Consider the following 61632-nt stretch of genomic DNA (forward strand, 5'->3'; position numbering starts at 1 on the left):
TGTATGTGGAACCCAAACATCAAAGAGATTAACATTCAGTTTCAGTTCAGTTCAGTCGCTCAGTCGTGTCCGACTCTTTGCGACCCCATGAATCGCAGCACGCCAGGCTTCCCTGTCCATTACCAACTCCTGGAATTCACCCAGACTCACGTCCATCGAGTCAGTCATGCCATCCAGCCATCTCATCCTCTATCGTCCCCTTCTCCTCCTGCCCCCAATCCCTCCCAGCATCAGAGTCTTTTCCAATGAGTCAACTCTTCGCATGAGGTGGCCAAAGTACTGGAGTTTCAGCTTTAGCATCATTCCTTCCAAAGAAATCCCAGGGCTGATCTCCTTCAGAATGGACTGGTTGGATCTCCTTGCAGTCCAAGGGACTCTCAAGAGTCTTCTCCAACACCACAGTTCAAAAGCATCAATTCTTCAGCACTCAGCCTTCTTCACAGTCCAATTCTCACATCCATACATGACCACAGGAAAAACCATAGCCTTTAGCTGGTGCAAATGATTTTCAACACTTGATTTGGATATTTTGAGTATATCAGCTATCTCCCAAGTGATATAATGTTGATTGTTCTCAGTTAATGTCTTGATTTGATTGCTGTCAATTTCAGCTGGTCTACTCGACAGTGGAGCATCATCCTGTGAGAAATCTCCAGCATGAAACTTCCCAAAATACTTTTGAAATGCCCAGTCACAGCACCTTCTTCATACACTGTACAAATGTGGGTTTTTTTGTGTTTCGGTTACATTTTTACCTTTCTTGAAATAATAAGGCATAATACACCAAAAATGTTGCTTTTGTCTTCCATCTTCAAAATTAAAACGGCTATACAAAAAAATTTACCAAGTTTGATAATCCTTTTAAGTGCACCCTGATATGACAGCTGTCACAAACCAATCTAACAAAAGTATTTTGAAAGAAGTTAAGGATAACTAAGTGTTACTTAGAGCCGTTTTATGGAAAAATTCGAACAAAATTTTTGGCTAACCCAGTATTTCCACTCTACAGATTCCACAGATGTAAATAACCTCAAGAGCTTAGAGAGTAGTAAAATAGTTAGGAAGTTATCAGTTTTAAGCCTTTTTTACTTTTCCTTTTGATTTAATTTATTTAATTCTGAGTATATATAATTTAATTTGAATTACAGCTGTGTTTGAAAACCAATCTCACGAAGCTCTTGAAAATTTATCAGTTGGCTGTTATAAGCCAGTAGAACTTGGTCCAGCATAACACTAGTCAAAGATCAGAACAAAGGGAGCTTTCAAATGGGACATGTGAGTTTTCAGCAGGGATCAAAATGAGATTTTTCTTTGTTAAACAAAACAGACATTTATTGATTATTTTTATGAATCACCCTGACTGGGTCACAAAGTCCCCAGACATTTGGTCAAACATTAGTGCTAGGTTGTTGTGAGGCTGTTTCTAGATGAGATTTACCTATGAATCTTTGGTAGGCAGAATAAAGCAGATGTTCTTCCCAATGTGGGTGGGCCTCATCCAATCAGCCGAAGACCCAAATAGAAGAAAAATGCTGACTAAGAAAAAACTTGGTTATATCAGCTGGAACACTGATCTTCTTTCTAGGACTGGAATTTATGCCATGAGTTTTGCTAGATCTTAGACCTTCAAACAGAACCTGGGACTATACCACTGGCTCTCCTCAATCTCCAGCTTGGCAACTGCAGATTTTGGGACTTGTCAGTCTCTGTATTCATGTGAGCTAATGCTATTCACATATACAGATAGCTGGTGCAGGGTGGGAATGGTGGTGAGGAACAGAATGAACACAATAGGACTCTGGCCCTCAGAAGTCTTGTGATGTAAGGGATGCGTAGAGACCTACAGAAACAATAACAAGTCAAGCTATAATGGTGGCTCCAAGGGTTGTGGACTCCAGAGGTGGAGAGTTAAAAGGACATTTGCTTCTTTCTCTAGGTTGCTGCCTCATTTTGCCCACATTGGCCTTGTCTTTAAATCAGAGGATTGGGCTGAGTGAATGGTTCCATTCCAGCTTCCAGAATGAGTCTTCTTGCATGATGAGTGGGAGTGGTGGCTCCCTGGATGAAGTGGCATTTGTGTTACCTTGAAAAATGCCTTTCTCAGTACATAGAGATGTGGAATAAGGAAATCTTAGGTATCAGGAACAGTGAAGGCAAAAGTAGAGGGGCAGGAACAGGAAGAACCCTTTGGAAGGAAGCAAGTGCCCTGGTGTGATGGCAGAATGAGGAAGGAAGACCAAAGAGGGTAAGTACCAGGGTGTTACGGGTGGAAGGGTTCTTAGGGTTTATCCAGAGAGCTACTAGATGAGGAACCTAAGGCCTAGAGTGGGTAAATAACTTGCCTAAGGTCACACAGCTAGCAGATGGGAAAATCAGATCCATGTGAAAGGATATAGATAAGGATATATGTAATTAATGCATTCATGTCCATACTCACCCATTTGTATAATTATCCCACTTAGCACTTATTTCCAGATGCTTGAGTGTAGGATAATCATTGACTAAAACAAACCTAAAATCTTTCTCTTTGTACAAAGATGCTTGGGTGCAGAATTCTCAAAAAGGCATCTTCAATAAAGGCCATAGAAAATGGAGATAATACTATAAAACGCTTATGAAGAAACAGTGAAAACACCTGACAGAATTACTAGCTTGCATTAGCCTCTGAGAGAGGGCCCAGGTGTTTGCACACATCAGTTTTGCATCTACTGTCATGGTAGGGAGATCCCAGAAACTTCTCTTCATATCCTAGCCCATAGCCCAGAGACCTGAAGGATCAAGCCAAATACAGTCAACAAGTTCCACCATCTGGAGATTTCTTGAGAGCTCCAGGCAGCCTCCCCAGGCACCCAGGTAGCACCGATCACTGAGCCAAAGACTAGGTTTCCAAAATGTCTCCAGGCTGGTGACCAAGGAGCTGGCAGAGACCACCTTGCTCCTGCAAAGATATCCAGACTTTGGTCTGCAACAAATGGCAGGCCAGGCTCAAATGGAGTATTCTTGGACTCCTCAGAGTCCCAGGTCAGAATGAGGCTGCAGACAGCACTACAGCTCCTGTCTATAGTCTGCCCCTTTCCCTTCCTACCTCTGGCTCTGTCCTTACTGTAAATCCCAGCCTACACTCCCAAGCTTCAGTTGGAGCTGCAAGCAACCTGGAGGAGTGCCCACCAGCAAAGCAGTCTGTGCTCTGAGGATGGTGCTGGGAAGAGGCCCACACAGGCTGGGGTTATGGGGCAGGGAATTCCAAGGTCTTGGTTACTTAAGCTGATCTAGAAGGGGAGTGTGACTTCAGATGAACTTGTCCCTGTGGGCATGCAGACTCCTTGCTCTGTGCGGAGAGGGTGGCTGGAAGGGGCCAGAGCAGGGCCCACCAAAGTGAGTCCAGAGCAGGAGCCCTTCATGTCCAAGTGTAAGGTGCTGGACATAGGACTCACATTTGTGACACTGACTGGAGCAGAACTAGGAACCTGGGCCAAGCTCTGGATGTCGAAGGCCAGGAGACTGGAGCAGACCAGGGGGTGATGCGGAGCCCATCAAGTAGATGGGAAATAAGTACAGAGAAAACATTGAAGGTAGGAATAATGATAAGAGCTCCTGGAGGAGGGCGTGGCAACCCACTCCAGTATTCTTGCCTGGAGAATCCCATGGACAGAAGAGCCTGGTGGGCTATGGTCCATAGGGTTGCAAACAGTTGGATATGACTGAGGCGACTTAGCACCATAGCACACAACAATAAGAGCTATTGTCTACTGAGGGCTTCTTGTGTGCCAGATGATGGGCTAGGATCTTTTAAGGGCATTTCCTTATTCAGTCCTCAATAGCAGCACCATTATCACCCCTGTTGTATATAAATAAAGAAACATAGGGCTGGAGAGATGGCTTTTGGCCACCAGCTACAAGCAACCCCCACACTCTCTCGTACCCCGATGAGGGTTACGAGTGCTCGAGTGGGGACAAGAAATTCACTGTCCCCATCTTGAGTCTGCTGCAGGGCCTGAGTCTGTTTTCAGGAGCCAGGTCTGAGACCGTGGCACTGGAGAGGCGTTTCAGAGCAGTGGAGGACCCCATATGGGACCAATGATACGGGGCTGGGAGGGCAAAGGGTGAGGTGGCAGCCAGCCCTGTGGACTGGGCAGGGCCACCAGACACAGTCAAGGCCACGCAAGGCTCGTAATGCCCATGTGATTAGGGCCGCCCTGAGGGCTGGCCAGCATGGTCATGGTTATGAGCCTGGTGCCCTGGGGAGGTGGCAGATGCCTTAAGATGAGTAGCTTTTTAGGAATTTCTTCTGAGGCCGGGCAGAGTGCTTCTCAGCATCTTCTCATGTTCTCAGCATCTCTTGATAGGCGCTACCTGTCTCAGCTGGGGATGGGCTTTGGAGCCTCAGCTACCTCCATCTTCTCTGAAAAACACCTGGGCTGACCTGCCCACAGCCTGTTGTTTTGACTGCCCGGTCAGAAGCTGCCACTTGCTACACTCACCCTCTAAGGGCTGTAATTTGGCTTTCTAAGCGCTCATTTGTGGTTTCCAGACACTCAGTGGTGTAATTACAGAAATGGACTCTCCACCTCATTGACTCTGGGTCAGGTGTACCTGTTGGCCCGTGTTCACAGCTGGATGTTCTGAGAAGGTAAAGCAGCCCAGTTATGGCTCTGGCCCTGTCTCTCCTAACTGCCCCCCAGGGAGCTCCTCACTTGGTGAGAGTTGAGCCTCAAGAGCTGAGAGCAAGGCCTGGCTATATGGCTGGAGAATGGATATAGGAAGCCAGGAAGCAGGGGGCGGGGGTCTCTTCCTGTTCCAAAGCAGAGATGGCTGGCAGCTAGCGCTGCTGGCACAGAGTCATTTCAGGCCCTTTTGTGGTTCCGGTGCTGTTTTAATGTGTATTAAAAAAGATGTCACTCATTAGTCAACAAAGTTGCCTTATAATATAAATATGTTAAACAAGCTAATTTTTAAAAAAATATTAAAGAATATAACAGTACAAGCAGTTTGGAAACGTGGGCAAAATCCTGAGGGTGGCACTTGAATGACTATAGTTTGGGAAATTTTTAAGAAATTGTATCCATACTGTGCTCAGGCACTCAGGCATATGTGACCCCATGAACTGTAGCTCACCAGACTCCTCTGTCCATGGAATTTTCCAGGCAAGAATACTGGAGTGGGTTACCATTTCCTTTATTAGAGAGGAGCAAAGAGGCACAGGCAGAAAGGCCAGAAGTCTCAACCCAGGGCTGGCTTGGCCAAGGGCGCTGAGGCCAGCTCCTGAGGCGGTGAGAAGTGCAGTCTTGCACAGGCTGCTGCAGTGCAGATAGCTTGGGAGGTAACCAGGTAATTCTTCCCGGGAGTTGGTGTCCTCTGAGTCACAGAGAGGGTGACTGAGAAATGACCTCTAATATAAAAATATTTCGCCAAAGGGAGAGAAGAATTGATCTTCTTCAGTGTAGCTCCATAGAACAGAACAGGATGTTGGAGGGAGACTGATTTCAGCTCACAGTGAGGAACAACTCTCTTCTAGTGAGACCTGTCAGAAATGGGCTGGTGGATCTGGGGAGAGGATATCGCCCTCCCTGACCTCCAGTGGGGCTGGGGAAGGGCGCCTCTCTGGTCTCTCCTGGCAAGTTCAAGATGACCCTCCAACAAGGGAGGTGAAAGATCACCAAGGTTCTCAGAAGCAGGCTGAAGACCCAGTGGGCAGGGTGGCTCCTTGGCCATCCTTCCCTGGTGCCCAAGGGGGGATGCTTGGAAGGCCGACTGAAGGTGAGTTCTGGTAGCTGGGAGTAGATGAAGGAGATCAGGAAGATAGAAACTCTGCAGCCTGATAGAAGGTGCTCTCTGCCTCAGCCCTCAGGAGATTCTTTTTTTTAAACTTTTAATTTTGTACTGGGGTATAGCTGGTTAACCACATGGTGATAGTTTCAGGTGAACAGCAAGGGGACTCAGCCATACATATACATGTATTTATTCTCCCCCAGCACCCCCGCCCAAGCCCTCAGGAGATTTTTGGATGCAGATCCTGCATCAGACTCGTCAGGATTTCTGTTCATGGAAAACAACCGCAGCCTGAATCTGAGTGTGTCAACTTGAAGCATGTGGCCAACCTGCTGCCAGCCTGAGGCCCTGCTGGAATCGGGTATCAGAGCGAGGCAGGTAATTGATGGAGCTGACTCACCAGGTAGGGCCCAATGGTACCATGAACCCAATGCATGGGAGTGAGGATATGCATACTGCGTTGGCTTCTTCAGGGAGCAAACCCAAGACAACACCTACTCTCCTGTCCACTGCTCTCAGGGCTGCCCCCATCCACAGGGAAACCGTGGCCCAGCTGCTCAGTTATCTGTGGGGATGTGGGGAGGACACCGGCTGTGGGAATACTCACCAGGGTGCAGGTCAAGGGGAGGGCATGACTCCGGAGCGCCCAGAGTTGTGTTAGCTTGCACTTCCAGCTGAGGTCATTATGAGATAGACCTATTGGTCACACCCCGGTTCTCCTGCAAGACTAGACCTCTGTCCAAATTCTAACACAAAGGTGTTCTCTGTTCTCACCAACCAGGAAGGCTATTGGGCTTTGGGCAGATGGACGGAGCCCGTGCTATTTGAGGAAAGCCCTCTGGGGACTGTCTGGGGAAAGGATGAGGCTGGTGTCCTCTTAAGGAGCTAGTGACTGCCTCCTTCTCAAGCAGCTGAACCCTAGGAAACGTCAGCATCTGTCCACCAGGTCAGCATCCTCAGGGAGGCAGTGATCAAGCCCATCTACTAGGGAAGACACATTTCTTACCAGCTGGCAGAGCCTCTTCCCTAAGAACCATCATCTTCCCTTTCTTGGCCTCACCAGCATGAAGACCTGGAGCTGGCAGGTGATAAGGGGAAATCCCAAGGTGGACAAAGGGAACAATGGGCCAAGTTAACTGAGCTGCTGAGGAGCCAATCCTCTCAAAAAGACAGGAAGACAGCCTGGCAAGAAGGGGTGATCTTGACCAAGCAGCCTGTGCCCACACCAAGAGGCCAGGCCCCAGGGTGGAGCAGGCATGACTTGATGGTTCACTCGCATCAAATAGGAAGCCAAGACTGGGCCTGTTCCAGCCCTGGTTTTCTCTGCCCTCAGCCAGTGGGTGGACTCCTGCACCTGTCAGTCCACACCAGGCATGGTCCCTGCTGAGCCCTGGGCAATGGGATAAGGAGAGGTTGAAGGGAAGATCAGTCTGGAGGAAGGTGGACTTAGGGACCTAATCCCTACTAAACTCCAAGCTGAGAGCAGTGGATGAAATGTGTACAGACCCTGGGGCAGAAAAATGCACCCGCAGAGGACTGTCTATAGGTGGGGAATGTAACCTAGTCCAGGGCCAGTTGTGTATTAACACAACTAGTGGGATGGACAAGTAACTGAGGTGACCGGTGAGCCTGGGCAGTGGGCAGATTTTGGCGGGGAGCCTTGAGGAGCAGAATTCAGGAAGAGGGAGGGGCAGGCAGGGCTGGGTGGAGGAGGCAGGGAAGATGTCTTAAAGTTGGGGGAGGGTAACCTGGATGTGGAGGATACAGGGTACAGTCCCTTGGTCAAAGCAGAATTTGGATAGCAATGGGATATCTGTTTCCTGTTGCAACTGTAACAAATTGCCAAAACCACAGATTTTTTTATTTCACGGTTCTAGAGATCAAGGTATCTGAAATGAGTATCACCAGGCCAAAATCTGAGTTAAATTCACCCATTCCAGTTCATTTTAGTTCACTGATTCCTAAAATGTCAGTGTTCACTCTTACCATCTCCTGTTTGACCACTTCCAATTTACCTTGATTCATGGACCTAACATTCCAGGTTCCTATACAATATTGTTCTTTACAGCATCAGACTTTACTTTCACCACCAGACACATCCACAACTGGGAGTTGTTTCCGCTTTGGCTCAGCCTCTTCATTCCTCCTAGAGCTATTTCTCTTCTCTTCTCCAGTAGCATATTGGGCACCTACCAACCTGGGGAGTTCATCTTTCAGTTTCATATCTTTTTGCCTTTTCATACTGTTCATGAGGTTCTCAAAGTAAGAATGCTGAAATGGTTCGCCATTCTTTTCTCCAGGGGACCACGTTTTGTCAGAACTCTCCACTATGACCTGTCTATCTTGGGCTAAAATCAGGGTATTGGCAGGGTTGCATGTCTCCTGGAGGTTTGAGGAAAGACTCTGTTTCTTTTTTTCAAAGGCAGCCACAGTCCTTGGCTCATGGCCCCCACTCCCTTCTTCAGAGTTGACAATAGTAGTCAAGTTCTCACTTGACATCACTCTGACCTCTTCCCTCTCCTGCCTCCTTCCTTCACATTTAAGGGCCTTTAGGATTACATTGGACCCACCTAGATAGTTTAGGATAGTTGTTTGTCATTGTTTAGTCACTAAGTCGTGTCCGACTCTTTGCGACGCCACGAACTCCAGAACGCCAGGCTTCCCTGTCCTTCACTGTCTTTTGCAGTTTGTTCAAACTCATGTCCGTTGAGTCAGTGATGCCATCCAACTATCTCATCCTCCGTCACCCTCTTCTCCTCCTGCCCTCAATCTTTCCAGCATCAGAGTCTTTTCCAGTGAGTCAGTTCTTCATCAAGTGGCCAAATATTGGAGCTTCAGCTTCAGCTTCAGTCCTTCCAGTGAATATTCAGGGTTGATTTCCTTTAGGATTGACTGGTTTGGTCTCCTTGCTCTCCAAGAGACTCTCAAGAGTCTTTTCCAGCACCACAACTCGAAAGCATCAATTCTTTGGCACCAATTTTAAGGTCAGCTGATCAACAACCTTAATTCCTTCTGCACCTTAATTTACCTTTTCCATGTAGATCACCATATTCACAGGTTCTGGGGATTAGGGCATGGACAGCTCTGGGTGCCATTGTTCTGCCCACCATAGATGGTAGGAGGGATGATGAGGAAAGTGGACCCAGAGGAATGTGGAGGTGAGTTTAAGGCCAACAGGAAGCTACTTCATGTTCTTAAGCAAAAGAAGGCCATTCTTCAGCAAGGGACTAGGGCTAACCTCTGGTCAAAGGGTTATGCTGAGATCATTTTTCAGACTCAGAACAATGGAGTCATGTTCCGGCTGATGGCTGCAGACCATAATGTGTTATTGTTCTCTGCTTATGGCAGCATGCCAACCTGAACGATGCCATGGCTGGCACCAGAGTGAGGGGGCCCAGTCCTCGGGGATGCCCAGGTCAGCTGGCGGCTGGAGGCTTCCCAAGAGGCTGGATAGATCATGACATTCCAGCTGCGAGGCATGGAGAGCTGCTGAGTGTCTTCTCTACTCTGAATGGTGAGGCTGCTCCTTCTGGGCAGGCCTGGAGGGTGAGGAGGCCAACAGGTAGGACAAGTCTTTAGGGCAGTCTCAGGAACTGGCTGGGACTCCTGGGCTGCTGAGGAGGGAAGCAGGGCATGGTGGAGGCAGGGAGAGGGTCATCGTGAAAGGAGCTTTTGTTTATTCCTTGGCACATACCATGCCTGGGGAGGTGATGGATCAGTGGAGAACACGGAGGCCTATAGATCCAGACAGTTGAGAAGTTCCATCTTGCTGGGGCATTGTGGTGTTGATGGCTCTAATGGTTCCTCCAGAATTTTCTCATGGGTAGGACTTGAAGTTTAGAAGCTATGATCTAGTTAGAGAGAGGCAATGGTATGGCAGACCCGTCTTGGAGCTGGTTTGCCTGGGAGCACATGGTTTTTTATTTAGGTGGTATTTTTTTTCTGGGGGGCCCTGTCTGGGAGTCTTGGCTATGGAGCTTCAGGGCTGGGAGAGATGAGAAAGATGAGAAAGGAAAGGAAAGGAAAAGCTGAAGGTTGAATCAAGACACCAGTCCACACATGAGGTTGTCAGACATGTCTGGGCCCTCTGGAAGAAACTCTGCTAGAGGCTTGTGAGACTTTGTCTAGTGTCTGGTGCTAGGGAAGTAGGCAGAGGAGCAGCAGTTGGTGAGAAATGTGGCCGCAGGCCAAGCTTCATCCCTAGGAGCATTGTGTAGAGTGAGCCCAATTCACTGGAACCTTGCCCCAGGGGCCCAGCTGCTTCACCCCAGGTTCTGACAGTTCAGAGAGGGCAAGGGTCTCCCCAAGGATTCACTCCCCTATTACCCCTATCACCACTCAAGGCTAGAGCTTCTCCCTCAGGGTTGCTGGAAGGTGCTGAGAAAACTGACTGCCAAGTCATCGAGCAACCATCTAAGGCCCTCTGGGATTGCTGTCCTCACAGGCTGGCTGGGAACCAGAGCCTCAGCGAAAGGCCTCCTCTTCAGGGTCAAGTCAGGGTCACGGGCCACCAACCTGAGTGTCCACAATGGTGGGGACATACACCTGTCTAGGCTCCTATCTAGGCTCTGTCGCTTACCATTTACTTAACTTCTGTGAGCCTCAGTTTCCTTATCTGAAAAATAGGGTTAATGAATAATAGTCCCATCTCCTGGGGTGAATGAGGATTAAGTAAATGGATATCTCCAGAACCATGCCTGGCACACTGTCAGTGCTCTATAAGTGTGGCTGTTGTTACTGTCTTTTATCATGCTACAAAGTACATCCTGGGCACTGATCCAACCTATATATTGAGCTGCTTTAGGATCATGGAGAGTTCAGACTTTCAGAGAGACAGCCCCTCTAGCAATCACCAGATATGTCTCTCCCATTTGGAAGAGACTGTCTGAGAAAGTATCTGGGTCTTTGCCTCATGTTTTGTGGGAAGTCAGGACAGAGAGAGAGACAGAGCCAGCACTCAGCATAGCTGCCCCTCTTAGCATGAAAGCAGGGGAGTGGGTAGCTCAGGAGAGAGGGTGTGGATGGATCCCCCTGGCTGGGGAACAGAGTTGAGACTGAACAGCCACGGGAGACTAGGGGTGGGTGATTGGAGTGGGGAGCCCTTGAATATGCTTCAGAGGATACAATTTGTCTAGAGGCAGCGGAGAGCACGGTGGGGCTCTGAACACTGGCACACAGGAGTGACGTGTGAATTCTCACTCGGCAGAAGTAGGGGGCAGGGAGAGGGACAGGAGAGAAAAGGCTTCCCATCAACCACTCCTCCTATTCTCATCTGTGGTCAGAACCACAGCCTGTGGGACCTGGCAGCCTGGCACAGGCAAGGGCCCTGGGGAAGGGCTCTGGTGCTGACTTCGTCTGAGGCTGGTCTCGCCCTGGAAAGACGGGTCGATGTCAGAAGCTGTCAGGGCTCTGGATGAGACTGAGGTGGAAAGCAGTAAACTGCATTACCATAAGCAGTCATTGGTCAGCACCCCCTGATACACACACACCTCCTTCCACACGGGCCGGGGGAAGTGGCTCTCTGAAGGGGGTTGAGACATGCAGCTTTGAGTGCGGCATGCGCGGGCTCTTTCTGGGGTGCTGGTGAGGCAGTGCAGGGCAGTGGAGCATGTCCTGGCTTGGCCCTGGCTCTGATGATAGCGGGATGATAGCTTCTGGATTAGGATCCCCCCTGCTCTGCACTCAGCTTTCTCGTCTAGGAATGGATCACTGGTAGACATCTGGGCATGGCTGGGCAGGGGGGGATTGGGGTAGGAATCAGAGTCACAAGATGCCTGAAGACAAGTCTGGCCAAGGGTTCCCTGCAACGGCTTGTGGGAACTGAGTTTTCCTGAAGCCAAGTCAGGCAGGATTCCCTAACCCTGCCTTGGCATGGGCACTCCTGTCGCCAGGCAACTGGTGTGGGTTAACCTTCCTGGGCCTGGCAGGACTCAGGCTTGTCCTCAGAGCCTGTGTGTCCTCCATGGGCCTGTCCTGTTCATGGCTGTACCCCGTTCTGTAGCCAAGTGCACAGCACCCCCACGATTGCTCAAAACACACATGCTGGATGAAGAAATGATCAAATGACTGGTGCACACGTTCCTGCGCTCTTTCTTTCCTCAAGTATCTTGACACGGTGTCTCTCTTGGGAAAACTAACCTGTTTTCATGAGCCCTGAAAACAGGGCTGTTGGTCCTGTGGACAGCGAGCAAGGCCAGCAGTTTGTGTGCATAGGGGATGTGAAGGAGCTGAGAATACGTGCAGAGAGTGTAGCTGGGCTGGGAAGGTGTCCATTTGCCCCCAGGACTGTCCAGTCTCCAGGCGTGTTTCTGAAACCAGTCCTGGAAGGGGTAACATCTCCAGCCTCTGCACTGCTTCCTTTTTTTTTTCCTTCCCCATGCCCCAGTGATGGGAGCTCAACACCTTGGAGACGGAAACAAAACTCGGTCCCTGCACCTTGGCCTCCGTCCTTAGGATGAGGAAGCCGTCCACCAAGCAGCTCTCATCTCCACCTCCATCTTTCCATCCCTGGGTGTCAAGTTGCTAGTATGCTGGGGGTGGAAAGAAGCAGGGGGAAAAAAAAGCCATGGGGGAGGTTAAGGGTGAGAAAAAGTTTTCCGGCATGACCCCATAAGGATAGAAGCCTGGTGTGAATGAATCATGTCCCCATCTCTTCATTGTAGAGAAAGTCTATAGATACCCAGAGGACTGAGTACACCCACACCCACATGTAAGGAACAAAGCAAAGGCCAAGAAAATGGTAAAAGCCCTTCTTTGCAATTTTAGACTCATTGATGCAGAGTTCATAGGACAGTGTCTGGTGTACAGTAATTTTTATCAGTGTTTATTAAAAGAAAAATAAAACCTCCCTCCATGAGAAAGCAAAACCGAGGTTTTTCCTGCTTATCCCTTTTTTAGTCCCTCTGACTAATTAAAGTATTTGTTGATTTCCAGCCCATAGTTTCAATCAACCAAGGGGGATTTTCAAGACTTTGGTATGCCATTGGCAAAACACCCATCCAATGAGGGAAGAACATTCCACAGACCTGCAGGGACCTGTCGGAGGGAGGCTGAGAGCTCTCTTGTGTGGCTCTCACCCCACAAAAGCCAATCTCTCAATCAGTCTGAGAGGTGGGGGCTGAGGCTGCGCCCCACAATCCCCTGCATGTGGGCCCCACCCTTCCTGCCAACCCCGGCCAGCTTCAAGTTACCATTCCTCCTCCCGTGAGCAAAGACCCTTTTCCTGCTGCTTCTCCCAACACCAGTGAGGGAAGCCGAGGTGAGATGTTGAGCTTCCTGTCCGGGGTTCCAGCAATTCAAAGGTTGGATTGAGACCACGGCACAGCACAGGGTGAGGCCATGGGCTTTTGCACCTATGCTGAGACCCACAATTTGTGTCACGTCCAAAGGTCCCCCTTGTCACCATGACCCAAATAATGGCAACAGAGTACTCCTCCACAGCTGCCAAGAGAGACCAGTTCCTTTTCTAGTAGACTTTTGCATTTCTACTTGGGCCTCTTCTCAGATGTGGGCTCTGGAGAGTCCTAGAGAGGCAGGGTGGCACCCGCAGCATCACAAGGCAGCCGCCACCAGAGGTGGTCATGTGGGGAGGGATGAAGGATCCTCCTCATCCCGCTGTCCACAGAGGGGCCGTCTCCTTTCTGCCCCTGCAGTTCTGAAAATTCTGAATCTAAGATCAAAGCTGGGACCCAGAGTTCCCGCCGACTTTGGGTGGAGGCAGGAGAATTCTTCCCTCAGTTCCTCCCCGAGGCTAGGGCTTTGTAAGGAGTTGTGCGGGCTGGCTCTGGGCTCTGTCCGCCCTTCCCCATCTTGCTGGATCTGGCTCCATGCACTCTCGGATGAGGCTGCCAACCGTCATCCAATGAATAGATGACTCATGCCTCAACCATTGTTTCCCACTCTTTGTGCTGAACACGCATGGTATAGAAGGTCCTCAAAAGTGGGGACACTGCCTCTTTCTTTCTCTCCTGGAGGGGGACATGGGAGCTGGGGCTGAGGGTGGGAGGTGGGGAATGAAGGGAAGTTCAAGGAATGGAGAGTCACGAACTCTGTCCTCAGAGGATACTCAGGCTAAAGGGGATGAGAGATCTACCCTCTGGATGGGAAGCCAGGGACAGAAGTGGGTGGAGAGGACCCTTGGACTCAGGATGGGGTAGGGGAAGGCCTTCCACAATGACATAGGGAAGGGAGATGACCTTACATCTGTCAATTCAATTCAAACTGTTTGCTGAGCAGTACTGGTGTGCCCGGCTGGGCTGAGTGTGTGGCGATGCCAAGGCAAGCCAGACGTGCTCCGTAAACCTGGGGGAGTCTATTGTCTGGGAAGACCTGCGGGTCATATGCAAAACCATTTCGCATTAAATTTATCCATCGCATGGTCTTCTATGAAAGGCACCCAAAGAGTGGTGGGGGCCCCTTGGAGGGAGCCCTGGGGTGGGATCATGGGATTTGCCTAGTCCTTGTTCCATTGTCACCTGGGCCAATCCTACTCCCTGCCTGGTGTGTCAGATGTGTCCTTGTGGATGAAATGCTGTGCATATTCTGTGTTCTCATACCTTGTGAGGATGGACAGGGCAGTCACCCCTGTCCCCCTCTGACACGGAGACCAGCAGGACCAGCCACTGCAGTTCCCTCAGTCTTGCACTCGTCTCTTGCTGGAAAATGATGCCTGGAGAAGCTAATTACCATGTCCTGCCAAGCCTTGATAACTCTCTCTGTAGGTGCCTGCAGAGAGGCTCAGGGAGCTCTGTGTAATCTCTCTCTTCCTGCCAGGCTGAAATTCCAAGCTGGGGTGGGACTCTCCCACACTGCAGTGATGCTGGGCCCTGGTTCCCCGGGGGAGCATCTCCACTGTGGCATTGTGGGGGTGGAGGGGAAGGGGTGGCGTGGGGGCGGCCCTATCTGTTTAGGGAAGAATTCCCACAGAGAGAGGTGCTTTTCCCTCAGCGAGGCACCCAAACACGCCCGACCACATTGATTTGCCACCTACACCCCTTTGGTCCCTGGCATCTGAATCTGAGCTTGGCACACTCCAGCCCTTCTCAGAGTGGCCAGAATGCATTCCTGTTCCCCTGAGTCCTTCTCCTTCCTGGACAAGGAGGAATGGAGAGAAAAGAATGTCCCAGTGTCTTGGGAGGGTGGGGCTTCCCCAAGGGCAGTGGAGATTAGACTCAGGTCAGGTGTTGGTGGGGGGGCGGGTAGGAGGGACCATGCCCTGATGGTGACTTCCAGGGGAGAGAGAAGATTCATGCTAGGAGTTCCCAGATAGCTGCTTCTGTTCTGTCGGGGAATGAGGGTCCACCCCTATGTCTCAGGGACCCCAGGATAGTCTTGTCTGTTCCGTGAGAGGCAAGTGCGAAATTGGCAAGCTCTGTAAAAGTCACCTTTGAGTGCCTCAGGAATTCTCTAGGGAGGGAGGCACCAAAACCTCATTCATTGCCCAAGACTTATAAGGCCAGCTCTGGCCATTGATCTGTCTGTCTGTCTGGACTTACTTGGCCACTGCTGCTTTCTCATCACAGCCTCAGGTGAACAATCACCTCTTGGCTGATCCCCAGCGGCTCCGAGTCATTTTCCCACAGCCGTGGCTGCCTTGTGGCTGACTGCAGGCCCTGACTAGAGGTTCCTAAGCCATGGCTGGGTCCTTATTCCTTTACTCTCGAGAACATAGCCACTCAGTCCCGCGGCTTCAAACCCATCCCCACCCTACCCCTGCCTCCAGCACTAGCCTAGGGATCTCCCCTACCCCAACAACTCTTAATGACCCAAGGACTGCCTGAGATTCCTATTTCTGTTCTGACGAGGCAAATACAAGGCCCCACTCAGGTCTGCAGCCAAAAAGATGGGATGTGATTTAAGACAGACATTTGTAAAACCCAACCAGGCCACTTTTCCTCCATCTAATACCATAGCCCACCCGGACAAGCTTTGCCAAGAGGACTAACTGGGAGCTGGGCTGAGAGTGCTTCCTAAAACAACTGGCAGGTAGTCAGGCCAGCTGCCTGGTTACCCAAACCTGTCCCTTCTAGTCTCTCTGGAGGGATGATCCATAGATTTAGAACTGCTTTTCCATCCCCCCAGCCCTGAAGGAGGGTTCAGGCTGAAGCTGAGAGAAAGCCCAGCAATTCCCTCTGCTTGGAACGGGGTGGTTTGCCGTTATAACAGGCTGGCCGACTCTCGACATGTTCCTGACGAGATTAGGAACTCCTGCAGGTATGTGTTTGTGGCGGCCTTCAGCCTGTATCAACAGATACGATGACTCATTTCTTCCTTAGTGGAATCACCAAGGGCTTGCTGGAACACACCTGGGGGGCTGGGGAGCGGGCAGAGCAGCTCCCCCTGAAGAGAGACGTGACTGCCAGGTGGAGTCACAGGATTCTGGGGGAGGGTTGATGGCAAGGGGGCCCTGGGTTTGCTAAGCCCCCCCTGGGACCTGCCTGGGCCAAAGGGCAAGGAAAAAGTTCAATGCAGCAGAAAAGGCTGAATTAGGAGGTGTTGTGGTGGGATGGGTCTGTCCCTCCAGAGAGCAAAGTGGGATAGACCGGGGGCTGAGGGTGTTCCACAGTCTCTGTTTCTGGAACTTGGTTCTTGGGGAGACTTTCTGGCCCAAATCTTGCAGGAGAATCTGCCCAGCAGGCTCTGATGTAACTGTGCCTCCTCTAAGAAATGGAGTTTTGCAGTATGTGATGGAAATCTATTTTCCCCTCTGGCACAGAGTGGAGAGATCAGGCCACAGCTGGCTTTCCAAGGGCTGAAGTCCCTGAAGCAAGCTCTCCCTAAAGGAATAAGCAGAGCAGACCACTGCCAGTGGGGGACTCGCTCTGCCCCCTGTTCATGGATAGTGTGCAATGTGCTGCAATGTTTGATGACATTCCTGGTCCTGGAAGGATCTTTCAGGATCTTGGCCAAATGCCCCCTTGCTTCCCAGCACCCTTCTTTGGGCTACTCACAGCCCTAGGCCCCTGCTGTAAAGAAAGATTTGCTGGCAGCATGGCCTATTCGCTGCCAAGACATCAGGGCTGCAAGGCAAGTTTATCCCTAGCTGAGCAGAGCCTGCCAGGAAGACAGCGTTTGCACCCCACACCGCTGCACAGGTGTGTCGGTGAGCTCACAGCTGCCCCCCAGGCATGCCCAGCCCACTTAATCATTCACAGCTCGACAACTCTCCCGCCCAAACCAGGTCTAGAGGATAAAAGCGGGGCTTGCGGCTCCTAGATAACAGAGCCGCCTTCCGCGTCCTGTCCCGCGCTGCTCTTTCTCTCCAGCACCTCGCGACCGCTAGTTCCCGCTACTCTTACTCCACTAGGAACCAGCCATTATGTCTCGCCAGTCAACCGTGTCCTTCCGAAGCGGGGGCGGCCGCAGCTTCAGCACTGCCTCTGCCATCACCCCGTCCGTCTCCCGCACCAGTTTCACCTCCGTGTCCCGGTCCGGGGGTGGCGGCGGTGGCGGCTTCGGCAGGGTCAGCCTTGGGGGTGCTTATGGTGCCGGTGGCTTTGGCAGCCGGAGCCTCTACAACCTGGGGGGCTCCAAGAGGATTTCCATTAGCGCCAGCGGCGGTGGATTCAGGAACCGATTTGGTGCTGGTGCTGGAGGCGGCTATGGCTTTGGAGGTGGAGCCGGGAGCGGATTTGGTTTTGGCGGTGGAGCTGGCGGTGGTGGCTTTGGGCTTGGTGGTGGAGCTGGCTTCGGAGGTGGCTTCGGTGGTCCTGGCTTCCCTGTGTGCCCCCCTGGAGGCATCCAAGAGGTCACCGTCAACCAGAGTCTCCTGACTCCCCTCAACCTGCAAATCGACCCCACCATCCAGCGGGTGAGGACTGAGGAGCGGGAGCAGATCAAGACCCTCAACAACAAGTTTGCCTCCTTCATCGACAAGGTGAGAACTGATTCTTGGTGGAAAACCACCATGAGTGTGGGATATGTGCTAAAGAAGTGGGAAGAGGGGAGATTTCCTGACCTTGTACAAATATCTTCCTATGTTTTTCTCTTTGTTTCTGTGTCCTGGATTTGTGGCCCACTTTCTTAATTAGACTGGCAGCTTGGAAGAGAGGGTCGTAATTCATCCCCTTCAGAGTTGACCCCCTGAAGGCTCTTTACTGACTGTTGGGAAGAGACTGTTGCATTCTGTGCTCCATGTAACGGGGCTGATTGCATAGAAAGGTGGATCTGTTCACTGGACAGTAGCCTGAGTGCCTTTACAGCCACCCCTGCCCTGGGCCAGTCTCCGCCCAGGCTATCTGTGCCCTGAATAAGTGTCCTGTCTCCCCTAGAAGAGTGAGTTTAGATGCTTCACTCTGGACCTGTCCTCTTCGGCCCAGGTCCAAGCACTATCCATGGGAAGATTTAGGGGGACAGCATGAGAAGGGAGGAAAACTGGAAAGTTGATCACTGAAACATGAAATTCAGATGTCTCCATCTTCAAACTCTGCCCCCTCCAGGTGCGGTTCCTGGAGCAGCAGAACAAGGTCCTGGACACCAAGTGGGCCCTGCTGCAGGAGCAGGGCACCAAGACCGTGAGGCAGAACCTGGAGCCTTTGTTAGAGCAGTACATCAACAACCTCAGGAGACAGCTGGATGGTATCGTTGGGGAGAGAGGCCGCCTGGACTCAGAGCTCAGGAACATGCAGGACTTGGTGGAGGACTTCAAGAACAAGTGAGCTGGGGTAGAATGGAGACAGGGCGGGTCTCTGTACCAGATATACTTTATAACCAGACCACTGCTTATGCCTTGCCCAAGGACTGAAAACAGATACATTTTTCATGGACATCTAAAGTGCTGGGAAAACATCAGGTCCATGTTTAGAAAGTTCTAGCTGCAAGCTCAGTCCCTCTGCAAAATACTTAGCCTTCAGCCAGAGTAACAAGCTCAGTGTCCTTGGCATGGCCTGGTGAAAAGAGCAGTTGTGTAATCCTTGCTTTGGGGGACCCTCCTCCCCAATACACTCCAAGTACATGACATGGACTTTTTGATGGATTCCCCTCAAAGCAGGAACTGATGATGTAACCTAGGTTGGGCTAAGTACTAAACAATTTCTTTAGTCCTTATGAACCAGCAGCTGGGCTGCTAATTTTTTGTTTTTCAAAGGCCATGAAAGCTGAAAAATAAAGCACTAGAGAAAGGGACTAGATGTGGAATTTGAATGAAGCTGTATAGTTTTTCTACAGGAATGTTCCTGAAGCAACCGTATTACAGCATTAATAGAATAGCTATCTGCTAAGCAATTACAGAGAAAACAGTATCCTAATGGGTAGGGAGCTTGCCCAGAGGTTCTTGCTCCTGGTGTCCCTCCCTCTCTGTCCATATGATGTGAGAGGCCTCTTCCAGGGAGAAGGTAGGCTCACAGTTGACTATGTGCAGTACAGGCCCTGGGTCTCATCCTCTGATAAGCACTTCCCATTCCTTTTTACCACCAGGTATGAAGATGAAATCAACAAGCGTACCACTGCTGAGAATGAGTTTGTGATGCTGAAGAAGGTATGTGGGTAGCAGAGAAACTGTCGCCTGTGGTTAGGCTCATTTAAGGTGCTGTTCACTTAAGTCAGGGTGGGAATGGGGTACAGTGCCAACCAGCCATGTTTCTCTAGGATGTGGATGCTGCCTACATGAACAAAGTGGAACTAGAGGCCAAGGTCGATGCATTGATGGACGAGATCAACTTCATGAAGATGTTCTTTGATGCGGTAAGAAATGTCCCCTGTTCAGGAGCCAGAGAGATGGTCACTGGGACATTACCAGGGATTAGGGTCTCTGGGATTAAGTGACTTTCAGTGGTTCCTATGGCATGGACACATATTTGTCTTTTCTATTCTTTCAGCACTATTCGCACTTTATTACTGAATAAAGCTAATTCTCTCTCTCTCTTTTAAGTCAAATTTAAAGCAAAAGACCTCTACAATAATCAGTCTGCAGAGTGAGATTTAGAGTGAGCTATTAGAAGCCCAGGTATACTTTTCCTGGCCATTTCCCCTTTCTGGAATACCATCCTGTCTCTGCTAACTCCTAGCATGGCAAACCACACCATCAGGTTCTTTTCAGATCAATTTTGACCTAAGAAGAGTCAAGTCTGAGAGGTTACATAGTAGGGGTTTCTTGATGTTCAGAGTTATTAAATTTAAAGTATAGATTTAGTAGTGATTTGAATTATTTATTAACTGACCTAAGTTTTTCATTAATAGGTAGGAGGTTGTTATTTTTTTCCTCAAGTTGACATAGAACAATGAATAGAAGATTTGAATGGAATGATATTAAATAAAATGGACTCTCATGATTGACTTCAAATCTCCCTGCAGGAGCTGTCCCAGATGCAGACACACGTCTCAGACACATCCGTGGTCCTGTCCATGGACAACAACCGCAGCCTGGACTTGGACAGCATCATTGCTGAGGTCAAGGCCCAGTACGAGGACATTGCCAACCGCAGCCGCACAGAAGCTGAGTCCTGGTACCAGACCAAGGTGGGTGCTGTGGCGAAGTGTCCTGAATGAGGGAAGGACACATGTCAAGGTATTCCAGGCCTTAACCAAAGGCTAAGGATGGGGCTCCTGAGACCTGCTGAGGCCTATTGGGAGGAGTTATGAGACATGCATACATCTGCCACATAAATTCAAGAATCTTAAAGAGAATCTCACCGTTTCACATGAGTGTCTACAGAAAAGCAAAGGGGCTAAAGAGGAAATTAAGACCAGCTCCAGGCTCCCAAAAACTATGCCACTTACCACCTTGAGGTAGCTGCTACCTATGAACTTGGGGAAGTGTTTCCACCCTCGTGTAATGGACTCTTTCTTCTTTTCCATTGGCATCAGTATGAGGAGCTGCAGCAGACTGCAGGTCGCCATGGCGATGATCTCCGTAACACCAAGCATGAGATCTCTGAGATGAATAGGATGATCCAGAGGCTGAGATCCGAGATCGACAACGTTAAAAAACAGGTAGGGAAAGAATGCAGGGAAGGAGCTTGAGTTCTTAAAGGAGAACCGACTTTGTTTTGCTTTCTAAACATATACACACAGAGCTGGAGCAGGTACCAGCACTTCAGTGTTCCACCATCCACAATGACCAGGGCAAATGTGCTGGCTTCTCTCCGCAATCTCAGAAAGAGACCCCTTAGGCCCAGGTGAGCCTCTAAAGTGTCCCCACCCTTCCTTCCTTCCCCTCTAGTGTGCCAACCTGCAGAATGCCATTGCTGACGCTGAGCAGCGTGGGGAGCTGGCCCTCAAGGATGCCAGGAGCAAGCTGGCGGAGCTGGAGGACGCCCTGCAGAAGGCCAAGCAGGACATGGCACGTCTGCTGAGGGAGTACCAGGAGCTGATGAACACCAAGCTGGCCCTGGACGTGGAGATCGCCACCTACAGGAAGCTGCTGGAGGGCGAGGAGTGCAGGTGGGTGACAAGGCTGACATCACGAACCCACAGTGGCCTCACGTTTGATAAAGTAGAGCTTCTACTCCATTACTGGGTGTCAAAACACACACACATAGGTGGCCACTACCTTGTACCTGATGATTATCCATCATGAATCCAATGATCCGATCCAGCCCAATCTGACACGCTTCTATTAGGGAGCTTCACTAAATGACTTAGTTCTTCTGGGCTTCATCTGCAGCTGTCTAAAAGGGGCCACGTACAGTGCTAACAGCAGCAGGATCAAATAAATTAGATGCATAGGACCAATCTGCCAGACTGGTCTCACCAAGTTTTTCCCCCCTCAGACATACAGCTGACCTACACAATGAGACCTCAACTCACTTTTCTGACCTACCACCAGTATTCTTCGATGCTGCCTCTCCTTCAAACAACTAAGCAACCCCACACATGTCTTTCTCATTCTTCAAGTGCTTCTTCCTTCAGGAAGCCTTTCATGATTACTCCAGTTGAGTTAAACTCATCTGCCTTTGGATTCTCAAACTACTGCATTTTCTTCAGTCTTCTGACACTACCCATTGCCTACTTCCTCCTTGACGTATTTCTGTCCAAGCCAAGTCTTCTCACAGGATGTAGCTCCTGTAAGGCAACAACTGCTTCATACATGTGTATAGTTCCCACAGCCTCTCCTTCACATTTTCCATGTAATGGGTAGAGGAGAGTGTTAATTATAATCTTCCTTTGATAACCTGTTCCTAGATTGAGATCTATTCTTTTAGGAAGTCTCTCCAGAGAGCTATCTCTTTCTCTAATTTAAGCAGTTTTTCAGGCATGCAGTCTCCTAGCTCAGAGAACAAGCTCTAAACATGACTATTGGAGTTATCCACATAGATTACTGCTGTCTTTTGGGAGGATTTTAACTCATTTCAATTTTTCCCTTTCAGACTGAGTGGAGAAGGAGTTGGACCAGTCAACATCTGTAAGTAACTTTGAACAGACATTAACAATGATGACAATACAGGGTATTTGGTGTGACTCAGAGTCCCACTGTTTCTAGCTACCAGACATGCCCATCTCCCAAATGGTTGTTTAATATACTTAGTGAGAAGCAGGTCGTACAGGGACAGAAACACAGGTTGAGACAGGAAGCAACAGGGCTCATGTCTTACCTCCTAAAGGGTGGGCCCTGTATCTTACCCATCTTGGATTCTGTCCCCCAGCCTTGCCCTGACCCCCATTCCCTTGGGGGACTTATACCGTCCCTTGCCTACTGTGTTCACCAGCTTTCTATTAGGGAGCTTCACTAAATGACTTAGTTCTTCTGGGCTTCATCTGCAGCTGTCTAAAAGGGGCCACGTACAGTGCTAACAGCAGCAGGATCAAATAAATTAGATGCATAGGACCAATCTGCCAGACTGGCCTCACCAAGTTTTTCCCTCCTTTCTCTGCAGCTGTCGTCACAAACACCGTTTCCTCAGGCTACGGTGGTGGCAGTGGCTTTGGCGGTGGCCTGGGCGGTGGCCTGGGCGGTGGCCTGGGTGGCGGCCTCGGTGGCGGCCTGGGCGGAGGTCTGGGCAGTGGTCTTGGTGGAGGCAGCAGCAGCAGCTTCTACTCCAGCAGCAGTGGGGGTGTTGGCCTAGGCGGTGGGCTCAGTGTTGGGGGCTCTGGCTTCAGTGCAAGCAGTGGCCGAAGCTTGGGCTTTGGCAGTGGTGGGGGCAGCAGCTCCAGCGTCAAATTTGTCTCCACCACCTCCTCCTCTCGGAAGAGCTTCAAGAGCTAAGAGCCTGCAGCAAGTTACTGCCTCCCAAGCCCAGCAGCCGGCCGTGGCATCCACCTGTGGCATCCACCTCTTCTAGGTGGTGTCTCAAGCCAAGTTTTCTCCTCTTCTGGAGTCTAGTCAATGAAGCCTATCGCAGACCCACATTCTTTGGTTCCTGGAAGGCCCAACCCCCAGTCTCTAGCCTGGTGTGTCCTGATTCTATGCTCTGCTCCCAAGCAGCCTTTGAGTCTCTGTAGCCTGGTCCTCGGTGACAGAAGAATCCAATGTTTTCCAGTATCTAAACCATCAAAACAGAGTCCTCACCCCAATCCCATCTGGTCTGACTATCTCCAGATTGTGTTCAATAAAATGCTTTCATAATATAAGCTGTTGGGAAGAACTGTTTTTTCAAGATCTACACCCAACCTAGAGATTCACTGAGGGTCCATCTGTCCAGATGTGGTTGGTTCCTTTGATTCACAGGGGGACAGAATGGCTTTGAAAGGAAGGTGACCACTGTGGGTGGTACAGAGACTCCAGGAGGCACGAGGTGTGGATGCTAAAGCCTCTACGATGAAGGAGTCTCTGGAGGGCGTGAAGGGGAAGCTTCCCTGACTTGTAGCTTGTATAGATTGTAGAGCTGTTTGTTGGAGGGGGGCCCATTCAAGGTGGGCTGATTTTGCAAATTGGCTTAAGTCAAATTTGTAAATAAGGAATTTGTTGTCTTGAAGCCTCCAAAAGGCATAGAGATACCTTTTATAGATGTTAGTCCTGTTCTAATAATGTGGGTGCTTACAGGGTCAGTAGTTTATAGTTCCTTAATAGTGTCAGGGATGTAGGGGCCCTTGGATTAGCAAATAATTTCAGGAATTTAATGGAGGTGGCCAGAATTTGCACTATGTGTGGGATCACGGCCCATCCTCTTTTCATGAGCTTGTCTTTACTGATCCTGAATGAGGGTGTTTAATGAATCTCTTCGAACAGGAATTCATCAGTGCAATGTTATGCCTGTGCTTCTGGTATGCATTTAAGGTCTTGCCTGCAAAGACAGTGTGTGATGGCAGGGTGGCTGAGGTACCCCATCAGCATGTGGGAGGAGATGGATTGTGCTCCTTCAGAGATGAAAGCACTGTGACAAAGAGGCTGTTGCAATGGGCACTGAACAGAACATTTATCAGCCAAATCCTCAAGAGTGAAATATTTACCACTTGCTGTTTGAACAGAGCCAACAATTTCAGAAATATTGGGTAGGGACCTTAACAGGTATGACAATGGTATTAGGATTTTGGTAACCTACTGTGAGGCATCTTTATTCTTTCCAGGTTTAAAAATAGGCCAAACTGAGTTGTTGAATGGAGAAACAGTGGGCATAATTACCCCTTCTCTAAATATATTCCCTATAATGGGTTTCGATTTTGAAGGCCCTGTTTTCGTTTACACTGGAGTATATTAACTATACCCAAAAGTCCATGAAGTCCTATTGTTACAAGCCAATTTTCAAGTGTCAGGACTTAATTTAATTTTAGTGTGTTGCTCATTGGATCAGAGTGTCCATGACTACTGTGAGATATATTGGGGGCGGGGGGCAACGAGTGGTAAGATCATGTGAAATCGAGGCAAGTCAGTAGTTCTGATAATTACGGTGAGGCATACTTGTTTGCTCTCACTTTGGTGTTCAATGACTTCTTCAAGATTACAGGGGAACCTTGTTTAAACTTAGTGAGATTACCAGTGAGATAATTTGAGCTCCAGTATGGATTAAGGCCATGAAGATTGGCCAACTGGTGTATTTCCGCAGACATTAAAGTCAATTTAGAACCTATGTGGTAGAAGTGCAGAGCCAGTACACATCCCTTTTGATCTTTTTGATGTATAAATTCTTTTTGTAAATTTCAGATTTCCAATTGGATCAAATTGTGTGTGTGTGTGTGTCTGTTTGTTTCCTCCCCGTTTTCAGGTTTATTTCTTTCCTTGCTTCCTCACTCTGATTCTCTTCCTTCCTTCTTTCCTTCCTCCTTCTCTCCTCCCACTTCCCTCTTCCCTCCCTTGCCATGCCCCCTCTCTTTTCTAGGGTTACTAGATTTAGTTATGAGAGGAATTCTTGCTACCCTGCTCATATCTATACATTTCTCCCTTCAGAAGGCCTCAAATCAGTATCATCAGGGTTTGAGACTTTTCCCACAGTTGGTTTAACCGCTTACTTGTGCCACCAGGGTGCCCAATGTATTTTCCTTGGGAAAATACAATTTTGTATATGGGGAAATACAAATACAAGAAGAGGATTTTCTTGGCAACAGAGGCATAGGCAGCAGCAGCAGCAGCAAAGCATTTTGTAGGGTTCTCGTACACTATTTAAGACTTCCCTGGTGGTTCAGATGCTAAAGTGTCTGTCTACAATGTGGGAGACCCGGGTTCGATTCCTGGGTTGGGAAGATCCCCTGGAGAAGGAAATAGCAATCCACTCCAGGACTATTGCCTAGAAAATCCCATGGACAGAGGAGCCTGGTAGGCTACACTCCATGGGGTTGCAAAGAGTCGGACACGACCGAGCAGCATTTTGTAGGGTTCTCATACACTATTTTCCTTTAAGTGTGTGGTCTCAGTATGCTACAGTGTAAGTGCTCTTCCACCCGATGAGTGATCACCTGATAGGATCATATATTGCACAGTCTTTCCCCTGAGTACTTCATAGAATGCGGGCCAATGCCTACTTAAGACACTCAAAAGTCTTCACAGGACAAGAGTCATTCCCTTGAGCTTGGCGTCAGTCATTGTTTATAAAGGAATCAAGACACACAATTCAATATGAGACACACAAATAGGTCTGGGCTGAGACACGTGACACTTTAAGGAGGGCTCCAGTCCCATAATTGTCTCCAAATGACACTGACTGAAGCTTCTGATATAGGTCAGCTAAGTCTATAACAGAGGCCGTGATAGAATTCAGCAAATGTAGCACAAAGCAGAACAGCTCAAGTGCAAGCTTGACAGAAGGTGGCAACACAGCTCAGAGAGCCCACTAGCCAGAATGCAGCAGCTCAGAGTGCACACTGCCATGCTGCAAGCCAAAACAAGAAAGATCCCAGTGATAGCAGTCATCATCTAGACATCTTGCTCACAACACCAATTATTGTGAACACCCTCACTCAAAATGTAGTTCCACTCTTGAGACTGATGACTTCACACACATACACACAGATGATATGAAAATGACATTACTCACATAACAGGGTGTTCTGAAAAGAGCAGGGCAGGCTTCCCAAGTGCGTTCACTATTGTTTAAAAGAGACCAGAGTGGGTTTTTTATGGTGATTAGGGATGGGGCCAGGCCAAGGAACCCCGCACATACTTCGAAATTTCTACTAGTTATAAAGAAGGGATCACCCGGGCTTTCTTACCAGTTTTCTCAGGTGTAGGTAGAAGGGGAAGGGCAATGGGTGGGGCTTAGAAGCTGTCAACATTCATCAGAGTAGAAAGAATGAAATTGTACAATATACGTTCATATCAAAAATATAAATAAATCAGAAATGAATAGCGGATAACTGGCTATACCCCCAATACAAAATAAAAAATTTAAAGGGTGAAAAAAATTAAAACCTTCTGCTCTGCAAAAGATATTGTCAAGAGAATGAGAAATCAAGCCACAAACTAGGAGAAAGTATCTGCAAAATATATATCCTTTAAAAAAGACTGTTATCTGAAATATAAAGAGCTCTTGAAACTCAACAATAAGAAAACTAATAACCCAATTAGAAAACAGGCTAAAGATCTTAGCAGATACTTCACCAAAGAAAATATACAGATGGCACATAAGCATATGAAAAAAAATGCTCACATCATTTTCATTAGGGAAATTCAAGTTAAAGTTATGACATACTACTTCACACCACTAGAATGGTAAAAATGCAAAACTCTGAGAATACCAAATGCTGTCCAGAACGTAGAATGAGAACTCTCATTCACTGTTGGCCAGAATGCAAAATGATACAGCCACATTGGAGTCAATTTGGGCATTTCTTAAAAAACATACTCTTACCGTGCACCCCAGCAGTTGCACAAATTAGTATTTATCCAAGTGAGCTGAAGTTTTGTTCACACGAAAACCGGTTATGTGATGTTTATAGCAGTATAGATTCATTAACTGTAAAAAATGTACCACTCTGGTGTGGGATGTTGATGGTGGGGAATGCATGTGAAGGGTCAGGGAACCTGTACTTTAAGCTCAATTTTGCTGTGAACCTAAAACAGCTCTAAAAATTGAAGTGTATTTTAAAAATGATTCAATCATTTTAGAAAACACAGACATTTACTTGTGTGTAAGTGTGTGTGTGAGAGAGAGGAATGGAATTTACTACAGTTCTGGTTATGTACGCACACCGTGTGCCTGGCTGGACTGGTTGCGCATTTCCTGCTGATGCAACTATATTCCCAAGCATTTATTTAAGCAAAATGAAAACATACGTCAACACAAAAACTCACAAGTATGCTTACAACTGTTTTATGGAAGGAAACTTCAAACTGGAAATATTTTAGGAAGCCATCAGTCAAAATGGGTAAAGAAACTGTGGTTTGTTCATACAGTGGTACTTCACTCAGTAATAAAAAAGGATGAACTACCAATATTCACAGCCATCTGGATGAATCTCAAAAACATTTTGCTGACTGAAAAAATCTAGACACACAAATATATACATGTATATTTATAAATATGTACGTATAGGCTGTATGATTCCATTTATATAAAATTCTAAAATAAATTAATTCAAGGTATAAACATCAACACAGTGATTGTTTAGGGGCAGTGGGCTTAAAGAGAAAGAGCACAAAAGAATTTTCTGGAGAAATGGAGATGTTATATATCTTGATATTGTGTGGATACTGAAGTGTGCAAATTTGTCAAAATTGATTGAATGCTACACTTGAGATCTGTGCTTTTCACTCTATATAAATTATACCTCAAGAAACAAAAAAAAGTTAAGACAAAGAATATTTCATGTTTCAAGTTTCTAAAGGGGAAATGGGAAAGAAAAAAGTAAATTGGGAATGGAATCTAGATTAGCCAAATCAACAGTTTCTGCCACAGATTCAAACTTTTCTAGCCATCTTAAGCGCTCTTCTGGGCCTATCAGAAAAACCCAAGGTATTTTCAGGGAGTGGCTGAGGGAAGAGCAGAGGAAAGGAGGTTAAATGTATCAGATCCCCCTGAGGCCTCCTGTGCAATGTTAGGTGTGCAGACTTGTGTCGGAATATCAATGATCTGTCACTAATTCCAACCCCAGGCCTAAAATGAGATTATAAAGGATTAACAAATGGAAGTAGCCACTGAATGCCAAGAAATCTTGGAAGAGATGGAGGCGTGTTTGCTTTCTAGGACATTCAGATGATTTTGAGATGAATTTTTTTTGGGGGGGCGGGGGAAAGAATTACTCCAGATCATCCTGAATTGGTAGGAGGAATTATCCAGCACATTCATAATTAATCAATATTTTCTCTTTACTAAAATGAAGGGAGTTTAATCAGAAGACAGAGGTAGTAAGACATCAGGCATAAGGCGGCATCTCATCTGATCATGTTACTTGAGTCAAATACTCGGTGTGTCTTATTAAAGTGTTGGAGTATTTTCGCCCAACTATACTTTTCTTTTAATAACACAGTATAGTGAGGTGGCTGCTGCAGAAGTGAGGAGGTGAAAACCAGGAGCTCAAAGAGGAAATAAGAAGGGAGACAGGGATGCTAGGCAGGCAGTGGAGAGAGAAAGAAACGAGTCCACTGGGAGTTCTTGGACACTTTCTTGGTCCCCCTTGGAGCCCTGGTTTGACTGCCTTTAACCCCTGTTCTTACTGAGAACTGAGGACACATGATGAAGGAGCATCTGGCTCCTTGTCCTCTCTCCATGCTTTTTTTTGCTGCTTATCCTACCCATGCTCCACACTAGCCCTGGAGTTCAGCCTGTTCTCTCCCCATCCTTACAGCTTCTCTAAAACACTTCTCACCTCTCGCATCGCTATTGCCTCAGAGCATCAAAATGCCTCACTCACAAGATATCCATTGCTCTTCCTCCAGCTAGTTTTCCCACATTGATTAGGAAAGCCAGGGGTTGTCTCTTCATCCAAATACGCCCTTCAGTCCCAGCCCAATGATGTACTTATCCGTGACTTACACTTTCAAGTACAAATACCTACCCAATACCAGTATAGGGTATTGTATAGGGCGAGTTGAAAAGAAATGGACACTTTAAAAAATGTATAACTCAGTAACTAGGTTTTATAAGAACATGTACTAAAATCAGTTGAAGGGAATAATCAGGTTTTTTTTTTTCTTTCTATAACTGTACAAACACTCAATTTGTGTCCCTCAGGGCACACGACATGCCCCAATTCTGTAAGCTAATATCACACCCCAATTTATTCCAGACCTTTTGCTGCATATTGCTTCTGGTTGTTGAAATGGCAGCCACAATGCTTCCCTTCATCTCCTCCAGGCTATGAAGAAGAGGTTGGAAAAATACAAGGTTCTTGACTTATCCCACTGGAAGTCACGTGGAATGACATCTCGGGATTTGGGATCAATACTTTGAACTAAGCAATCCACTGAGCATGGTGGAGGTGTTTTCCATCATCTCTGGACCCCCAGATCAACCTATGGTTGAGCCCCATCCTGCTGGAAGAAGGAGTTGACAGAAACTATCTGCAGCCGTGGATAAAGCCACGGAGATAATCATATCCAGATATGTGACCTTTCACTGCGTTCTCTGCCAAATATGGGTGGTCTGTCAGTGTGAAAATTGAGAAGGGGGACATTCTACCATACATGTTCATAAACAGCCTGGTTACTAAGTAATATAATTTTGAAAGTTTCAGTATTTTCTGAACCGCTCTGTAAATCATAGAAGGCTGCACTTTCCACTCCAACTTTGGTGCTGAGACAGGCTGGGACCTGGGACCCTTTGTTTGCACCTGGACAAACAGCTTCCATGGCAACAAAATACAAAGAAACTAAAAGAGATTAAAAATAACTGTGCACATTGGCAGTTGAGGTAAATTATGAACAACTAGATACAAAAAAGACCAAAACACACCCCAACTGCCACTTCTGAAAACCTAGAGCAAAAGCAGAGTGTGCGTGCTCTCTGCACACAACATCACCAGTGGCGGGGGAGGCAAACCACCCAAGCCACCCCTCCAGCCGGACCCCTGGACACACCCCTTCTCTCACCCCCTTTAAGGAACCAGCTGGCCCCTGGGTTAACAAGGAAACCTATTACTTGTTTTCACTCTCCCCTGCTGCAGTAGGAGCCCCAGGAAAGCTTTGCCTGAATTTCTTGTCTGACCTCTGATCAGTTTCTACTGATTAAGAAGGCCAAGAACCCTGATCAGCAACAGAGCTCCTGTCCCCATCCTTCACACATATGGCTGCATGTTTTTCTCTTTCGATGGGTGCTCCCCAGGGACAGGATTATGTCTGGGATTCCCTTGGAAAGACATCATCCCACATTGGGGTTTGTAGCATTAGGATCAGGAATCCTACTCTGGAGTTTGCAGGATTAGGGACTTAGTCTTGAGTTTTTGATGGAATGTGACAATGGCCCGTTCCTCCTTCTCATATGTCAGCTCCACCCAGGGAGGCAGAAAGACAAAGCAAATCTTCTTGATGCAGACTTGCCATGGGCTCAGGCGTCAGGGGATCCCTCTTGCCTTTCTCCATGCTGGGAAAAAAATGCAAAGAGTACACACAGGTTAATCCCTGGACCATAGAACAAAAGCCTTCCTCATTCCATGGCCATCAAAGACAGCACCAGCCTGCATAGAGGCTCCCTGGGCACAGAGTAGAGCCTGGACTTGGCAGCCTGCTGGGGAGGAGGCTGGCTATTGTCAGAGTTACTCACGCTGCTTTGCTTTAGTTTCTCTCACATAGCTGCCTGAACGATCACTCTTTGTTTTAATCTTATTATGACGGTCTGGCTTCCCCACCCTGCTCCTCTGGGAAACTATAACTCCCTTAGGCTCCATTATGGGACATGATTCAGGATCACTGAAGAGATTTCATCTGGGAAGTCAATTCTCTAACCATCCAGTGGGTTCCCACTGCCTATGAATACAACCCTCTCCTGGGCACTAAAGCAGGGGAAGAGCGCAGAGGACCAGACTCGGGAAGTGGAAAGAGGTACAGTTTAGTCCAGGAGGCAGTCTGTGAATGGTTAGGGGACACAGCACACCTCCCACACCCAAAGAGAGAAAATCAGGGGCAAATGAACCAAGCTCAGACTTGACCTTATAAGGGTGGTGGGACTGGGAAAAGAAGGACAGGAATGGATCTGTCACAGGGTCTTTCCTCTCTGACTCCGCTCTCCACTGAATTTCTTGTCTGGCCTCTGATCAGTTTCTACTGATTAAGAAGGCCACCTCCACTGTCTCTGGAGCCCTCATCATCTCTCATGAGTCCTGTCAGCAGACCTCACTGAGGGTCAGGGTCCCTGGAATTGGTTCCCAGGACATCATTCCCTGGAAGGTGGTGATGGAGATTTGGGGGAAAAAAGACTTTATATATGTAGTCTTATATATATATATATTAGAACATATATATATAGACAGAGTATATATTAGAGCATGCTGCTGCTGCTGCTGCTAAGTCGCTTCAGTCATGTCCGACTCTGTGCGACCCCATAGACAGCAGCCCACCAGGCTCCCCCGTCCCTGGGATTCTCCAGGCAAGAACACTGGAGTGGGTTGCCATTTCCTTCTCCAATATTAGAGCATATGTATGTTCTAATATAGTAATCTAATATAGTATAATAGAATATATATATCATATTAGAGAATATATATATATATATATATATGACTTATACATCTACCGGCAGGAGACATACTTGTGTCAGAAAATGAAAGAAACACTATGCTTTACATTGCTGGTGCTGTCTAGTACACAGGCCAAACCGCATTGGATAATACGTTGCAGTTAAATCATCCTCTGAGAGGCCCCTTACTAATATGGCACAGACCAGCAATGCTGGTTGCATTTCCTCCCCCTTCATAGACAAGTACAGGCTTCTCCTGTGTTCAGTTCTTGAAGTGAATGTGAGGTTTCTTCTGCAACTGAATTATATACTTCATTTGAGAGTGAGACACACAGTCCTAAAAGAGGAACAGATCTGATCACCTATGCCGGTTGATAGAAGCCTGTTCCGGTGTGCACAGCCCAGACAAGGACCCAGCAGAGGGTGGTGCAGGGGAACTTGACTCCACAGGAAGGAGAGGGCAGCCTGCCAGACTTCTTTCAAGGACTTGGATTCTCCCTCCCTCTGACCACCGGTTTTCTTCCAGCCCCTTGGGCAGGGAGCCTCATCTGCTCTGGAGTAGGACTCTCCTCTGACTGCTGCAGTGAGTGCCAGCAAGCTTGCAAATCATATTTCTGATCTCATGCCTCTGCATAGCCTCTGGCAACACTCAGCAAACTTTTACCTGTGGCTTTTGGTCCTTACTAATGTGGTACAAACCGGCAATGCTGGTTGCATTTTCTTCCCCTTCATAGACACTTACACATTGCTTCTGTGTTCAGTTCTTAAAGCTTCTTGTGGATTCCTGAACACACGAAGCTTCTTCATACTTCCATTATAATGACGATATTAGCTCATCTTCGTTGAGAACTTATGCACGCACAGAGTGCAGAGACCTTTACATGAATTATTTCACATAATCCTCACAGCACTGTGAGATAGGTACTATTTTCATCCCCAGTTTACAGCTCTAAAAATGAGTAATTTGCATAAAGATGCACACGAGCCTGTGAGCCTAAGTACCTTGCTTGTCTCAAGAGCTCTTGCTCTTAGCCAGGGGTTGGCAAATTTTTCTTTAAAGGGCCATCTAATAAATCTTTTAAGTTTTGCTGGTCACACACCATTCTGTTGCAACCACTACTCAACTCTCCTATTACAATGTGAAAGCAGAAACAGACATGGGACATTGACATAGACACAGGGCATTGGAAAAACAGGATGTCGCTCCAACTTGACTTGCTAGCCCTTCCTACCCATCCCGGCCTCATTCATGTCAAGCTTAAAGACTTTATCTCAAGAAAGTAGCTCAGAAAACCATGCCATGGGAAGGAAAACTTCTTTCTCAGAATTGGGTGGAAGAATACTTCTTGGTAAGGCATTGTGCAACCAGGGTGGAGGAAGAGGAGCTGCTTCCATGGCCTTGAGAAGGTATCTCTTTCCTGCCAGATGCCGAATAAGCACTTCTTTACGTAGGGAATGCCCTGCTCCCCTGGAAACTGCCTCCATAACACTGGAGAGATTGAATTGCTTATAAAATAGTCACAAGAGCTTTTCTCAGGCTCATCTCAGTGTGGGAGTTTGTCTTTCCTCCTCTGGCTGTCCATTTAATCAAATAGTCTTATAAAGCACCCTGTCTACAATTGCTCTCAATACTCCTCCATAGTGCTTAATTTATGGACTAAAACAATCAATCTCCTTCCCCCTTAAACCAAGCACCATGATCACTTGGCAGCCTTCCCTCCCTCTAAGAATGTGTCTGGAGATTTAAGATTTCAAGCACTGAGATTAGGAATATAAATTTGAAAGTTACTTGTGACATCATCACACCTGTAAAGACACATTTTTATGATTCACTGTTTCTATATGCCCCTCAACTTTCTGTACACACCCCATTAAGGTGTCTGATCTTGACTCCTAAGAAATGTCAGAATCTATGAGAATATAAATTCAGTGAATTCCCTTAATGATTTTTGTCCTACTCATTTTAGATTCTCAAAATTAAGTTCTAAGTGAACATTCCAAAAAACTGGAGAAAAGGGTGGCTATGAATTCCATTTGGTAGGAAAAAAAAAATGTCCACAGTCACCACCTCAATGGGAAAGCAAACACTGGGGAGGAAGGTGCAGGCATGGCTAGAAACCATGAGAAGTCAGCTTTTTGGGCAGAGTGGACTTGGGTGATCTCTTATCCTATATCATGAAACTGCCAATTCCACACAAGACAAGCTTGTTCTTATGCTGTAAAAACTCATCTCCTTTGTCCCTCTTGCCTTTCAAAGGAGTGTCATGTCCCCAGAGTAGCCCCCAATTCCCAGGCCAGGCCACCAGGAAGGCAATCAGGAGATCCAGAAGGACATGTTCAAACATGGCCCAAAACCACCGCAAGCCACTTCTTGCTCAGACCACAGGGCAAATGCCTATTAACCCTCAGAGACAGTTCAACCTTATGGGAAGGGTGGTGTGAGTGGAGAAGAAAACTTGTGTGGGAAGGGGGCAAGAGAAGAGTGTCTGAGTAAGCAGAAGGAGGGGACAATTATCACAGATCAGCTCCTTGTCTCCTTTGTTTGAGAACATGACTAACCCATGACTTCAGTGAATTTACATCCAGTGGTATTGTGTTGGGATCAAGTCAAGGCTAGAAGCCAGAAGAATTTCTCCATGACTAAAGGAAACCAAAGAAGCAATATTCATACTTCATACCTTTCTAGAGGCAGGGGGTGATCTCACTATTTGTAAAGCCCAGCCCTTCCTAATCTGCAGGCTCACCTTCCAGGACTGAGCCCGGCCCATTTTTTCCATATATAAGCTGCTGCCGGGAAGCTCCTCTCATAGATCTGCTCCTTTCAGCTCTGCTTTCCACCTCTCACACCCTTCTCAACCTATTCTTCTTCAGGAACCATGTCTTACAAATCCACTGTGAAGACCCAAAGCATCAGCCGTAAAGGCTTCAGTGCCGGCTCAGCCAGAGTCCCTGGGGTGTGCCGCTCTGGCTTCAGCAGCGTGTCCCTGTCCCGCTCCAGGGGCAGTGGTGGCCTCGCTGGAGTGTGTGGAGGAGCTGGCTTTGGCAGCCGCAGCCTCTATGGCCTGGGGGGCTCCAAGAGGATCTCCATCGCAGGGGGCAGCTGTGCCATCGGTGGTGGCTATGGCGGCAGAATTGGAGTTGGCTATGGCTTCGGAGGTGGAGCCGGGAGTGGATTTGGTTTTGGTGCTGGGGCTGGTAGTGGCTTTGGGCTCGGTGGTGGAGCTGGCTTCGGAGGTGGCTTCGGTGGTCCTGGCTTCCCTGTGTGCCCCCCTGGAGGCATCCAAGAGGTCACCGTCAACCAGAGTCTCCTGACTCCCCTCAACCTGCAAATCGACCCCACCATCCAGCGGGTGAGGACTGAGGAGCGGGAGCAGATCAAGACCCTCAACAACAAGTTTGCCTCCTTCATCGACAAGGTGAGCTGGGAGCATCTGCCCCAATGGGGATTGCAGAGTGCCCAAGAGAGACCCAACCAATGTCTTACCAGAGGGAGCCTTGGGATTTTCAAGAGAGAGGGGACTCAGGCTAGCTCTCCACTGGGATGCAGGGCAGGACCACATCATGTGGACCACAGGCAGAAGGTGATGGTAACCATTTACAATTACTGATCTCTTAAATGTCTTCCATAATTGTGAGGGAAGCATTCACAATTCTTGATAACCCTGAAGCAAAGAAATGAAATGAAAGAATGGAATGAGTTAGCTTGATCTGTTGAACAGTATAAGAAATAAAAAAGGGAATTACAGTGGGAAAATGTACTTCAGCCTTAGTTGAGCTGGTGGGTGTAGGGGCAGAAGGAAAGAAAATTTTTAAAAAATAGAAATTTCGGGGGAAAAAAGACTCAAAAATATGTGAATATCCATAGAAATACTCAACTTGTAGAACCAGATCATAAGCACTAAGAGAGTTTATTTTAGAGGGACTCATACTCTAAATAGGAAACAGGATTAAATCCAATTATTAATAGGATTGGAATTTAATCATTAGATTATAGACATTTTAACATCTCTTTAACTGAAATATGCTCTTTAAAAACCTCTGTGCAATATATGAGAGAAATACGAGTTTTAAATTACATTTGTGATTGTGCTTATCAAAAGGAAGAACAGAAAGGTGAAAAGTCACTGACAGACGTCTCTGGAATAGAGAGGGAGGGAACATCTGACAGCTCACTGGGGAAACTCAGCCATGAGACCTGTGTGGTGTGAAGCTAAAAAGTCAGGGGAGCAGAACTGTCAGCCTCTGTACAGGCTCTGGAGCAGCCTAGCACCACCGAGACCACCAGATCAGCCTGGGGACTTGTCAACTCACAGATAACCATCTTGTTTCCCTGCAGGTCCGATTCCTGGAGCAGCAGAACAAGGTCCTGGACACCAAGTGGACCTTGCTGCAGGAGCAGGGCACCAAGACCGTGAGGCAGAACCTGGAGCCTTTGTTCGAGCAGTATATCAACAACCTCAGGAGACAGCTGGATAGTATCCTTGGGGAGAGAGGCCGCCTGGACTCGGAGCTCAGGGGGATGCAGGACACGGTGGAGGACTTCAAGAACAAGTGAGTGACAGGAGACAGAAAGGCTCAGTTTCCTGAAGCCCACATTTCAAGCTAATTATATGATCAGGTTCAAATGAGGGCATGATCTTAGTAAAACATGTCCATGAAAATGAAACCACAATTCTTACCTAAACACAAACTCTGGAAAACATAAGGACCATGCAGGTAGATGGGGAGAGTAATGGGGTAAATAATATAGTGACCACAAAATTCACCTTTGAAGCTTACTGGCAGGAAAGTCCCATTTGCATATATCCATTCTGGGAAGTTGAAATTCCAAGCTGCTTTTTCTGTATCATCTTCACCCCTGACTCAATTAGATTTTATCCTTTCTAATTCCAGATATGAAGATGAAATCAACAAGCGCACAGTAGCAGAGAATGAATTTGTGAATCTGAAGAAGGTGAGATGAGTCAGATCAGGCATTCTGGTTTCTTTGCTGAAGGGGAAGACTGAGAAAAGTGTGTCAGGGAGACTAAAAGAGGAGCAGACTGGGCAGGAGGGCTCATCTGATCTCAGCCTGTTGGCTTCTTCCCTAGGATGTAGATGCTGCTTACATGAACAAGGTTGAACTACAGGCCAAGGTAGACGCTCTCACAGATGAGATCAACTTCCTAAGAACCTTCTATGACGCAGTAAGCATCTTTTCACATTCTGCTTTATTGATTACACTGAGATTTGCAAAGGGTGGAAAATCTCTGGCTGGGTATACCTCTCTAAACATCATGACCAAAGATGATCGGATGATCTCTTGTTCTGCAGGAACTGGCTCAGATGCAAACCCACATCTCAGACACTTCTGTGGTCCTCTCCATGGACAACAACCGCAACCTGGACCTGGACAGCATCATTGCTGAAGTCAAAGCCCAATATGAGGAGATCGCTCAGAGGAGCCGGGCTGAGGCTGAGTCCTGGTACCAGTCCAAGGTGAGTGGTGAGGTGGCAGCTGATGAATCCCTGTGCCTCCTCTGTGAACATCAATGAGGCTGTAGACTTCAGTGGGGAAACTACAACTAAGAAGTGGGGGCCTCTCAGGGTAGACCTTTTGGGTAATTATGCCCGAGTCTCGTAGGTCAAAGACCCAAATGTAGGACAAAAGCTACTGTAGATAAAGGCAGAGTGATCTTTGCTTTAGATTTACCCTGATGCTGGTTCTCAGCAAGAGTACAGAACATTGCTTGTCCTGAAGAGAACCAGTCAGTCAGTGGCACTACCAAGGACAGTATGTGATGGGTACACAGTGTCAATGACCTAGTAACACCAATTTTCATACAATGTCTTGTGGAGAAACCATTAGTTTTGATTTGAGAAAACCTTGATTAGTGTCCTGGGAAGCCCATGGACAGCCCCCTCGTCTCCCTCTGGTTTACAGTACGAGGAGCTGCAGGTGACGGCGGGCAGACACGGGGATGACCTGCGCAACACCAAGCAGGAGATCTCTGAGATCAACCGCGTGATCCAGAGGCTGAGATCTGAGATTGACCACGTCAAGAAGCAGGTACGGAGGGGTCCACAGAGCAGAAAAGCATAGTTTCCTTCCTAGACCATCAGGTATCATCAACCATCATGTGGGAAATTTCTGGGCATCATGAGGGAAAAACAAGAAGAGCTCCCTCAGGTTAGAGATACGGAGCCCAGCTTACAAGCAGGAAACAAACTCAGGACAGACCAATTCCCACTGGTCAATGGGACAAAGATACAGTCTAGAGGCATTAAAATGAGATCCTGAAAGGGGAATGATTGATTTGGGAATACAAGACACATGTAGGCAAGGAAATTTTCAGGTCAGAAAGTGTGAAGAAGACTGCTGCAAATATGCTCAGATTCAACATGAAAAAGAAGCTGAGAAAAGGCACAGGACAAATGAGGGTTACCCAAGACTGTAAAGTGGAAGGAAGGCAAGGTCTCAAGAGTTTGAGATGAAATCGTCTTCTCAGTGAGAATGTTTGTGGTTTTGTACAAGTTATTATACATCCAAATAAACTTACCTAAACTGTCAACATTCAAAACAGAGCAGTAGTTCCATTTCTTTCCATGTCCTCTGGCTTTATTCTGCTGTGGCATCTCCCAACCCCATCCTCACTGATATGGTTAACACAGAGGGAAATAGGTTTTTATTAGGGACACTGAGACTAGTTAAGGTTTGTAGTTTGAAGAAAGATTGGACAACGAATCAAACCTCCTTTTCCACGAGATCTGGGCTCTAGAGCTCTTCCTCACTGGGAAAGTAGAACTATGTTTCCTCTCCCCTGGAGTCCAGATTCAGGTTCCTCTGCCCTCCTCTCCTCTAGTGTGCCAGCCTGCAATCTGCCATCGCCGACGCCGAGCAGCGTGGGGAGCTGGCCCTCAAGGATGCCAGGAGCAAGCTGGCTGACCTGGAGGACGCCCTGCAGAAGGCCAAGCAGGACATGGCCCGGCTGCTGAAGGAGTATCAGGAGCTCATGAATGTCAAGCTGGCCCTGGACGTGGAGATTGCCACCTACAGAAAGCTGCTGGAAGGCGAGGAGTGCAGGTGAGTAACTCACACAGCCTCCGCAATCATCTGGCTCCATCTCCAAGAAGTCCTGCCAATGAGCCCAAGTGGAAGGCGCTCTAGCGGTGGTCATAGTGCTACTCCCAGGAGAGCACTGAGAAGGCAGGGTCCAGGGGACTCTCCTCACACGGAGGTTTCCCATGCGGGGCCAGCTGTGGCTCTGGGTCTCATCGTGGCTGTGTCTTCTCTCTCCTAGGCTGAGTGGGGAAGGCGTTGGACAAGTCAACATCTGTAAGTACCTTCACCTGCCCCCATCCCTTGCCCTTGTGTCCCTCTGACTGGACTCTGTGTGGCAGAGTGAGCTCACCATCTTGTCCTGACCTTGTCCCTTTGCCTCCACAGCTGTGGTGCAGTCCACTGTCTCTGGTGGCTATGGTGGTGCTGGTGGCTATGGTGGTGCCAGTGGTCTCGGCAGTGGCTTAGGCGTGAGTGGAGGAAGTGGCTACTCCTACAGCAGCGGTCACAGCCTTGGAGGTGGCTTCAGTTCTGGCAGTGGCAGAGCCATAGGATGTGGCTTCGGCTCCTCTGGGGGCAGCAGTTCCACCATCAAATACACCACCACCACCTCCTCCTCCAGCAGGAAGGGCTACAAGCACTGAAGTCCTGTCATGGGCTCAAGCTCCCACAATGTCTCAGGCTCCCTCTCCAGTTTCACCGCCCTCTCCTCCAATTATTTCCTCTCTTCTGCTCCCTTCTTCTCTTACTCCTTGAGTTAGAACTGAAGTTACTTAGTGCCCTTATCTTCTCTCTCCCAAAACCTGTTACCCATGAGGTTCCCTTGTTCAGCATTGGAAGGTCACTTCTTGAGTCCTACTCCATAACAGGGCAATCCCACTTGCTTTCCACTGGCCCAGGAGATCCCATCTCAGAGGTGTTATGTTCCTCCCTTGCAGTGATTACTAAAGTACAAGTGACTGGTTCTTTGATGTACAGGGTTTGTATCCCTGTGGTGCTTCCTCTGCTCTTTTCTCTTTTAGCAACTTGTATTGCTAAATAAAGCAGATTTATAATATAATGTGTGGTTTCGTATAGCCTTTCTTTGTCACCAGTGGTTCTTGAGGTTTTCATCTGATAAATGCCTTCTTGGGAATGAAGCATATGCCCAGTCCCCATGTGCTTCACTCTCCTTGTTTAGATAAATTCAAGAAACAGCAGTTTAGCATCCTGATGCTCAGCAGTCCTCCCACAACACTTTGGCATGCGGAGTGGAAAGGATCTGGTTCCATCATCATAGTAAAGTCTGGTTTTACTGCTTGGATCAGGTCTCAGCAGTTTAGTTTCTCTGACTTGTCTTCGTGATTCTACCTCCTTCTGCACCTGTTGTCATTCATCAACCTCAGAGAATCATATTACAGTTTAATTAGATCAGAAGAACACTGACTAGAGGGTAAGATGTTTGATATATTCTAAAATGCCTCATGACCAAGAAACTGTGCCTGACAACATGTATCAGGAGTAATTCAAATGCCCACATTCCTCAATTGAAAGTATGCTTCTAGCAGTGTATCCTGAGGAAACAGTACAAATACAAGAACTTGTACTTCTGGGGTATGAATCCCAATAAACTTTCTTCCAGGAAATATTGGAAACACTGGTTAATTTCAGGATCCACAGACTCAGAAACAAAATACAAGTGCCAATTTTTTGAAGGGTGGAGACAAAATAGGAATGGGAAGGCCTTTTTCCTCACCCCAAAAGCCTCTCACAGAGACTCAAAGAAGTCGAGTCTTTGCTGCTCCAAAGACATGGTCTTGAAACCTCTCTCAGCTGTGTCTTGGCTTCCTTTGACTGCTATGAATGGGAAAGGAAATGTCAGGATACAGTGCAAGGTAGATCAGTCATCTTCTTCCTGAGAGCCAGTCACTGTTTTGTCCATGTCCCTAATTCCAGGTTTATACCTCTGGAGAATTCCACCTAATACCTTTAGGAATTAAAGTTCCCTTCTGAGGAATCAAGAAGATACAGGAGATTCTAGAAATCAAGGAGATTCTAGGAATGGGGTGAAAGATATACTAAAAGATGATCTTGGAGCATCCTTTAGTGCCAAAAAGTGAAGAAATAGTAAAAAAAAAAAAAGACACTGTAAGAACTCTTAGTAGCCAAAGTGGAACAACTTGAGCTATAAATAAATAGATAGAACATAATGCATTGGAATAAAACACAAATTGTGAAATAATTATTCGTGGAAACTACTGATGTGAATGTGGTTGACTAAATTAATTAATAAGGGATGATTGTCAAGTCTCAGGCAAAAGAATTTCCTTTAATTACGTATGTGGTTCCCATTCAAAGAAGGAGTGAACAAGTACTCCCTGCTGTGTGGGCTGGGCACAATGAACTCCTTCCAAAGAGTACAGTCTAAAAATGGGGGCAGAGAGTGACTTTACTGCAGAGAAATTAATCAAACACTTCCTCGGCCAGGTGATCAAGGCTAATACCAACAGTAATAAGTTTTTTTCATAGCATATATCCTGATATGATGTGATGAGAAGTGCAGGACACCTCTGTGGTCTTCCTCCCAAACACCGTAACTCTGGTATATTCATGAGACAACATCAGAAAAATCTCAATTTTGGACATCTACAAAACACCTGGGCAGAGTTCCTCAAAGCTTTCTAGGTTGTGAAGACAAGAAAAATCTAACAAAGTGTGTTACACAAAGAGGGTCTAAGGAGACATGTGACTAAATGAAAAGTAGCTATTATGAAAAACACTTAAGCTATGGGGCTCAAGGTATTATCTGTATTTTTTACTAAACTAATTTTCACACAAAATCATAAAGCAAGAAAGGTAGAGAAAGAGTCACAAAGAAACAGAAAGATAGTTGGAGGGACAGAGATGCAGAGAAATTATTGAATGACTTATGTAAAAATAATATTGATAATCTCGTGTTGATTTAACTTCATTACTGTATTTTTTTAAGTTGTGTACTTTCTAAATTTTCTGATGTTGAAACTTGTTATTTCAAAAAAGAAAGTGTATCCCCCACGATGTCCTCATTCTACGACATCTGAAATTAAATGTGGTTACACTTTCCGGTATTAAGGAAGAAAAGATTCAATCTCTTGATTAAGGTGCATGAGATTAAAACTTTCAGACTGATTTCTTTTGCCCATTGAGGACTGAATAAGAAGAAACATTTCTTTTGAAAGAGCAAAGACTTGTTTTTGAAGCAAGGAAGGAATCAGTAGTACCAAAAGTGGTTAGATACCGGATTTGACTCCTAAGGAGGCTAGCCAATTGCCTCCTTCAATATCAGGTCTGTACACCTGAAAAATACAGAAAGTACATCTTTTAAATAACAACCTTAAATAGAAGAATTTTTTCCAGTTAGAAGCTATATCCAAAATTCATCTTATCTGAATCCTCTGTGATCCAGGATGGTCACTTGCAAGCCATACAAGGTAGATTCTAGCTATGTTGGCTAGAATCCCCAGGACAGATTAATGAATGACATCACAGCTCATGGTGGGGGCAGAGGGTTCAGCACAGCAAGAGGAGGGAACATTTCTGCAGGTCCCGATTGCCCTGCCTGCTGCATGCACCAGGAGGCATCCCTATGGATTCCCATGACAGCTAACTCTTCATTATACTTGGCCTTGAGAAAACCTAACAGTAGACCTCAGGATGAGAGGAAAAAGGTGTTAAAGAGTCCATCCCTGACAGCAGCTGGATCCCTTGGACCATGACTTTCTCTGGACCATCCTTTCTCTTCAAGGCTGTCACGTGCTGGGCTCCAAGAGTATTCCTTTAGCACTAGAAAGTGAGTAGGGCAGGAAAACCATCCTCTCTGGGTCTTGGAGGCTGGTCCACTCAGATGTGCTATTTCCCAGCACTCTTACTGTCCCCAGACTCCACATGTAACTACAGAGCCCCTTCGTGAGCCCCGCTGCCATCTGTATCTGTACTCTCTCGCTTAAGAAACTGTTCTCCATCAAAGTGAGTAATGGAAGACCTTTCTTTCCTGCTTCTGTTCGCAACTGCAAAGCTAGAGTTTATCTGGATTCTCATGAGTTTCCCTTCATCCCCATTTTCTGTCTCTCCATTCCTCTTGCCTAGTCTGATTTTCTTCATAGCACATGGAGAGTGTAACCACAAAGAAATTAGAAATTGCATTTAGTAGACCTTTCTTTTGTCCTAATATTAGTACTGTGATAGTACTAATGTGATTGCTACTGTCATAGGTTTGTTGTAGGATAGAGCAAATAAGTTAATATGTCATTCAGAGCTAAGCTTTTCAAAGTTAGAAAATAAATACAGTTATAAAATCATCCTGTTTTCTTCTATTAAAACTTGAAATATAGCTACAAACTTCTGATTTAAGTATTTTCTAATAAGTTTTTACATATTTCAACCTCTGTCTTTTGAAAAAGACTTCAAATCTAGAAGAACCCAGTAATGAAGAGCGTGCATAGCATGAAAATTCTAGCTTATAAATATCACTTCCCAGTAAAGACACCAGAACTACTCACAGAAATGGCTAATTCCATATCTCTTTCGAGATAAGTATAAGATAACCTTGAGACAATTGTTCCTGTCAACAAAGAAGCTTTCGGAGTCTAATGGGGCCCTGTCAAAAAGATGCAGGAGCCAATCTGAAGAACTTAAGAGGCCTAAAATGGGTTTCTAATTTGGTTTCTGCACCAAAAGGATTAATGCCTGCAGTGGATTGAAACATATAAAATGTTTTTTCAACTGTGAGTTTATAATTATATAAAACCAAAATAATAAGCAAAACTTCCTTGACTGCATTTGGAAATTACTGTGGTCTCAAATCAGTAGTATAGAAAGTTCAAAAGTACAAGCAAGAAGCACTTATTCTGCCTTTCTTGTCTGAATAATATACATACTAGGTTATCTAAAAAATGAACACTAAAGATTCCATCTTTATAGATGACTCCCAGTTGATAAATGCAGAAGAGGGATATTAAATTCAAAATTGCGAATTTGCAATGTCTAAAGAAATAGTCAATGTGGGAATTGACCAATGAATGTTAAAACATTAGATGACAGATTTACTCGGCACTATTTAATGAAGGGATAAGGCTGGAACTACAGCTAAACTACAGATCAGTCTCAACATCACTAAACTGGACAGCTAGTATTATGTGCCTCACAATTTCATGCAATATAAAGCACACAGGACCAGCTGGGACATAATTTTTCCTGAAACAATGGAATAAATCTAATTTGCCCATAGAACTAGTACACAGGAAAAACTGGGGTTAGAAGTTATGTGACACCAACAGGCAACAATGAACCAAATCCAGAGTGTAGATATTCTAGAGAAAAAAAACAATTTGTCCACAGACGCTGCTGCTGCTGCTAAGTGGCTTCAGTCGTGTCCGACTCTGTGCAACCCCATAGACGGCAGCCCATCAGGCTCCACCATCCCTGGGATTCTCCAGGCAAGAACACTGGAGTGGGTTGCCATTTCCTTCTCCAATGTGTGAAAGTCAAAAGTGAAAGTGAAGTCGCTCAGTCATGTCCGACTCTTAGCGACCCCATGGACTGCAGCCTTCCAGGCTTCTACATCCATGGGATTTTCCAGGCAAGAGTACTGGAGTGGGGTGCCATTGCCTTGGCATTTGAAAGGGATCTATTACAGTATGAAAGAATCTTCAGATCAGATCAGTCGCTCAGTCATGTCCGACTCTTTGCGACCCCATGAATCGCAGCACCCCAGGCCTCCCTGTCCATCACCAACTCCCGGAGTTCACTCAGACTCACATCCATCGAGTCAGTGATGCCATCCAGCCATCTCATCCTCTGGCGTCCCCTTCTCCTCCTGCCCCCAATCCCTCCCTGCCTCAGAGTCTTTTCCAATGAGTCAACTCTTCACATGAGGTGGCCAAAGTACTGGAATTTCAGCTTTAGCATCATTCCTTCCAAAGAAATCCCAGGGCTGATCTCCTTCAGAATTGACTGGTTGGATCTCCTTGCAGTCCAAGGGACTCTCAAGAGTCTTCTCCAACACCACAGTTCAAAAGCATCAATTCTTCGGCACTCAGCCTTCTTCACAGTCCAACTCTCACATCCATACATGACCATAGGCAAAACCATAGCCTTGACTAGACGAACCTTTGTTGGCAAAGTAATATCTCTGCTTTTGAATATGCTATCTAGGTTGGTCATAACTTTCCTTCCAAGGAGTAAGCGTCTTTTAATTTCATGGCTGCAGTCACCATCTGCAGTGATTTTGGAGCCCAGAAAAATAAATTCTGACACTGTTTCCACTGTTTCCCCATCTAATTCCCATGAAGTGATGGGACCAGATGCCATGATCTTCGTTTTCTGAATGTTGAGCTTTAAGCCAACTTTTTCACTCTCCTCTTTTACTTTCATCAAGAGGCTTTTTAGTTCCTCTTCACTTTCTGCCATAAGGGTGGTGTCATCTGTATATCTGAGGTTATTGATATTTCTCCCTGCAATCTTGATTCCAGCTTGTGTTTCTTCCAGTCCAGTGTTTCTCATGATGTACTCTGCATATAAGTTAAATAAACAGGGTGACAATATACAGCCTTGACGAAATAGCTGTGAAAAGAAGAGAAGCGAAAAGCAAAGGAGAAAAGGAAAGATATAAGCATCTGAATGCAGAGTTCCAAAGAATAGCAAGAAGAGATAAGAAAACCTTCTTTAGCAATCAATGCAAAGAAATAGAGGAAAACAACAGAATGGGAAAGACTAGAGATCTCTTCAAGAAAATCAGAGATACCAAAGGAACACTTCATGCAAAGATGGGCTCGATAAAGGACAGAAATGGTATGGACCTAAAAGAAGCAGAAGATATTAAGAAGAGGTGGCAAGAATACACAGAAGAACTGTACAAAAAAGATCTTCATGACCCAGATAATCATGATGGTGTGATCACTGACCTAGAGCCAGACATCCTGGAATGTGAAGTCAAGTGGGCCTTAGGAAGCATCACTATGAACAAAGCTAGTGGAGGTGATAGAATTCCAGTTGAGCTATTCCAAATCCTGAAAGATGATGCTGTGAAAGTGCTGCACTCAATATGCCAGCAAATTTGGAAAACTCAGCAGTGGCCACAGGACTGGAAAAGGTCAGTTTTCATTCCAATCCCAAAGAAAGGCAATGCCAAAGAATGCTCAAACTACCGCACAGTTGCACTCATCTCACACGCTAGTAAAGTAATGCTCAAAATTCTCCAAGCCAGGCTTCAGCAATATGTGAACCATGAACTTCCTGATGTTCAAGCTGGTTTTAGAAAGGGCAGAGGAACCAGAGAACATCCGCTGGATCATGGAAAAAGCAAGAGAGTTCCAGAAAAACATCTATTTCTGCTTTTTTGACTATGCCAAAGCCTTTGACTGTGTGGATCACAATAAACTGTGGAAAATTCTGAAAGAGATGGGAATACCAGACCACCTGATCTGCCTCTTGAGAAATTTGTATGCAGGTCAGGAAGCAACAGTTAGAACTGGACGTGGAACAAAAGACTGGTTCCAAATAGGAAAAGGAGTACGTCAAGGCTGTATATTGTCACCCTGTTTATTTAACTTATATGCAGAGTACATCATGAAAAAGAATCTTAAGAGACCCAAGAATCTAGTTAGGATGTTGGCACCAAAAGGAAACAATGAACCAAATCAAGTGTAGACATACTAGAGAAAAAAACAATTTTTCTACAAATCAGTGGTGTTAAAAAGGGATCTATTACAGTATGAAAGAATCTTAAGAGACCCAAGAATCTAGTTAGGATGTTGCTTCTAGTAAACCAGCATAAAAAGACATCTTGAAATAATCAGAGAAGTGTGGACATAAATGGACATTCAGTTTCATTATGAAGCAACTGTTGCTATTGATATAAAACTGTTATATAGTTAGATTAAAAAGTCATTCTTACTTAGGCATGTATGCAAATATTAAGTGAAGTGACTTAATGTCTTAATTTTCTTGAAGATACATCAACAAAAAAGTAGAAAATTTCAATAGGAGAAGTGGGGGAATTAGATGAGATAATACCAAGAAACATGAATCAGTATTTAATCTGGGAGATTGGTGCATGGCTGTTTACATACTAGTCTCTCTCATTGTATCCACTGGACTTCCAATGATACAAATTTTGATTAAGTAGTAAAGGAGGTTGTTTCACTGAGAAGAACACTAATATATTTGGGAATGAAATTTCTGATGATGGTAAGTAAATCTGATGTATTATACACAACTTTCAGGTGACCCCAACAGGCTCAGAAAGGTGAGGGCCCTGAGCACAATGATGTCTTCATTGAACCCAATAGTTTCCATGTAGTGCAAGAAAGGAACAGTAATATTTCTAGCAGCAATTATTGCTTAATATTTTAAATGCTATGTGTTTTAAATATAAATATAAGAATGAGAGACTTCTGAACATAGCCAAATGGAGGAAACATTTCCTCCTTAGAAATTGCCTTAAACCAAACAGGGAGAACAAGAATCATAAAAGTAATCTCCACCCTCAACCACCAAAAGGAAAACATCTTACATTCCTTCAATTAGAAAAAAAAAAAGAAAGAAAGAACAGAAATCTGTTCCCACAAAAACAGAGAAATAAATCACAGATGTTGGGAAACTCAGACAGAAGATGCCCTCAATGCACATCTCAGAAAATCCAGTGAAGAATACTCTCAAAAACAGACAAATCAAAAGTAAACAATGTGGGAAACACAGAAGAACAGTACACAAAGCTAGCTCTGAGGTCTCCTGTTGGCAGGCACCTCTGACTCATGCAACTCCTACTGCGAGAATGTGAAGAACACGTCCTCAGGTGCATATCCAAGAATCGAAGAATCAGTCTTTGCAACAATCAGAAGTGGATTTGTGGGCTATAGGCAGGGCCTATTTGCCCTGAAGTTTCAAGACACAGGGAAGGCAGGGTTGAGTAGGGAATCAGAGGCAATGCCTATTGGCAGCTTGTCATTGGAGAAGCAAAGAAAACTGAGACTCAACTGTGGGCCACTCTGAAGACATCTTCCTTGGCTTGGATGAATTAAAATTAAAAGAACTATTTACACAACCTGTGTCCTACTGAGAATTCCTGTTATTCTGGTTGTGGCATCTCCTCCCAGAAGACTGTCTGTAAAGGCAAGTCCAGAAGGATCTCAAATCATTCAGAGATGAGCCCTTGTTAGGAAGGAACCATTCCAAGTCCCACGAAGAACACTTTACATGAAAGCAAACAAATACATAAGCAAACAAAAAACACAAGGAAAAGGAAAAGCAAGAGGCACTTAAAAGCATTCAACAGAAAAAAGTCAGAATAAAGGATTTCCTAAAAGGGAGTGAAATAAACACCAAGATTAAATAAGAAAGCCAAGGGGCAATAGAGTGAGAAATAAATGATTAAATATTGGCAGGTAGAGCTCTGATAAACAGCAGAGAAAAAAAGATAAAGCCACAGAAGAAATGAACGCCAAACTGAAACAACACAGGACCTTGCTGATGCACAACAACGGACCACAGGTTAAAGGCGAAGAAAACAACCCGTAGGAAATAGCGCTTGAGACTGCCAATGAGAGCTGAGAAAAAACAGAGATATGGGAGAAAAAGTACGTACACTATAAGCGTAATTGCAAAAGAGAATATATATGTGTTTCATATATACATATCAGTTCAGTTGCTCAGTCGTGTCTGACTCTTTGCGACCCCATGAATCGCAGCACACCAGGCCTCCCTGTCCATTACCAACTCCCGGAGTTCATTCAAACTCATGTCCATCAAGTCGGAGATGTCATCCAGCCATCTTATTCTCTGTCATCCCGTTCTCTTCCTGCCCCCAATCCCTCCCAGCATCAGGGTCTTTTCCAATGAGTCAACTCTTCGCATGAGGTGGCCAAAGTATTGGAGTTTCAGCTTCAGCATCAGTCCTTCCAATGAACACCCAGGGCTGATCCCCTTCAGAATGGACTGGTTGGATCTCCTTGCAGTCCAAGGGACTCTCAAGAGTCTTCTCCAACACCACAGTTCAAAAGCATCAATTCTTCGGCACTCAGCCTTCTTCACAGTCCAACTCTCACATCCATACATGACCACATATGGAAAAACCATAGCCTTGACTAGACGGACCTTTGTTGGCAAAGTAATATCTCTGCTTTTCAATATGCTATCTAGGTTGGTCATAACTTTCCTTCCAAAGAGTAAGCGTCTTTTAGTTTCATGGCTGCAATCACTATATGCAGTGATTTTGGAGCCCAGAAAAATAAAGTCTGACACTGTTCCCCATCTATTTGCCATGAAGTGATGGGACCAGATGCCATGATCTTAGTTTTCTGAATGTTGAGCTTTAAGCCAACTTTTCCACTCTCCTCTTTCACCTTCATCAAGAGGCTTTTTAGTTCCTCTTCCCTTTCTGCCATAAGGGTGGTGTCATCTGCATATCTGAGGTTATTGATATTTCTCCCAGAAATCTTGATTCCAGCTTGTATTTCTTCCAGCCCAGCATTTCTCATGATGTACTCTGCATATAAGTTAAATAAGCAGGGTGACAATATACAGCCTTGACGTGCTCCTATTCCTATTTGGAACCAGTCTGTTGTTCCATGTCCAGTTTGAACTGTTGCTTCTTGACCTGCATACAGATTTCTCAAGAGGCAGATCAGGTGGTCTGGTATTCCCATCTCTTTCAGAATTTTCCTCAGTTTATTGTGACCCACACAGTCAAAGGCTTTGGCATAGTCAATAAAGCAGAAATAGATGTTTTTCTGGAACTCTCTTGCTTTTTCCATGATCCAGCGAATGTTGGCAATTTGATCTCTGGTTCCTCTGCCTTTTCTAAAACCAGCTTGAACATCTGGAAGTTCGCGGTTCACATACTGCTGAAGCCTGGCTTGGAGAATTTTGAGCATTACTTTACTAGCGTGTGAGATGAGTGCAACTGTGTAGTAGTTTGAGCAGTCTTTGGCATTGCCTTTCTTTGGGACTGGAATGAAAGCTGACCTTTTCCAGTCCTGTGGCCACTGCTGAGTTTTCCAAATTTGCTGGCATATTGAGTGCAGCACTTTCACAGCATCATCTTTCAGGATTTGGAATAGCTCAACTGGAATTCTATCACCTCCACTAGCTTTGTTCGTAGCGATGCTTTCCAAGGCCAACTTAACTTCACATTCAAGGATGTCTGGCTCTAGGTGAGTGATCACACCATCGTGATTATCTGGGTCATGAAGATCTTTTTTGAACAGTTCTTCTGTGTATTCTTGCCACCTCTTCTTACTATCTTCTGCTTCTGTTAGATCCATACCATTCCTGCCCTTTGTTGAGCCCATCTTTGCATGAAATGTTCCCTTGGGATCTCTAATGTTCTTGACGAGATCTCTAGTCTTTCCCATTCTGCTGTTTTCCTCTATTTCTTTGCACTGATCGCTGAGGAAGGCTTTCTTATCTCACCTTGCTGTTCTTTGGAACTCTGCATTCAGATGCTTATATCTTTCCTTTTCTCCTTTGCTTTTCGCTTCTCTTCTTTTCACAGCTATTTGTAAGGCCTCCTCAGACAGCCATTTTGTGTTTTTGCATTTCTTTTCCATGGGGATGGTCTTGATTCCTATCTCTTGTACAATGTCATGAACCTCCATCCATAGTTCATCAGGCACTCTGTCTATCAGATCTAGTCCCTTAAATCTATTTCTCACTTCCACTGTATAATCATAAAGGATTTGATTTAGGTCAAACCTGAATGGTCTAGTGGTTTTCCCCACTTTCTTCAATTTAAGTCTGAATTTGGCATTAAGGAGTTCATGATCTGAGCCACAGTCAGCTCCCGGTCTTGTTTTTGCTGACTGTATAGAGTTTCTCCATCTTGGCTGCAAAGAATGTAATCAATCTGATTTTGGTGTTGACCATCTGGTGATGTCCATGTGTAGAGTCTTCTCTTGTGTTGTTGGAAGAGGGTGTTTGCTATGACCAGTGCGTTCTCTTGGCAAAACTCTATTAGTCTTTGCCCTGCTTCATTCCGTATTCCAAGGCCAAATTTGCCTGTTACTCCAGGTGTTTCTTGACTTCCTACTTTTGCATTCCAGTCCCCTGTAACGAAAAGGACATCTTTTTTGGGTGTTAGTTCTAAAAGGTCTTGTAGGTCTTCATAGAACCGTTCAAGTTCAGTTTCTTCAGCATTGCTGGTCAGGGCATAGACTTGGGTTACCGTGATATTGAATGGTTTGCCTTGGAAATGAACAGAGATCATTCTGTCGTGTTTGAGATTGCATCCAAGTACTGCATTTCAGACTCTTTTGTTGACCATAATGGCTACTCCATTTCTTCTAAGGGATTCCTGCCCACTATATCTACATAGTAGATATAATGGTCATCTGAGTTAAATTCACCCATTCCAGTCCATTTTAGTTCGCTGATTCCTAGAATGTCAACATTCACTCTTGCCATCTCCTGTTTGACCACTTCCAGTTTGTTTTGATTCATGGACCTGACATTCCAGGTTCCTATGCAATACTGCTCTTTACAGCATTGGACCTTGCTTCTATCACCAGTCCCATCCACAACTGGGTATTGTTTTTGCTTTGGCTCCATCCCTTCGTTCTTTCTGGAGTTATTTCTCTACTGATCTCCAGTAGCATATTGGGCACCTAGCGACCCGGGGAGTTCCCCTTTCAGTATCCTATCATTGCCTTTTCATACTGTTCTTGGGGTTCTCAAGGCAAGAATACTGAAGTGGTTTGCCATTCCCTTCTCCGGTGGACCACATTCTGTCAGACCTCTCCACCATGACCTGCCCGTCTTGGGTGGCCCCACGGGCATGGCTTAGTTTCATTGAGTTAGACAAGGCTGTGGTCCATGTGATCAGATTGGCTAGTTTTCTGTGATTATGGTTTCAGTGTGTCTGCTGTCTGATGCCCTCTTGTAACACCTACCGTCTTACTTGGGTTTTTCTTACCTTGGACATGGGATATCTCTTCACGGCTGCTCCAGCAAAGCACAGCCACTGCTCCTTACCTTGGAGGAGGGTTATCGCCTCACGGCCGCCCCTCCTGACCTTGAACGTGGAGTAGCTTCTCTCAGCCCTCCTTTGCATGCGCAGCCGCAGCCCCTGACCTCGGACGTGGGGTAGCTCCTCTCGGCCACTCCTGTGCCAATGCAGCCTGGCACTCTCGGTCGCCACCCTTGACCTTGGTAGCTCCTCTTGGCTGCACTTCTGTGCGGTCCATCACAGCCGGCAATGTATATATGTATGTATATATTCAAAATATATTCTCACATGCATCACACGTGCTGTGCTAAGTCGCTTCAGTCGTGTCCCGCAGTTTGCGACCCCAGTGACTGTAGCCCCTCAGGCTCCTCTGTCCCTGGAATTCTCTAGGCAAGAATACTGGAGTGAGTTGCCAAGCCCTTCTCCAGGGAATCTTCCAGACCCAGAGTTCGTACTAGCGTCTCCAGCAGCTCCTGCATTGCAATCAGATTCTTTACCACTGAGCCACTGGAAAGCCGTATGCATCACACATGCCCCAGGAAAAGCATAGAAACATTCAAATGAGGTCACTACAAGGATACGCAGGGAAGTAGCCAACACTGCATGGTCTTCCTATACAGGACTGGGGAATGGCCTTCAGCACATAGTTTTTTCCTCAGCCATGTATTACTTATTAAATATTTTAAATAAATAACTAGATGTTTAATATCAATATTCTGCATATAAATAGGCATTCTATGACATTTTTATATGTAATGTTTAAAGTGATAGCTTATTAAACTTCTACTTTGAATTGTCACTTCACAGGATACACGAAGGACACAAGACCACCTAAAACAAGATGACATGATTATGCAGGTTAAACACTCCAAGACTGGACAACTGCAGAAAATAAATACCCTGTTTTTTCTTTCTCACAAATAAACTGCAAGTGGAAAGGTGGAGGCAGATTTAATGACCTGCAATATTATAAAGACATATAACCCAAACACAAAATGAATGGAATTTACTAGGATCCTGATTTGGGAAAACAAAAAATAAAATACAAATAATACACAGATGTATTTCAAGGTTGAATAGATACTCCTTGATGTTAATGAACATCTAGTATTTAAGGATATATAAATGGTGGTTAGTAATTTTAGAGAGCAATTCATTTAAATTTAAATATTGAATTGTATTCTAAAGATACAACAAGATATCTGGAAATTGCTTTCCAATATATTAAGGTTAATGAGGAATTGTATGGTAGCATAGAAGAAATAAGGCTGACCATGAGATAATAATTTTTATAAAATCCGCTAATAGATATTCAGAGACTCATTTACATTGCAGTTCTATGCTCCTATCTGTGGGAAATTTTTAGGGAGCAAAAAAGTCATATTTAACTTCTGTAATTAATGACAAATACTAAATTATAGGAAAAGCAATAGGTATTTTGCTTTCTGGGATCGCTGGCTAGTGAGTGAAACACCATGGGAGAAGAACTCTACATTTCACAACGAGCATTACATGGAGAACCTTTGTGTGAGTTGCTGACTAACTCCCAGCTCAGTAAGTTGAGACTAGTCTTACTATACTCAGAGCTGTCAAAGCTGGAAGGCAGGAGAAATTTTCCCTGACTAAAGGAAACCAAATATGCAATCTTCACATTTTACAACTTTTCTAATAAACCAGATGTGATCTCACTCTTTGTAAAGCCTGGCCCTTCCCAACCTGCAGGCTCACCTTCCAGGACTGAGCCCAGCCCATTTTCTCCATATATAAGCTGCTGCTGGGAAGCTCCTCTTACAGACCTGCTCCTCTCAGCTCTGCACTGCACCCCTCGCTCCTTCCTCAGTCTCTGCTTCTTCAGGAACCATGTCTTGCAAATCCACAGTGAAGACCCAAAGCATCAGCCGCAGGGGCTTCAGTGCTGGCTCAGCCAGAGTCCCTGGGGTGTGCCGCTCTGGCTTCAGCAGCGTGTCCCTGTCCCGCTCCAGGGGCAGTGGCGGCCTCGCTGGAGTGTGTGGAGGAGCTGGCTTTGGCAGCCGCAGCCTCTATGGCCTGGGGGGCTCCAAGAGGATCTCCATCGCAGGGGGCAGCTGTGTCATTGGTGGTGGCTATGGCGGCAGAATTGGAGTTGGCTATGGCTTCGGGGGTGGAGCCGGGAGTGGATTTGGTTTTGGTGCTGGGGCTGGTAGTGGCTTTGGGCTCGGTGGTGGAGCTGGCTTCGGAGGTGGCTTCGGTGGTCCTGGCTTCCCTGTGTGCCCCCCTGGAGGCATCCAAGAGGTCACCGTCAACCAGAGTCTCCTGACTCCCCTCAACCTGCAAATCGACCCCACCATCCAGCGGGTGAGGACTGAGGAGCGGGAGCAGATCAAGACCCTCAACAACAAGTTTGCCTCCTTCATCGACAAGGTGAGCTGGGAGCATCTGCCCTAGTGGGGATTGCAGAGTGCCCAAGAGAGCCAACTAAGACACCTGTTCTACCGGAGGGGAGACTCGGGGGAGAGGAGGGTGGGACTCAGGCGAGCTCTCCAGTGGGATACAGGACAGGCTACATGTGGACCCCAAGTAGAAGGTGATGGAAATCATTTATAACTACTCATCCCTCACATGGCCCCATTCCTGCCAAGGAAATAGTCACAGTTCTTGACAATCCTGAAGGAAAGAACAGAAAATAAGAGAATGCAATGAGATGGCTTGATCTTCTGGATGGTCTAAGAAAGTTAAAAGGGTATTGCAGTGGAAACTGCATTTGAGTCATAGATGGATGCTGGATGGAGGAAAGAAAGCAAAAAACAAAAGGGAATTTGAGGGGAAACAACTCAAGTATATATCCATAGGAATACTCACCTGTAGAACCAGAAAATGAGCCATAAGGGACTTTGTATCAGCCGGATTCATGCACTATATGGGAAACAAGATTAAATTCAATCATTATAGAATTGGAATCTAATCATTAGATTATAAACATCTGATATCCCTTTAACTGAGGCATGTGCTTTGTAAAAGCTCTGTGCAATAGGAGAAAAATGCTATGATAAAATACATTTGTGCTTGTTCTTGTCACGAGGAAGACAGGAAGGGTTGAAAGTCACTGACTGACAGTCTCCATAAGTGAGAGGGAGGGAACATCTGACAGCTCCCTGGGGAAACTTGGCCATGAGATCTGTGTGGTGTGAAGCTAAAGAGTCAGGGGAGCAGAACTGTCAGCCTCTGTACAGGCTCTGGAGCAGCCCAGCACCACCAGACCACCAGATCGGCCTGGGGACTTGTCAACTCACAGATAACCATCTTGTTTCCCTGCAGGTCCGATTCCTGGAGCAGCAGAACAAGGTCCTGGACACCAAGTGGACCTTGCTGCAGGAGCAGGGCACCAGGACTGTGAGGCAGAACCTGGAGCCTTTGTTCGAGCAGTACATCAACAACCTCAGGAGACAGCTGGATAGTATCCTTGGGGAGAGAGGCCGCCTGGACTCGGAGCTCAGGGGGATGCAGGACACGGTGGAGGACTTCAAGAACAAGTGAGTGACAGGAGAGAAAACACCTTAGATTCCTGAAGCCCACACTTCAGTCTGTTAGATGACCAGGTCCAAATGAGGGCATGATTCTTAATAAAACATGTCAGTAGACATGACATTACAGTTGTTACTAAACACAAACCCTGAAGAACAAAAGGGCCATAAAAGTTGAATGGGAAGAGTAATGGAGTAAAGAAATTAGAAACCACAAATTACAACCTTCAGGCTTATTGACAGAAGTCTCATTTGTATATATCCATTCTGGGAAGCGGAGATCCCAGGCTGCTTTTTCTTGTATCATCTTCACCCCTGACTCAATTGGATTTCATTCCTTTTAATTCCAGATACGAAGATGAAATCAACAAACGCACAGCAGCAGAGAATGAGTTTGTGAAGTTGAAGAAGGTGAGATTGAGGCAGATCAGGGGTTCATGGCCCTTTCCTGAAGGAGAGGATTCTGAGAAAAGAATCACTGAGGAGACTAAAACAGGAGCAGACTGTGTAGGGGGGCTCATCTGATCCCAGGCTGTTTGCTTCTTCCACAGGATGTGGATATTGCCTACATGAACAAGGTTGAACTACAAGCCAAAGTAGACGCTCTCACAGATGAGATCAACTTCCTAAGAACCTTCTATGATGCTGTAAGTATCTCTCCACATTCTGTTGTATTGCCTTTAAAAAGATTTGTGAGGAGTGGAATATCTCTGGTCTGCTGCTGCTGCTGCTAAGTCGCTTCAGTCGTGTCCGACTCTGTGCGACCCCATAGACGGCAGCCCACCAGGCTCCCCCATCCCTGGGATTCTCCAGGCAAGAACACTGGAGTGGGTTGCCATTTCCTTCTCCAGTGCATGAAAGTGAGAAGTGAAAGTGAAGTCGTTCAGTCATGTCTGACTCCTAGCGACCCCATGGACTGCAGCCCACCAGGCTCCTCTGTCCATGGGATTCTCTAGGCCAGAGTACTGGAGTGGGTTACCTTTGCCTAGGTACCTCTAAACATCATGACCAAAGATGATCGGATGATCTCTTGTTCTGCAGGAACTGGCTCAGATGCAAACCCACATCTCAGACACTTCTGTGGTCCTCTCCATGGACAACAACCGCAACCTGGACCTGGACAGCATCATCGCTGAAGTCAAAGCCCAATATGAGGAGATTGCTCAGAGGAGCCGGGCTGAGGCTGAGTCCTGGTACCAGTCCAAGGTGAGTGGTGAGGCGGCAGCTGATGAAGAATCCCTGTGCCTCCTCTGTGAACATCAATGAGGCTGTAGACTTCAGTGAGGAACCTACAACTAAGAAGTGGGGGACCTCTCAAGGTAGACCTTTTGGGTAATTATGCCCAAGTCTCATAGGTCAAAGAACCCAAGTTAAGATGAAAGCTAATGTAGATCAAGGTGAGTGACCTTTGTTTTAGCTTTATTTCAATGTTGACTCTCAGCAAGAGTACAGAACATTGCTTGTCCTGAAGAGAACCAGTCAGTCAGTGGTCTTACCAAGAATGATGTGTGATTAGTGAAGAGCATCAATGACCTAGTAACACTAGTTTTCTTTAAATGTCTTATGGAAAACCATTAGATTCTATTTTGAAAACCTTGATTAGTGTCCTGTGAAGCCCATGGACAGCCGCCTTGTCTCCCTCTGGTTCACAGTATGAGGAGCTGCGGGTGACGGCGGGCAGACACGGGGATGACCTGCGCAACACCAAGCAGGAGATCTCTGAGATCAACCGCGTGATCCAGAGGCTGAGATCTGAGATTGACCACGTCAAGAAGCAGGTACAGTGGGGACCATGGAAGAGAAAAGCATTCTTTCCTTCCTAGACCATCAGGTATCATCAACCATCATGTGGGAAATTTCTGGGAACTGAGGGAAAAGCAGGGAGAGAAGGCCATGTATTTCCTCTCTGGGAGAGTTTCCCTAGGTTAGAGAGATGGAGCCCAACTCAAGAGCAGGAAACAAACTCAAGATAGGCCGAATCTCTACTGATCACTGGGACAAAGGTACAGTCTACAGGCATTGAAATGAGATTTCACAAGGGGAGTGATTGAGTTGATAATTCAAGATGCAAGTTGACAAAGAAGAGTTTAGGACAGAAAGTGTGGAGAAGAATGCTGCATATATGCTCAGATTCATTATAAAAAGAATCTGAGAAAAGACACAGGAAAAATGAGGGTTGTCCAAAACTGTGAAGAGGAAGGAAGGCAAAGTCTTGACAGCTTAAGATGAAATCATCTCCTTACTGAGGATGTTTGTGGCTTTCTATAAGTTAATGTACATCCATATGAACTTACCGAAACTGTCAACATTCAACACAAGTCAGTGGGTCCATTTCTTCCTTTGTTCCCTGGTCTTTGGTCTGCTATGGTATTGTCTAGCCCCATCATCATTTGGGTGGTTAACACAGAAGGGACTAGAATTTCTTAAGGTGCTCCTAAAATAGTTAAGGTTTGCAGCACCGAGAAAAACTGGACAAAACAAATCAAACCTCCATTTCCACGAGATCTGGGCTCTAGAGCTCTTCCTCACAGGGAAAGTAGAACTATGTTTCCTCTCCCCTGGAGTCCAGATTCAGGTTCCTCTGCCCTCCTGTCCTCTAGTGTGCCAGCCTGCAATCCGCCATCGCCGATGCCGAGCAGCGTGGGGAGCTGGCCCTCAAGGATGCCAGGAGCAAGCTGGCTGACCTGGAGGACGCCCTGCAGAAGGCCAAGCAGGACATGGCCCGGCTGCTGAAGGAGTACCAGGAGCTCATGAATGTCAAGCTGGCCCTGGACGTGGAGATTGCCACCTACAGAAAGCTGCTGGAAGGCGAGGAGTGCAGGTGAGTAACTCACACAGCCTCCACAATCATCTGGCTCCATCTCCAAGAAGTCCTGCCAATGAGCCCAAGTGGAAGGCGCTCTAGTGGTGGTCATAGTGCTACTCCCAGGAGAGCACTGAGAAGGCAGGGTCCAGGGGACTCTCCTCACACGGAGGTTTCCCATGCGGGGCCAGCTGTGGCTCTGGGTCTCATTGTGGCTGTGTCTTCTCTCTCCTAGGCTGAGTGGGGAAGGCGTTGGACAAGTCAACATCTGTAAGTACCTTCACCTGCCCCCATCCCTTGCCCCTGTGTCCCTCTGACTGGACTCTGTGTGGCAGAGTGAGCTCATCATCTTGTCCTGACCTTGTCCCTTTGCCTCCACAGCTGTGGTGCAGTCCACTGTCTCTGGTGGCTATGGTGGTGCTGGTGGCTATGGTGGTGCCAGCGGTCTCGGCAGTGGCTTAGGCGTGAGTGGAGGAAGTGGCTACTCCTACAGCAGCGGTCACAGCCTTGGAGGTGGCTTCAGTTCTGGCAGTGGCAGAGCCATAGGGTGTGGCTTCGGCTCCTCTGGGGGCAGCAGTTCCACCATCAAATACACCACCACCACCTCCTCCTCCAGCAGGAAGGGCTACAAGCACTGAAGTCCTGTCATGGGCTCAAGCTCCCACAATGTCTCAGGCTCCCTCTCCAGTTTCACCACCCTCTCCTCTAGTTGCTTCCTATCTTCTACTCTTCATCTCTTACTTTAATTTAGAACTGAAGTTATTGAGTGCCTTCATCTCCCTCTGCCAACACCTGCTCTACCTGAGCTTCCACTGTTCACCATCGGAAATTAACTATTTGGTCCTAGTCCAGACAGGGAATCCTCCTTGCTTTCCACTGGCCCAGGAAGTCCCGTCTCAGAGGTGTTGTGATCCTCCATTTCAGTGATTGTGAAAGCAGAAGTGACTGGTTCTTTGATGTACAGGGTCTGTATCTCCGTGTTGCTTCCTCTGCTCTTTGCTCACTTGTATTGCTAAATAAAGCTGATTTATCATATAATGTGTGGTTTCACATAGCTTTTCTTTGTCGCCAATGGATCTTGAGGTTTTCATCTGATAAATGCCTTCCCAGGAGTGAAGCATACTCCCAGTCCCCGTTGTGCTTCACTCTCCTCCTTTAGAGAACTTCAACAGACAGCAATTTAACATCCTGATGCCAGGAGTCCTCCGAGAACAGCTTGGCATGTGGAATGGGAGGGATCTGGGTCCATCACAGTAAAGTCTGGTTTTACTGCTCAGATTAGGTCTCAGCAGTTTAGTTTCTCTGACTTGTCTCTATGATTCTACCTCCTTCTGCCACAGTAGTTATCCATATTCCTCAGAGAATCATATTACAGTCTAATTAGATCAGAAGAACACTGACCAGAGTGTAAGATGTCTGATTTATATTTTAAATTGCCTTATGACCATAAGCCTGACAACATGTATCAGGTGTAATTTAAAAGTATATACTTCTGAACTGAAAGTATGCTTTTAGCAATGTATCCTGAGGAAACAGTACATACGCAAGGACTTGTACTTCTGGGATATGAATCCCAATAAAGTTTCACCTGGGAAATAATGGAAACATTGGTTAATTTCCAGGATCTACAGACTCAGAAACAAAATGCAGGTGCTGATTTTTTTAAGTATGGAGACAAAATAGGAATGGGAAGGCCTTTTTCCTCACCCCAAAAGCCTCTCAGAGAGACTCAAAGAGGTCGAGTCTTTGCCACTCCAAAGACATGGCCTTGCATTCTCTCTCAGCTGTGTCTTGGCTTCCTTTGACTTTCTGAATGGGTAAGGAAATTCTCATGATACAGTGCAAGGTTGGTCTGAGAGTCAGGCAATGTTCCTGAGATTTAGTAATTGTTTCCAGTCTGTTTTGTCTGCAGCCCTAATCTCAGATGATGTCTCTGGAGAATCCACCTAATACCATGCAAGTTCTCTTCTGAAGAATCGAGGAGATATGTCTGATTCCACAAATGGGGAGGAGTGTAAGCAAAGGCGATTCTGGAGCATCTTTCAGTGGCAAAAAGTGAAGAAATAGTCACAGAAGACACTGAAAGAGCTATTAGTAGACAAACTGAAACTTCTTGAGCCATACATAAATAGATAAATAAATAATATTTGGATTAAAGCCCAATTATGAAATAATTATTCACGATATCTACATCGAGAAAACAGACTGGCAGGGTTCCTCAAAACTTTCTAAGTCATGAAGACAAGGAAAATCTGAAAACTCTGTTAAGCCAGGAAGGGTCTAAGGAGACACAATGACTAAATGAAACATAGTTATTATGGAAAACGTTAAGGCAAGGGGTTCAAGTATCATCTGTATTTTTTACTAATTTTCATATAAAATTATAAAACAAACAAGGTAAAGAAAGAGACAGAGTCACAAAGAAACAGAAAGACAGTTGGAGGGACAGAGATACAGAGAAATCATTGAATGGCTAATGATAAAACAATAATATTGACAATCTCATGTTGGTTTTAACTCCAGTAAACTGTATTTTTTTAATCTGTGCACTTCCTAAATGTTTTGATGTTGAACCTTGTTATTGCAAAAGAGAAAGTGTGTTCCCCATGATGTCCTCACTGTATGACATCTGAAATTAAATGTGGTTACTATTTTGGTAGTAAGGAAGAAAAGGATCAATCTCTTGATTAACGTGCATGAGATTAAAGCTTTCAGATTGATTTCTTTTGCTCTTTGAGGGCTGAATAGGAAGAAACATTTTTTCTGTTGAAACAGTAAAGTCTTGCTTTTGAAGTAAGGAAGGACTTGGCAGTACCAAAGGTTGTTAGATACTAGATTTGACTCCTAAGGAGGCTAGTCAATTGCTTCCTCCAGTACGGGGTCAAGGTACCTGGAAAATACAGAAAAGACATCTTTTTCATAACAATCTCAAATAGAAGAACTTTTCCTACTTAGAAGCTATATCCAAAGTTCACCTTACCTGAATCTTCTGTGATCCAGGATGATCACTTGTGAGCCATACAAGGCAGATTATAGCTATGTTGGCTAGAATCCCCAGCACAGACTAATGAATGACATCACAGTTCGTGGGGGCACAGACTGTGGCACAAGCAGAAGAGGGAACATTTCCAAAGGTCCTGAAAGCAGATTGGTCTTCTCTGCCCGCTGCATGCCCCAGGAAGCATTTCCTACAGACTCTGTGCTAACTATCTCTTCATCATACTTGTTCTTGAGAATAGCTAACACTAGACCTCAGGATGGGAGGAAAAAGGTGTTGAGGAGTCCGTCTTTGAGAGCAACTGGGTATCTTGGACCATGACTTTCTCTAGGTCATCTCTTCTCTTCAAGGCTGTCACCTTGAAGACTCCAGGGATCTCCCTTCAACACTAGAAAGGGAGTTCAGTTCAGTTCAATTCAGTCACTCAGTCATGTCCGACTCTTTGCGACCCCATGAATCGCAGCACACCAGGCCTCCCTGTCCATCACCAACTCCCGGAGTTCACTCAAACTCATCGAGTTGGTGATGCCATCCAGCAATCTCATCCTCTGTTGTCCCTTTCTTCTCCCGCCCCCAACCCCTCCCAGCATCAGGGTCTTTTCTAATGAGTCAACTCTTCGCATGAGGTGGCCAAAGTATTGGAGTTTCA

The 61632-nt window shown here is 46.2% G+C and overlaps 3 protein-coding genes across 3 annotated transcripts; all 3 read left to right on the forward strand.

Annotated features, from left to right (window-relative positions):
• Positions 1 to 16988: 16988 nt before the first annotated feature.
• On the forward strand, positions 16989 to 23271 carry KRT5 (keratin 5). The gene is made up of 9 exons (XM_086403827.1): positions 16989 to 17644; positions 18207 to 18421; positions 19183 to 19243; positions 19354 to 19449; positions 20059 to 20223; positions 20572 to 20697; positions 20927 to 21147; positions 22074 to 22108; positions 22581 to 23271. The coding sequence occupies exons 1-9, from the start codon at positions 17087 to 17089 to the stop codon at positions 22907 to 22909; spliced, it is 1806 nt and encodes a 601-aa protein (XP_086259953.1). The 5' UTR covers positions 16989 to 17086; the 3' UTR covers positions 22910 to 23271.
• An 11220-nt stretch (positions 23272 to 34491) lies between these two features.
• On the forward strand, positions 34492 to 39781 carry KRT6A (keratin 6A). Its single transcript, XM_086403828.1, has 9 exons — positions 34492 to 35101; positions 36022 to 36236; positions 36579 to 36639; positions 36776 to 36871; positions 36999 to 37163; positions 37609 to 37734; positions 38528 to 38748; positions 38966 to 39000; positions 39112 to 39781. The coding sequence occupies exons 1-9, from the start codon at positions 34562 to 34564 to the stop codon at positions 39366 to 39368; spliced, it is 1716 nt and encodes a 571-aa protein (XP_086259954.1). The 5' UTR covers positions 34492 to 34561; the 3' UTR covers positions 39369 to 39781.
• Positions 39782 to 53474: 13693 nt separating this feature from the next.
• On the forward strand, positions 53475 to 59020 carry LOC147371546 (keratin, type II cytoskeletal 6A-like). Its single transcript, XM_086403830.1, has 9 exons — positions 53475 to 54082; positions 54977 to 55191; positions 55533 to 55593; positions 55734 to 55829; positions 56224 to 56388; positions 56835 to 56960; positions 57783 to 58003; positions 58221 to 58255; positions 58367 to 59020. Exons 1-9 carry the CDS (start codon positions 53543 to 53545, stop codon positions 58621 to 58623), a joined length of 1716 nt encoding a protein of 571 aa, XP_086259956.1. The 5' UTR covers positions 53475 to 53542; the 3' UTR covers positions 58624 to 59020.
• Positions 59021 to 61632: the final 2612 nt, after the last annotated feature.

This window comes from Bos grunniens, chromosome 5, assembly GCF_055505025.1.
Source record: "Bos grunniens cultivar Pamir isolate PY7600 chromosome 5, Bosgru_T2T1.0, whole genome shotgun sequence".
Lineage (NCBI taxonomy): Eukaryota > Metazoa > Chordata > Mammalia > Artiodactyla > Bovidae > Bos > Bos grunniens.

Bases quoted from the DNA above. Each gene is read 5' to 3' on its own strand.
- KRT5 (XM_086403827.1), top strand. From the start codon at position 17,087: ATGTCTCGCCAGTCAACCGTGTCCTTCCGAAGCGGGGGCGGCCGCAGC. The intron at 19,244-19,353 runs GTATGTGGGTAG...ATGTTTCTCTAG, and splicing joins AGTTTGTGATGCTGAAGAAG to GATGTGGATGCTGCCTACAT. The intron at 22,109-22,580 runs GTAAGTAACTTT...CTTTCTCTGCAG, and splicing joins AGTTGGACCAGTCAACATCT to CTGTCGTCACAAACACCGTT.
- KRT6A (XM_086403828.1), top strand. From the start codon at position 34,562: ATGTCTTACAAATCCACTGTGAAGACCCAAAGCATCAGCCGTAAAGGC. The intron at 36,237-36,578 runs GTGAGTGACAGG...TTCTAATTCCAG, and splicing joins GTGGAGGACTTCAAGAACAA to ATATGAAGATGAAATCAACA. The intron at 37,735-38,527 runs GTACGGAGGGGT...CCTCTCCTCTAG, and splicing joins TTGACCACGTCAAGAAGCAG to TGTGCCAGCCTGCAATCTGC.
- LOC147371546 (XM_086403830.1), top strand. From the start codon at position 53,543: ATGTCTTGCAAATCCACAGTGAAGACCCAAAGCATCAGCCGCAGGGGC. The intron at 54,083-54,976 runs GTGAGCTGGGAG...GTTTCCCTGCAG, and splicing joins TTGCCTCCTTCATCGACAAG to GTCCGATTCCTGGAGCAGCA. The intron at 58,004-58,220 runs GTGAGTAACTCA...TCTCTCTCCTAG, and splicing joins CTGGAAGGCGAGGAGTGCAG to GCTGAGTGGGGAAGGCGTTG.